The sequence below is a fragment of the Eleutherodactylus coqui genome, chromosome 3 (genome assembly GCF_035609145.1).
Source record: "Eleutherodactylus coqui strain aEleCoq1 chromosome 3, aEleCoq1.hap1, whole genome shotgun sequence".
Lineage (NCBI taxonomy): Eukaryota > Metazoa > Chordata > Amphibia > Anura > Eleutherodactylidae > Eleutherodactylus > Eleutherodactylus coqui.
The window spans coordinates 203,686,671-203,758,759 of record NC_089839.1 but is presented as its reverse complement, the minus strand read 5'-3'; the positions used below and the strand labels follow the sequence as shown (position 1 = coordinate 203,758,759).

Here is a 72,089-nt window from a genome sequence, read left to right as displayed (position 1 = left end):
TGAAATGGTAAAATCTGGCTAGAGAGCAGAGGGGAAGAAGGGAAGGACTCTATGACTATGTTGAGATGTCTATAACAAGGCTCCTCATGGGAAGTGCTGCACTAACCGTTAAGCTACAGTGTCGGCCAATCACAGCACTCGCTCAGTAATCTATGCAAATGAGCTGGTGCCAACAGCAATTTCTTGTCAATCAAATTCGCCTAACAATTCATTTTAGTTCGCCCTTTCTATGGGATTCGGCTCTTCAGCAGCGAGTGAGTCATTCTGTGTAGATATTTTAGATATTTTTCCATTCTCCTCTGGTAAGTATAAAACATGCGTCTCCCTAAGGTCAAAGTCTCTGCATCTAGTGGCGCATAAATACAGCAGAGATCTATGTTATCATTGGGTGGGCACATAAGGTCTGACTAGCAGCGCTTCGCCTGGTGCTTGAGGACGGTGAAACGGGCTTGAGGACTGTGAAACGGCCAGGCCACCCCAACCTTTTCCCACAGGCCGGGTGGCCAAGAGTAATATGATTTATTTATATAGCGCCATTGTAATCCACAACACTTTACAAGTCAGAGACAACATACACAAAATAAGATACAACATACAGTATCAACAATAGGAATGAGGGCCAGCTGGCAAGAGCTTACGGAAGAAAAGGAAATAGCGGTAACGCACATGGTGTAAGAGCTTGTTCTGTGCAACCCTGGAAATAAGATAGGGGGCTCTACATCTATATATATAAAGGTGAAAGCCCTCACTGACTGACTGATTGACTGACTTGCCACTCATTGTCTAACTTACCGGTGTTGTGCAAATGTGAAATTTGGCACAAGCATTCTTAAGGTCCTATATAGGAAGAGTAAAGGGGTCGCAACTTCAATATTCAATTCTAAGTGCAAAAGTGACCTCTTATGTTATGTAATTTCCCGGTGTCGTACAAACGTGGAATTCGGCACAAGCTTTCTTTATGTCCTACATAGGAAAAGTAAAGGGGTCACAACATGATTTATCAATTCTAAGTGCAAAAGTAAGAGAACCCCTATGTTATGTACCTAATCTAATTCTCTAATTTCCTGGTGTCGTACAAACTTGAAATTTGGCACGCTCAATCTTTAGGTCCCACAGAGCAAAAGTAAAAGGGTTGCAACTTGATTATTCAATTGTAATTGCAAACGTATGTGACTCCCTATGTAATGTAAATAATACCACACATCTGTACCGCACAAACGTGACATTTGGTATGAGCATTCTTTAGGTTGTAAATAGGAAAAGTAAAGCAGTCACAATTTGACTATTCAATACTATGTGCAAAGTTAAGTGACCCCCTGTGTTATGTAACTTCCCAGTGTCATAAAAACGTGAAAGTTAGCACGACCTTTCTTTAAATACTGACTAGGAAAAGTAAAGGGGTCGCAACTTGATCATTCGATTCTAAGAGCAAAAGTGAGCGACCCCCTATTTTATGTACCTAATCTAAATCTCTAACTTCCTGGGGTCGTACAAACTTGAAATTTGGCATGACCATTCTTTAGTTGCCACATAGGAAAAGTAAAGGTTTGTAATTGTTTGTTCAATTCTTAGTACAGAAGTAAGTGACCCCCTATGTTATGTAACTAATAACACACATCTGAACCGCACAAACATGAAATTTGCCACAACCATTCTTTACATCCTAAATAGGAAAAGTAAAGGGGTCACAACTTCAATATTCAATTCAAAGCGTGAGAAACTGCAAAAATCTGCTATACATGGGATAGTTGCTTTCTCAGAAACCGTAAAGCCTATGGAAATGATTTGTATGCTGAGGAGAATCTATCTCTCCTCTATTTGTATATACTGAGGACAATCTAACTGACCTCTGTGTGCATGTTAAAAGGCTGTAAAGTATTTAGGGAAGCAGCCACGGACTGCATGGATGGAGCATGGCTTCTTAGGCTAAGAAAGGGCTGCAATCCCCAGTCTGGGGTTAAATCTGAATAAAAAGCGGCTTAACATTTAAGGGTAAAAAGTGAGCAGAGTGAGAGGGATGGCACATTCTGCAGAGGGACATCGGTACATGCAGCCTGAGGAGAATCTAAAGCTCCACTGTGCGTATACATATTTTATTCTTGGTTCCTCTGAAGTAATCACGACTTCATCACATTTTCTGGGCGAACAAGACGTAAACACCTGTAATAAGTTAACTTGGGCAAAGCCGGCTATATCAGCTAGTGTCTACATAAAGCTGTATGAAGCAGTCACCAGCCATATCTCTGTATATACAGGTGAGAGGTGCAATAGGGTGTGTGGGGGATAGAGTGGGAAGAAGGGGGTCAGCTTTCCAAAGGAGCGTGAATAAGTAACGTAAATGGAGAAGAGTTAAATTGGGGAAGACGGAAGGCCTCCCTAAAAAGATGTGTTTTTAGGGTATGCTGGGTGCTGGGAATAAACCAGATTCTCTGGGTTAGCACATTGCACAGAACTGGTGCAGCTCTGGAAAAATCTTGCAGCCGGGAGTGGGAACTCAGCAGTTGGCACAGCATTGGAGTTGTGGGTCTGAATCCCACCCAGGGCCGGGCGTTGGGGGGGTAAACTGGGCAGTTGCCCCAAGCTCCTACTTCAGGTATTCCGCTGCCTGTTCATTGAAGCTAGTGAGCAGTCAGCTGATGAACACCATATTACAATGGAAGAGTATAGGCAGGGTGACCTACTGCTGGAGTACTGCCTTGTGTCTGGAATGGGACTCCTGGAGGGAAACAAGAGAGGACTCTAAAGTTTTTCATGGGATGATATGATAAAAGAGCTAAAGGGAGGGGAATTGAGGTTTTTACAAGGGACTATTTTTCGTTATGGGATTGTATTTTATATGTTGGCGCTGCAAGAGCAACTCCATTCTAGATGCAACCCTGATCTGTTGGCTTTTCGCAGTTCACTGTCAAAGCCCACAACGTGGTGACGATTGTACAATTCAAAGGCGTCCAACGTCATAGGAGGATAACTTAGAATGAACCAAGCAGCCCGACTCATCCACAGTTCTCTATCTGGGGTTTGCAGACGTCACCTGCGATCTCTGAATACATAGCGGTACTGTAATCACTTAGACTGTCTACAGAGCACCTGTCAGAGCTGGTATCTACTGCTACATGGTCACTTTATGAGGGTAATATTTGTCATTGCACAGCGGTCTTTATTCAGTACCACTAAACCTCAGTACTTCTGGAAGCGCTGGAAATTAGTGCTACAGATCTGATCGTACCACCTTCTATATTAACTGTATATCACAGTGTTGTTGATAATATAATTGAGCATTTGGGGCCCCATTTATAATTTTGTCCATCGCCGCACTCTGTCTAAGATCGGCCATGAATCGCAACTTTGCAACATCTGCAAACTGCTTGAGGAGTGTAATGATTTTCTCTCTTCCTCCAAATAAAAGCCCATATGATTGTCTATGAGATGGTTTACAGAGATAGATATTTCCAATACATGCTGGCAGATTTTCTGATGGCATACGAAGAAACTAGTTATTATGTTGCCAAAGCGGTCATACACTATGCCATCCTGTGTGCACGAGTAATTACAGTAGATCTGGCCATTATATGACTTGGAGCCCACAGAGGGGAAACTAGTGATAAATGCAGGCTTCATCTCCCTGAGCTCAGCTCTCGAAGGGGTGAAGATGAGCAGTCATGTCGGTCTGTTCTGGGTCTGGGTATAATCTTGTACAGAACAGGCAATGTCATAGGAATTCTATATTTATTTTGACTACTTGTTAGACAAGGCTTGTTGAGATGTTATAAAGTAATTTTTGATAGTAGTGTCCCTTCCCTTGTTGAAATGGTAAAATCTGGCTAGAGAGCAGAGGGGAAGAAGGGAAGGACTCTATGACTATGTTGAGATGTCTATAACAAGGCTCCTCATGGGAAGTGCTGCACTAACCGTTAAGCTACAGTGTCGGCCAATCACAGCACTCGCTCAGTAATCTATGCAAATGAGCTGGTGCTAACAGCAATTTCTTGTCAATCAAATTCGCCTAACAATTCATTTTAGTTCGCCCTTTCTATGGGATTCGGCTCTTCAGCAGCGAGTGTGTCATTCTGTGTAGATATTTTAGATATTTTTCCATTCTCCTCTGGTAAGTATAAAACATGCGTCTCCCTAAGGTCAAAGTCTCTGCATCTAGTGGCGCATAAATACAGCAGAGATCTATGTTATCATTGGGTGGGCACATAAGGTCTGACTAGCAGCGCTTCGCCTGGTGCTTGAGGACGGTGAAACGGGCTTGAGGACTGTGAAACGGCCAGGCCACCCCAACCTTTTCCCACAGGCCGGGAGGCCAAGAGTAATATGATTTATTTATATAGCGCCATTGTAATCCACAACACTTTACAAGTCAGAGACAACATACACAAAATAAGATACAACATACAGTATCAACAATAGGAATGAGGGCCAGCTGGCAAGAGCTTACGGAATAAAAGGAAATAGCGGTAACGCACATGGTGTAAGAGCTTGTTCTGTGCAACCCTGGAAATAAGATAGGGGGCTCTACATCTATATATATAAAGGTGAAAGCCCTCACTGACTGACTGATTGACTGACTTGCCACTCATTGTCTAACTTACCGGTGTTGTGCAAATGTGAAATTTGGCACAAGCATTCTTAAGGTCCTAAATAGGAAGAGTAAAGGGGTCGCAACTTCAATATTCAATTCTAAGTGCAAAAGTGACCTCTTATGTTATGTAATTTCCCGGTGTCGTACAAACGTGGAATTCGGCACAAGCTTTCTTTATGTCCTACATAGGAAAAGTAAAGGGGTCACAACATGATTTATCAATTCTAAGTGCAAAAGTAAGAGAACCCCTATGTTATGTACCTAATCTAATTCTCTAATTTCCTGGTGTCGTACAAACTTGAAATTTGGCACGCTCAATCTTAAGGTCCCACAGAGCAAAAGTAAAAGGGTTGCAACTTGATTATTCAATTGTAATTGCAAACGTATGTGACTCCCTATGTAATGTAAATAATACCACACATCTGTACCGCACAAACGTGACATTTGGTATGAGCATTCTTTAGGTTGTAAATAGGAAAAGTAAAGCAGTCACAATTTGACTATTCAATACTATGTGCAAAGTTAAGTGACCCCCTGTGTTATGTAACTTCCCAGTGTCATAAAAACGTGAAAGTTAGCACGACCTTTCTTTAAATACTGACTAGGAAAAGTAAAGGGGTCGCAACTTGATCATTCGATTCTAAGAGCAAAAGTGAGCGACCCCCTATTTTATGTACCTAATCTAAATCTCTAACTTCCTGGGGTCGTACAAACTTGAAATTTGGCATGACCATTCTTTAGTTGCCACATAGGAAAAGTAAAGGTTTGTAATTGTTTGTTCAATTCTTAGTACTGAAGTAAGTGACCCCCTATGTTATGTAACTAATAACACACATCTGAACCGCACAAACATGAAATTTGCCACAACCATTCTTTACATCCTAAATAGGAAAAGTAAAGGGGTCACAACTTCAATATTCAATTCAAAGCGTGAGAAACTGCAAAAATCTGCTATACATGGGATACTTGTTTTCTCAGAAACCGTAAAGCCTACGGAAATGATTTGTATGCTGAGGAGAATCTACCTCTCCTCTATTTGTATATACTGAGGACAATCTAACTGACCTCTGTGTGCATGCTTAAAAGGCTGTAAAGTATTTAATGAAGCAGCCACGGACTGCATGGGTTGAGCATGGCTTCTTAGGCTAAGAAAGGGCTGCAATCCCCAGTCGGGGGTTAAATCTGAATAAAAAGCGGCTTAACATTTAAGGGTAAAAAGTGAGCAGAGTGAGAGGGATGGCACATTCTGCAGAGGGACATCGGTACATGCAGCCTGAGGAGAATCTAAAGCTTCACTGTGCGTATATATATTTTATTCTTGGTTCCTCTGAAGTAATCACGACTTCATAATATTTTCTGTGCGAACAAGACGTAAACACCTGTAATAGGTTAACTTGGGCAAAGCCGGCTATATCAGCTAGTGTCTACATAAAGCTGTATGAAGCAGTCACCAGCCATATCTCTGTATATACAGGTGAGAGGTGCAATAGGGTGTGTGGGGGATAGAGTGGGAAGAAGGGGGTCAGCTTTCCAAAGGAGCGTGAATAAGTAACGTAAATGGAGAAGAGTTAAATTGGGGAAGACGGAAGGCCTCCCTAAAAAGATGTGTTTTTAGGGTATGCTGGGTGCTGGGAATAAACCAGATTCTCTGGGTTAGCACATTGCACAGAACTGGTGCAGCTCTGGAAAAATCTTGCAGCCGGGAGTGGGAACTCAGCAGTTGGCACAGCATTGGAGTTGTGGGTCTGAATCCCACCCAGGGCCGGGCGTTGGGGGGGTAAACTGGGCAGTTGCCCCAAGCTCCTACTTCAGGTATTCCGCTGCCTGTTCATTGAAGCTAGTGAGCAGTCAGCTGATGAACACCATATTACAATGGAAGAGTATAGGCAGGGTGACCTACTGCTGGAGTACTGCCTTGTGTCTGGAATGGGACTCCTGGAGGGAAACAAGAGAGGACTCTAAAGTTTTTCATGGGATGATATGATAAAAGAGCTAAAGGGAGGGGAATTGAGGTTTTTACAAGGGACTATTTTTCGTTATGGGATTGTATTTTATATGTTGGCGCTGCAAGAGCAACTCCATTCTAGATGCAACCCTGATCTGTTGGCTTTTCGCAGTTCACTGTCAAAGCCCACAACGTGGTGACGATTGTACAATTCAAAGGCGTCCAACGTCATAGGAGGATAACTTAGAATGAACCAAGCAGCCCGACTCATCCACAGTTCTCTATCTGGGGTTTGCAGACGTCACCTGCGATCTCTGAATACATAGCGGTACTGTAATCACTTAGACTGTCTACAGAGCACCTGTCAGAGCTGGTATCTACTGCTACATGGTCACTTTATGAGGGTAATATTTGTCATTGCACAGCGGTCTTTATTCAGTACCACTAAACCTCAGTACTTCTGGAAGCGCTGGAAATTAGTGCTACAGATCTGATCTTACCACCTTCTATATTAACTGTATATCACAGTGTTGTTGATAATATAATTGAGCATTTGGGGCCCCATTTATAATTTTGCCCATCGCCGCACTCTGTCTAAGATCGGCCATGAATCGCAACTTTGCAACATCTGCAAACTGCTTGAGGAGTGTAATGATTTTCTCTCTTCCTCCAAATAAAAGCCCATATGATTGTCTATGAGATGGTTTACAGAGATAGATATTTCCAATACATGCTGGCAGATTTTCTGATGGCATACGAAGAAACTAGTTATTATGTTGCCAAAGCGGTCATACACTATGCCATCCTGTGTGCACGAGTAATTACAGTAGATCTGGCCATTATATGACTTGGAGCCCACAGAGGGGAAACTAGTGATAAATGCAGGCTTCATCTCCCTGAGCTCAGCTCTCGAAGGGGTGAAGATGAGCAGTCATGTCGGTCTGTTCTGGGTCTGGATATAATCTTGTACAGAACAGGCAATGTCATAGGAATTCTATATTTATTTTGACTACTTGTTAGACAAGGCTTGTTGAGATGTTATAAAGTAATTTTTGATAGTAGTGTCCCTTCCCTTGTTGAAATGGTAAAATCTGGCTAGAGAGCAGAGGGGAAGAAGGGAAGGACTCTATGACTATGTTGAGATGTCTATAACAAGGCTCCTCATGGGAAGTGCTGCACTAACCGTTAAGCTACAGTGTCGGCCAATCACAGCACTCGCTCAGTAATCTATGCAAATGAGCTGGTGCCAACAGCAATTTCTTGTCAATCAAATTCGCCTAACAATTCATTTTAGTTCGCCCTTTCTATGGGATTCGGCTCTTCAGCAGCGAGTGAGTCATTCTGTGTAGATATTTTAGATATTTTTCCATTCTCCTCTGGTAAGTATAAAACATGCGTCTCCCTAAGGTCAAAGTCTCTGCATCTAGTGGCGCATAAATACAGCAGAGATCTATGTTATCATTGGGTGGGCACATAAGGTCTGACTAGCAGCGCTTCGCCTGGTGCTTGAGGACGGTGAAACGGGCTTGAGGACTGTGAAACGGCCAGGCCACCCCAACCTTTTCCCACAGGCCGGGTGGCCAAGAGTAATATGATTTATTTATATAGCGCCATTGTAATCCACAACACTTTACAAGTCAGAGACAACATACACAAAATAAGATACAACATACAGTATCAACAATAGGAATGAGGGCCAGCTGGCAAGAGCTTACGGAAGAAAAGGAAATAGCGGTAACGCACATGGTGTAAGAGCTTGTTCTGTGCAACCCTGGAAATAAGATAGGGGGCTCTACATCTATATATATAAAGGTGAAAGCCCTCACTGACTGACTGATTGACTGACTTGCCACTCATTGTCTAACTTACCGGTGTTGTGCAAATGTGAAATTTGGCACAAGCATTCTTAAGGTCCTATATAGGAAGAGTAAAGGGGTCGCAACTTCAATATTCAATTCTAAGTGCAAAAGTGACCTCTTATGTTATGTAATTTCCCGGTGTCGTACAAACGTGGAATTCGGCACAAGCTTTCTTTATGTCCTACATAGGAAAAGTAAAGGGGTCACAACATGATTTATCAATTCTAAGTGCAAAAGTAAGAGAACCCCTATGTTATGTACCTAATCTAATTCTCTAATTTCCTGGTGTCGTACAAACTTGAAATTTGGCACGCTCAATCTTTAGGTCCCACAGAGCAAAAGTAAAAGGGTTGCAACTTGATTATTCAATTGTAATTGCAAACGTATGTGACTCCCTATGTAATGTAAATAATACCACACATCTGTACCGCACAAACGTGACATTTGGTATGAGCATTCTTTAGGTTGTAAATAGGAAAAGTAAAGCAGTCACAATTTGACTATTCAATACTATGTGCAAAGTTAAGTGACCCCCTGTGTTATGTAACTTCCCAGTGTCATAAAAACGTGAAAGTTAGCACGACCTTTCTTTAAATACTGACTAGGAAAAGTAAAGGGGTCGCAACTTGATCATTCGATTCTAAGAGCAAAAGTGAGCGACCCCCTATTTTATGTACCTAATCTAAATCTCTAACTTCCTGGGGTCGTACAAACTTGAAATTTGGCATGACCATTCTTTAGTTGCCACATAGGAAAAGTAAAGGTTTGTAATTGTTTGTTCAATTCTTAGTACAGAAGTAAGTGACCCCCTATGTTATGTAACTAATAACACACATCTGAACCGCACAAACATGAAATTTGCCACAACCATTCTTTACATCCTAAATAGGAAAAGTAAAGGGGTCACAACTTCAATATTCAATTCAAAGCGTGAGAAACTGCAAAAATCTGCTATACATGGGATAGTTGCTTTCTCAGAAACCGTAAAGCCTATGGAAATGATTTGTATGCTGAGGAGAATCTATCTCTCCTCTATTTGTATATACTGAGGACAATCTAACTGACCTCTGTGTGCATGTTAAAAGGCTGTAAAGTATTTAGGGAAGCAGCCACGGACTGCATGGATGGAGCATGGCTTCTTAGGCTAAGAAAGGGCTGCAATCCCCAGTCTGGGGTTAAATCTGAATAAAAAGCGGCTTAACATTTAAGGGTAAAAAGTGAGCAGAGTGAGAGGGATGGCACATTCTGCAGAGGGACATCGGTACATGCAGCCTGAGGAGAATCTAAAGCTCCACTGTGCGTATACATATTTTATTCTTGGTTCCTCTGAAGTAATCACGACTTCATCACATTTTCTGGGCGAACAAGACGTAAACACCTGTAATAAGTTAACTTGGGCAAAGCCGGCTATATCAGCTAGTGTCTACATAAAGCTGTATGAAGCAGTCACCAGCCATATCTCTGTATATACAGGTGAGAGGTGCAATAGGGTGTGTGGGGGATAGAGTGGGAAGAAGGGGGTCAGCTTTCCAAAGGAGCGTGAATAAGTAACGTAAATGGAGAAGAGTTAAATTGGGGAAGACGGAAGGCCTCCCTAAAAAGATGTGTTTTTAGGGTATGCTGGGTGCTGGGAATAAACCAGATTCTCTGGGTTAGCACATTGCACAGAACTGGTGCAGCTCTGGAAAAATCTTGCAGCCGGGAGTGGGAACTCAGCAGTTGGCACAGCATTGGAGTTGTGGGTCTGAATCCCACCCAGGGCCGGGCGTTGGGGGGGTAAACTGGGCAGTTGCCCCAAGCTCCTACTTCAGGTATTCCGCTGCCTGTTCATTGAAGCTAGTGAGCAGTCAGCTGATGAACACCATATTACAATGGAAGAGTATAGGCAGGGTGACCTACTGCTGGAGTACTGCCTTGTGTCTGGAATGGGACTCCTGGAGGGAAACAAGAGAGGACTCTAAAGTTTTTCATGGGATGATATGATAAAAGAGCTAAAGGGAGGGGAATTGAGGTTTTTACAAGGGACTATTTTTCGTTATGGGATTGTATTTTATATGTTGGCGCTGCAAGAGCAACTCCATTCTAGATGCAACCCTGATCTGTTGGCTTTTCGCAGTTCACTGTCAAAGCCCACAACGTGGTGACGATTGTACAATTCAAAGGCGTCCAACGTCATAGGAGGATAACTTAGAATGAACCAAGCAGCCCGACTCATCCACAGTTCTCTATCTGGGGTTTGCAGACGTCACCTGCGATCTCTGAATACATAGCGGTACTGTAATCACTTAGACTGTCTACAGAGCACCTGTCAGAGCTGGTATCTACTGCTACATGGTCACTTTATGAGGGTAATATTTGTCATTGCACAGCGGTCTTTATTCAGTACCACTAAACCTCAGTACTTCTGGAAGCGCTGGAAATTAGTGCTACAGATCTGATCGTACCACCTTCTATATTAACTGTATATCACAGTGTTGTTGATAATATAATTGAGCATTTGGGGCCCCATTTATAATTTTGTCCATCGCCGCACTCTGTCTAAGATCGGCCATGAATCGCAACTTTGCAACATCTGCAAACTGCTTGAGGAGTGTAATGATTTTCTCTCTTCCTCCAAATAAAAGCCCATATGATTGTCTATGAGATGGTTTACAGAGATAGATATTTCCAATACATGCTGGCAGATTTTCTGATGGCATACGAAGAAACTAGTTATTATGTTGCCAAAGCGGTCATACACTATGCCATCCTGTGTGCACGAGTAATTACAGTAGATCTGGCCATTATATGACTTGGAGCCCACAGAGGGGAAACTAGTGATAAATGCAGGCTTCATCTCCCTGAGCTCAGCTCTCGAAGGGGTGAAGATGAGCAGTCATGTCGGTCTGTTCTGGGTCTGGGTATAATCTTGTACAGAACAGGCAATGTCATAGGAATTCTATATTTATTTTGACTACTTGTTAGACAAGGCTTGTTGAGATGTTATAAAGTAATTTTTGATAGTAGTGTCCCTTCCCTTGTTGAAATGGTAAAATCTGGCTAGAGAGCAGAGGGGAAGAAGGGAAGGACTCTATGACTATGTTGAGATGTCTATAACAAGGCTCCTCATGGGAAGTGCTGCACTAACCGTTAAGCTACAGTGTCGGCCAATCACAGCACTCGCTCAGTAATCTATGCAAATGAGCTGGTGCTAACAGCAATTTCTTGTCAATCAAATTCGCCTAACAATTCATTTTAGTTCGCCCTTTCTATGGGATTCGGCTCTTCAGCAGCGAGTGTGTCATTCTGTGTAGATATTTTAGATATTTTTCCATTCTCCTCTGGTAAGTATAAAACATGCGTCTCCCTAAGGTCAAAGTCTCTGCATCTAGTGGCGCATAAATACAGCAGAGATCTATGTTATCATTGGGTGGGCACATAAGGTCTGACTAGCAGCGCTTCGCCTGGTGCTTGAGGACGGTGAAACGGGCTTGAGGACTGTGAAACGGCCAGGCCACCCCAACCTTTTCCCACAGGCCGGGAGGCCAAGAGTAATATGATTTATTTATATAGCGCCATTGTAATCCACAACACTTTACAAGTCAGAGACAACATACACAAAATAAGATACAACATACAGTATCAACAATAGGAATGAGGGCCAGCTGGCAAGAGCTTACGGAATAAAAGGAAATAGCGGTAACGCACATGGTGTAAGAGCTTGTTCTGTGCAACCCTGGAAATAAGATAGGGGGCTCTACATCTATATATATAAAGGTGAAAGCCCTCACTGACTGACTGATTGACTGACTTGCCACTCATTGTCTAACTTACCGGTGTTGTGCAAATGTGAAATTTGGCACAAGCATTCTTAAGGTCCTAAATAGGAAGAGTAAAGGGGTCGCAACTTCAATATTCAATTCTAAGTGCAAAAGTGACCTCTTATGTTATGTAATTTCCCGGTGTCGTACAAACGTGGAATTCGGCACAAGCTTTCTTTATGTCCTACATAGGAAAAGTAAAGGGGTCACAACATGATTTATCAATTCTAAGTGCAAAAGTAAGAGAACCCCTATGTTATGTACCTAATCTAATTCTCTAATTTCCTGGTGTCGTACAAACTTGAAATTTGGCACGCTCAATCTTAAGGTCCCACAGAGCAAAAGTAAAAGGGTTGCAACTTGATTATTCAATTGTAATTGCAAACGTATGTGACTCCCTATGTAATGTAAATAATACCACACATCTGTACCGCACAAACGTGACATTTGGTATGAGCATTCTTTAGGTTGTAAATAGGAAAAGTAAAGCAGTCACAATTTGACTATTCAATACTATGTGCAAAGTTAAGTGACCCCCTGTGTTATGTAACTTCCCAGTGTCATAAAAACGTGAAAGTTAGCACGACCTTTCTTTAAATACTGACTAGGAAAAGTAAAGGGGTCGCAACTTGATCATTCGATTCTAAGAGCAAAAGTGAGCGACCCCCTATTTTATGTACCTAATCTAAATCTCTAACTTCCTGGGGTCGTACAAACTTGAAATTTGGCATGACCATTCTTTAGTTGCCACATAGGAAAAGTAAAGGTTTGTAATTGTTTGTTCAATTCTTAGTACTGAAGTAAGTGACCCCCTATGTTATGTAACTAATAACACACATCTGAACCGCACAAACATGAAATTTGCCACAACCATTCTTTACATCCTAAATAGGAAAAGTAAAGGGGTCACAACTTCAATATTCAATTCAAAGCGTGAGAAACTGCAAAAATCTGCTATACATGGGATACTTGTTTTCTCAGAAACCGTAAAGCCTACGGAAATGATTTGTATGCTGAGGAGAATCTACCTCTCCTCTATTTGTATATACTGAGGACAATCTAACTGACCTCTGTGTGCATGCTTAAAAGGCTGTAAAGTATTTAATGAAGCAGCCACGGACTGCATGGGTTGAGCATGGCTTCTTAGGCTAAGAAAGGGCTGCAATCCCCAGTCGGGGGTTAAATCTGAATAAAAAGCGGCTTAACATTTAAGGGTAAAAAGTGAGCAGAGTGAGAGGGATGGCACATTCTGCAGAGGGACATCGGTACATGCAGCCTGAGGAGAATCTAAAGCTTCACTGTGCGTATATATATTTTATTCTTGGTTCCTCTGAAGTAATCACGACTTCATAATATTTTCTGTGCGAACAAGACGTAAACACCTGTAATAGGTTAACTTGGGAAAAGCCGGCTATATCAGCTAGTGTCTACATAAAGCTGAATGAAGCAGTCACCAGCCATATCTCTGTATATACAGGTGAGAGGTGCAATAGGGTGTGTGGGGGATAGAGTGGGAAGAAGGGGGTCAGCTTTCCAAAGGAGCGTGTATAAGTAACATAAATGGAGAAGAGTTAAATTGGGGAAGACGGAAGGCCTCCCTAAAAAGATGTGTTTTTAGGGTAAGCTGGGTGCTGGGAATTAACCTGATTCTCTGGGTTAGCACATTGCACAGAACTGGTGCAGCTCTGGAAAAATTTTGCAGCCGGGAGTGGGAACTCAGCAGTTGGCACAGCATTGGAGTTGTGGGTCTGAATCCCTGCTCCTGCATGTAATCTCGGCAATAGATCAGGATTCCTTCCTAGCCAGTGAAGCCTTAATTACAGTCACATGACCTTTACTGAAGAATGTAAGGAATGTCGGCTTCATAACAAACCGATCCGGCTGGAGGAGATGGGACTGCAGAAGATAAGCAAGGAGAAGATGCTATAATAAGACTGCCTGTGGAGGAATAGGTGAGTATAGATTTATTTTTTTTTATAAGAAAACCCCTTTAAGGAAATGAGATGGAAGTGTGAGATAAACAGGTGCCTTGCCCATTAATTAAAAGTGCACAAAGCCTTTTTAAGAAATACTGGTTAATCCAAATAACTTTCAGAAGACTTCACAATACATGATACAGAGACAAATAAGTTGGAAAAAGTATCTTGGTGTACAGCAATCCATGACTAGAGAAATTATGTACAAATGAAGAAAATTCATATCAGTGGGCATAAAAAATGTGACTTCAATAACGCAGATTTGATACAATTTCAATGCCAAATCAACTGCAAATATCTGCGGTGTGATCATGTTAGGGGTGGGTGTCCTGTAAAGATCTCTCCAAAAGCACAATGGGTAATCCTAAAAGTGGTGACAAAGAAGCCAAGAGGAACAGCAAAAGGCCTACAGAAGATTCTAGAAAATGCTAAATAAACTCTGTCCATGTGTCCACTAATAGAAAACCAAGTGAACACAATTTGTATTCATGGAGGGACACCATGAGGGAAGGCGCTGTTATCCTAAAAACATTGTGACCCATCTAGTTTTCCCGAGACACCTGGTTGCTCCACAATGGGTCTGGGGAAATGTTCTATGAAAAGAGAAGACAAAACTGGAACTTTGTAGCAAAAATACACAATGCTATGTCTGGAGGAAAAAGAACCTCATCTCAGCTGCGACACATAGTGCAGAGGGCATCATGGTTTGGGGCTGCTTTGCTGCCTCAGGGCCTGAACTCACGCACGAAAATAGGTCCTGCTCTATTTTCCTGCATTTTGCTCAGCAAAAGTAAAGATATCTATGGCAGGTGCGAAAATACGCAAGGGGAAGGGTGTGACACTGAGCAAAACGCAGGAAAAAAAGACAGCCAGACCTTATTAGGCTTAAATAGCCATTAAATTCACTCGTGTGGGAATTGGCCTTATGTGTAAAAATTACAGTTATATGTGCAGAAGCGCAAGCAACACGCTGATAATGATCCTCCTCAAACCTCGTTGATGCACAAATACACAGCACAAACTTTCATGTGACTCCACCCTTACTGAAAGAATCTGGGCTGTGAAGTCATATAGGGGTCTGTTCTCGGGTTTGCATTTCTTCAGGGGGTCTGGTCCCTAAATACCATTTACTGACATCAAACTGTGACCAATGACTCTGCCGTTCCTCCGTTGTATATGATTTGCGTTTAACTAAGTTATTATTAACTAAGCTATTAATATGAGCAAAATGACAAAGGTATTTGGAATGATATAGAATTCTATAACAGACTTCATGTATCAAAAGGGCTTAGATAAAGAGAAGTGACGATGCAGGCTGTGATGACCAAAGTTCTGATTTTGTATCTGGTACTAGAGAATTCATAGAGGCAGAGGGAACTGATTTACGTAAAAGCCCAATTCACAGAAGATCCCTTAAAAACTAATATTTTATTTGAACATTCTAAAAAACACACACACATTTGGCTTAACCATCAACCGATGAAAAGACAAAAGACAAGACAACGGATAGAAACATACATGTACGTGCTCGTGTGGGACAGAATGCAGCCGTCCACAGGAGATTTCAAATCACAGCTAGATTAATATAGAATATTGCTGCATGAATCTCCAGGTGTAAAGAGTGGATATTTTTGCTTATTCCACATATATAGCTGGGGTGACTTAGATGTGGTGATTTATGGTTAGGTCTTATCACACTATCTCATACCAATCTCTTTATTTACTTTTCCGAGCACTGTAGATTTTCTTTTCATTGCTTTATTGGTTCAACTTATGGAATTATTTAATCGATCAACGACTAGATCAGTTCAAAATATAAGGTATAGGGTTCGATGCATTTCTGTCGGACCTGCGACTTTTCAAGAACCTTATGGTCCATACAAAGTGTCTGTTTTTCCATGAGGCTGTGATTGGCCATCTGCGCTGGAGGATGGAAGGCACACTTTTCATGTTTTGATCCAGCAGACAGAGCTGATTGTGTAGCAAACAAGGCATGCACATTGGAAAAATGTTTTTTACCAATCACGGGGAGCACGACAGACTGTTAGGGAGAAAGAAAAAAAAAGGAGTCTTTCCTAGGTACAGATCTGTGCCATGAGTGGTGGATAAAAAACAAATCCAGGGGGCTTCTCTAATCAAAGGGGGGGGGGGGGGGGAATTAAGGGCTTGTGTGAAAGTGTAAAGTGGTGAGAAGCCAGACCCTGCCTGAGAGAGAAGCTTTAGATAAGGCTTTGGGTGGTATACTAAGTTACAGCATTGAAGATTGCTGAAAGATTGCCAAACAGATTGTAGGGGAGAGAGAGGGTAAAAAGACAAAGTACCCCTCTGTGTCCTCTTGCAGTCAGGCAATCAGAGACTCTGGAAAAACGTATCTGTGAGCATAGAAAATGTGCTTTAAATGACAACTGTAGCAGAGATAATCCTGATTATATGCTGACAATACTTGGACAGGTAAGCATAATTGAGAGACTGTTCAGTCTCCTTATTAGTTTTTATGTCCCGGACACATTCTGACTGACATGACATAGAAAGGTGAGACAGTAGAGGAATTCATTGTCAGACTACCGATGGGCTATGGCCAACATGGCCTTTCAGATGAGCATCTTCTTGCTTCAGGGTATGGGCTTGGGGAGCCATTGAGAGAGGAGCTCATCACGGGACATCCAACATGTTATATGACAGTTCCCTTTACTTACGACACTCTGAGAGATATACCTTTCCTAATTACTAATGGCTAATATTTGAAATAGTTTAAAGATTGCTTGCTTTCTAATATCTTTCGCAATATTTGAAGTATGTAGCAGTGCTGAAATAGCTATTATGTGAAAAAAAGTTAGAAAGCTGTAGTTTCACAAAGAGAGAAAAGAGTCATGTTATGTGTAGAAGCAGGAAGGTCACAGAAAAGGAGGGGTGAGTTCAGCTGTGAAAACTAACACTGATTCTTTGCAATGAATCACATATTGTGCAGTGTGTTTGATAAATTGCAGGTTTTGAATTGATTGCGGTTTTAGAACTATGCAGTATTTTAATTGTGGACATAATATCAGAGCTGTCTAATGGCTGGTCGGAAAAATATGGTGAGACTGTCATTGCCATGTAAAAGATGTAATTTAATGCATTATCAGCATACAGGGAAATATCGCAGTAGACAGGAAGAAATAGGCATGTTGTATGGGTGGATTGTGGAGGTGAGATGTTGGAAAAGGAAAGAAAGTGGGGGATGTGAATTAAATGGGTTTTAGTAAACGTGTGTGTAAAAGGCAAATGAAAGTCGAATAGGAAAGATACAAGAAAGTGATAAAAGTCTTGTCAGTGATGTGAATCTGAAGATGGCAAATTTCAAATGAGAACAAGAAGAATCGGACAACTAGCCAGAATCAAAGGAGTGGAGCTAGATGGTATAAGGGTATGCAATGGGTCACCCCTCTCCTCAGCAGTGGCAGTAAACCTCTCTAGGAAACATAATTATTTGATGTTTCTGAGCTACAGGCTATAAATGTGTTGTGAAGTTCAAGAGTCAAAACCAAGTACAAAGAACCAAGAATCACGTAATAACCACATGCCTCATCATCTCCAATGCAATACAAGGCAACAACATCACATGAAATTTATTGCGATCTTAACATTTCTTAACCCCTTAAGGATATGGCCTTTTTTTTCATTTTTGGTTTTTCCTACCTCGTTTCAAAAAGTCATAACTATTTATCCATGAATGGAGCTTTCTGAGGGCTTGTTGTTTTGCTGGTGAATATATATTTTAATGGTACTATTTAATATACCATATAATGTACTGAAAGACATTTTAAAAATTGTAAGGGGAGTGAAATGGAAAAAAAACGCATTTCTGCTATTTTTTTTTTTTTGTTTCTGCGATGTACACACTGCAGTATGATGACTTTATTCTATGGGTCAGTATGATTGTGACTGTATAAAGTTTCTATTTTTTTTCCTTTGCTGTACTACTTTTAAAAAATAAAGTATCTTTGGGAAAAAACGAAATTATTTTCTGCCACCATAGCTTTTTTATTTGTTTGTCGACATAGTTGGGCTTGTTTTTTTGTCTTGTAGTTTCTTTTAAAGCCATTTTGAAGTGCATACAACTTTTTGATGACTTTTTTCTTGGAAGACAGAGTGAACAAAAAAGCGCAAGTCTGACTTTTGTGTTTTTTTTTATTCTAACGGTGTTCATTGTTTGTGACAAATAATGCATTTGATGAATTAGACTTACGGATGCAGCAATACCAAATATGTTTTTTTTTCCATTATAAATATGGGAAAAGGGGGATTTTAAACTACCTTTATTATTCTTTTTAAATAATGAAAAAAACTTTTTTTACTTATTTTTTTTCTCCTGATAAGGGACTTGAACTTGCAATCACTCTTGCAGTACAATATAGTGATACATTATTCCACAATCTGACAGGCAGTCTATCAAGCAACGCTAGAGGCATGTCGTCATAAGCAATTTGAAATCACAGCGCTGGGAGCCTCCAGAAGGCCCCTGCCTACCATGACAACCGAACCAAATCGGGGCATTTAATGCCACTGTCAGAATTGACAATGTCATTTAAAGGGTTAACAGCTGAGATCAATGAGAGCGGTGTTCACGGCTGTTGCAAGCAGCTGTCAACTTTCAAAAGTTTTCACACCATATTACTTTATAATTCACAGGCCATAAGCCCTTGATTAATATTTGATATCCTATGCCATTCAGAGGTTCCGTTGCAGATCAGGCACTGAAAAACGGAAGAAATAGCGTTGCATGCAGCACTTTTTCTTCTGGTAAAATACCAGGCCACTGAGAGGAAACTGAACTGACCCTATTATAGTCAATGGAGTCAGTTCAGTGCTGTTGGGTTTCATCCTGAGATGGATCTGTTTGGCCAAGGGATACCCCTTTCCTGCTCCCCAAATGATAGCAATCACAGCCATTCAGTGAATGACATCAGTGAATGGCTGTGATTAGTTCATCCAGCGCTGGCACTGATTGTCTGAGCCACGGTGCTTGTGATCCAATCACAGCAATCTCTTGACGGAGGCGGGGTATTTAAGCCCCATTACCAGGAAGAGAATGCTCTGTCACTGATGACTACAATGAAGCCTGACGAAACAAAAAACAGGCATCTGGCAGCATAGCAGTAACACAGCAGTAGGCACCTGTTACAGATTGGCAACGTTTCAGCCCCAATCAGGAGCTTTTATCAATCCTGCAACAAACATAAAAGACATACACATAAAAATGTGGAATTTTAAAAGGCTCTGCGAACAGTGGAAAATGGCTACCAACATGGCCAACCACCAAATATTCCAAATTGATGAATGTGTATATAAATAAAACTGACATACACTTACCTCCATATGCATCTTAACTCCCATGCCAAACGGCCACTGCAGCTGCTCTTTTAAAGGCCAAATATCGTCATCAAAGGTGGACTAGCAAAAATTAAGACCCGGTATCTGTGTCTACCTGAAGTACCTGTGATGCGCACATGATCGGCGCGTCACATGTCACGTTACAAACGCAACGTCATGTGATCGCAAGGCCGCATCGGCGTTGTCAGGGCTGTGCGCACAAAGCTGCAGAGGACCGTGATGTCATAAGGGGGCGCCGCACACGTACCAGAGCGTAATCACGTGATACACAGATTACGTGTCCCATGCTGCCTCACATTACCTATGTGTACCAAATGTCATGTGCGAAGCACAAACTTGAATAGATGCTGTATATAACATTGTACAGGGCCTATCAAGGATCCCCTAATGGTAGGTACTAAACGGGATATAAGAATAGCCCAATAGCAGGACTACTAAAAATTAGATATGAACATCAGGCCAAAATGAAGCCCGATCAGCCCTACAGTGTAATAATTTAACAATCAGGGTATATTGACAATACAAAAGATCTGAAGAATAACCAAACTCTAATCCCTTGTGACCCAAAAGAGACAAACTAGTGATTACAAATGCAAGCAGTGTTTATTACAGTCATGAAACAAATAGACATAAAGAGTCATGAAATGGGGGCAATTATATATCAAAGCCACCCATCATGAGTCATGGATTACTCAAAAGAATGCTTGCAAATCAATGATGTCTTCTATCAACTTCGTTGCAGCAGCATCTAGTCGCAAAGTGGCCGCAGGAATGTGAGAAGATGTGAAGGAGCAGAACAATGTTTCGAATTTTTTTTTGAAAATAAGGGGAGGGGCCAAGAATGGGATATAATTCCACCTGCAGAAGCCTAAGTACATAAATATAAAAGGAGAGTCATTAGTATGGGGATATGCAGTGTTAGGATTACAAAAAACATTTCAGCCCCAATCAGGAGCTTTTATCAAGCCTCTATATGCATATTTACTCCCATGCCTGACGAAACACCGCAGCCCAGCGGGAGGGACCGGGACCCTCGAAAATAAGACACTGTGCCTCTTTTGGGGCAAAAATTAATATAAGACAGTGTCTTTTTTGGGGGGAAACGTGGTATTAGACTGCTTGGTTTACTCTCCCCTTATAAGCTTTTTATCAGAACACTCTTCTTGACCCCTTACAGTCCAGCTTCTGCCCTTGATGCTTGACAGAAACCGTCCTGACTAAAGTGTCAAACGACCCCCTGATGGCCAAACGAGGAGTGACTTACTGATCCTCCTCAATCTCTCCACAGCATTTGAAACTGTTGATTAAAAACTCCTCCTCAATATGCTTTGCTCCATCGGCCTAAAGGACATTGCTCTCTCTTGGTTCTCCTCCTATCTATCTGACCACTCCTTCAGTGTCTGCTTTGCTGGCTCCACCTCCCCTCCACTTCCCTTTGCTGTTGGGGTCGCCCAGCGCTCAGTTATACACCTCCTACCATGATATCACAGCAACATTCCTCCAAAATGCCAACACTGTCTGTCTACTGTTTCTAACACTATGTCCTCTCTCTTTTTAAAACTGAACCTCTCAAAAACTGACCTACTGGTGTTTCTGCTCTCTGCTAACCAACCTCATCCTGACATCTCCATGTCAGTGTGTGGCACACCATAACTCCCAGCACACCTGCTGTCTCTGGGTCATTTTCGACTCTGATCTCTCCTTTACCCCGTATATCTAATCCCTCACCCGAACGTGTCACCTGCACCTCAAGAACATCACAAGAATCCGCCTCTGTCTCACCAAGGACACTTTAAAAATGCTCACTGTTGCCCTCATCCATTCCTGGCTTCATTATTGCAACTCGTTGCTAATCGGCCTCCCCTGCACTAGACTCTCCCCACTCCAATCCATCCTGAGTGTGGCAGCAAGGCTCATCTTCCTTTCCAGCCACTTCTTGGACGCCTCTGCCCTGTGCCAGTCACTGCACTGGCTGCCCATCAAATACAGAATTCAATTCAAACTCACTACCTTCATCCATAAAACTCTCCATAGCACCGCGCCGCCCTTTATTGCTCCCCTCATCTCAATCCACCACCCAGCCTGCGTCCTCTGCTCCACTAATGAAATCAGATTAAGTGCCCCTTTAATTTCAACCTCTCATTCCCACCTCTAGGACTTCTCCAGAGCAGCACCAGTCCTCTGGAACGCTCTACCCCAAACTATCCGGAGAATTCCTGACACATAAAACTTCTGGCGTGCTCTAAAGACGCACCTCTTCAGGGAGGCATACCACATTCCCTAAATCAAACCCTTCTTTACTCCACCTAATAACATGCTTCGTGTCCTATTGACTGCAATCCCTGCAGTAATACCGATTCAACCACCACACGGCTTATGTTTGACCATTATCTATGTGCATAGCATCCCTCACTCTCTACCTCACCATACCGAGCCCTTCACCTTCTGTATCACCCCATTATCTGTAGTACGTAAGCTCGTTGGAGTGGGACCCTCACCCCAACTGTTTCCATTGATCGCTTACTTCATGTAACAGTGTTTTTTGTATGTTAGTTACTTGTATCTCTTCTCCCCTGTTTGCACATTATATAAATAATAACAGATGTACCTACCTGCTCTAATTTCCTCAGTGAGCCTCGTTATCAAGGACCCCGTCTTCGCCCAGAATACATGTACTTCAACATCCTCTTGGAGAGATATGAAGGAGCCGTCAGGAACACTTTACACATGCAGAGGAAAATCAAGGAAATGGGATTGGATGAAAATGGACTGGAGGTTAAATATATATTCCAGATTATTTATCCATATCCATGTATATATTATGTTAAAGGGATGGCTGATGCAGTAATTAAAAGGGAACATGGAGATTTCCATTGTAATTATTAAGCAGAGAGTACTCCAATCTAATCAAGTACCGAGCTTCGTAGGCTACAGTCAGTGGAGTTTGGCCCACTGCCAGCAATGAAGTAACCTTGCTGGGTCTACACATTGTTGGGTCAAGCAAGGCGAGATGTGAAGATTTTGAGTTTCATATCAGATGCAGAAGACAGAAAGTATCTACCATGTCTGACCTTCTGATTCTAGTATAAAATTTTGGCAACTTCTTCATGGGAATTTTTCCCTTGATTACGTTCAAACTTGCTACATTTTTCACACTTTGCATTGAAAAACTGCAAACCTTTCCACAACACATTTGTTTGAACTTTTTTTTTACTCAAGGTTCATGCCCAGTGGATCAGAAGATCCCTCTTATATAGACAGTGAGCAAGTTCTCACTTGTAAACAGGCAGTCGTTCATCTTTGAGTGACTGCCTGATCACAGTGAATGGAGGTAAGAAATCTATGGTGCGCTCAACCTCCATTCAGTGAACGACTATCACTCCAGTGTGAATGCACAAAAGTGATAGTCATACGGACAACTGTCAGGCGCTTAAGGTCCCAGCAGTTGTCCCATCTAAAAGTACCCTTAGACTTGGGGTTGCCACCAGGGGCGTAACTATAGGGGATGCAGTTGCACCCAGTCCCAGGAGCCTTAAGGGGCCCATAAGGCCTCTCTTCTCCATATAGGGAGCCCAGTACTATGAATAAAGCATTATAGTTGGGGGCCATGTTACAGATTTTGCATTGGGGCCCAGAAGATTCAAGTTACGCCTCTGGTTGCCACGTTTTTTTCACCCAACAACAGTAGCCAATGAATAAACTCACAGCTGGCTGTTACCATTCTTATATTATGGCACTATGCTCTAAGAATCCAAAGCCTGTTGAATTGTGTAAAAACTGATGATGGCCCCATAATGAGGCACCAGCCACAGACATCTCCCATATTGCAGGCGTGGCAGTGGAGGATACCTGGCCATAGCAACCTAATCATTATTTAAAGGCAATTATCATTGCTGGAAAAAAATTATTACCAGCACCGACCTTCAGATATATTTAGTGGCTAGACCAGTCGTTTACTGGCTGGGTGCCAACCCTACTTAGGCTGGCCTCACACGGGCAAGAAAATCGTGCAAGATTTGTGCGTTGATAGACACTTAAATCTCACACAAATATGAACCCCTTTTTTTAATGCCGTCATACACATGGGTGATTCCCCCCCCCCCCCCACATTGCATTGTTATGTGATGCAGGAAACAAATTGCGGCATGTACTATCTTGTCCGTGCTCTTGCATCGCACCGCCCATTATTTTAAATGGGACCGGTGGCAGCATCGGACCATTTACAACGTGAGGTTCCCATTGAAAACAATGGGAGAAACTCTGCAAACAGCTGCGGGAGGATTCCCTTCACCCCCATAGTGATGCGAGGCTGTTTTGACATGAAAACTCCTCACATCCTCTGGAAACTCATATGGATGGCGAGCGTGATATAGGAGCGGGATTCTCTCCATTATGAAGTTAGCCTAAGACTGCGTTGTCCATATACAGTGGTGTGTAGAAGTTGCAGGTCAGGAAGTGTCAGTGTAGTGAGGAAGGCTTGTGCGCCCCATAGGCTGAGGGGTCTAGTCTCAGCCATGTCACTGAGTCCCAGATGTAGGTTCCCTAATAATCAGGCTCTTGAAAGGCCGAACTTTATACCCTTATCTTATTAATCCAAGTAATGCCAAAAAAATAGAGAAAAGCCAACAATTTGTCAATAGTAATAGAAGTGTTTTGGAAACCGCAAAGCTGCTTAGGGCAAATTAGATGCATTTTTGTTATGCTCTGTATCTGCAGGAACATATCTGCGGGGTTTAGGGACCACAGCCACCTTTGATCCTATCACCCAGGAATTTATAATAGATACTCCACAGATACCAGCAACAAAGTGGTGGCCAGGAGGGTGTAAGTCATTTCTTTTTTTTGCACTCCAGTTCTTGATGTCTGTAATATAAAATGTTCCACACATGCCCAGATGGTTATTTCTGCATTTTTGATCTGAACAGTAGGAAAAACCAGCACACATGCTGTGGTCCTAGCCCAGCTATACAGCAATGGACACAAGTACGACATACATCCATTTATAGTCCAGATGCGAAGTCTGAAGGACCACTCTCCACTGCCAGGTAACAATCTCAGTTCACTAGACCTTATGTATACGGACAACTAAACCCGATTCATAGATATCCTTATTCAATATCTCATTCCGAAATCATGAGTACTAATGTGGACTTGATTCCCTTTTGCTGCTATAATCTTCCTTTCTATGGATGATTTCCATTAGATTTTAGAACATAGCTGCAGATGTTCATGTCCATTCAGACATAAGACCATAAGTGAAATTGGGCACTGATATGGGGCACTAAGGCCTGGGTCAGAGTTGGCATTGTAATACATAATAAAGGTTTCCAGTGGAACTTAGGACAGTGCTCTGTGCAGGACAATCGTGGCTTGTACAATGGGGGTATTTTCATGGTCATGGACAGGAAATGTGGTGGAAGGTCATCAAACTGACCAAAATAAAGCTGGCTGTATATTCTATCCTACCAAAAGTATTTTGACATCTGACAAGAACTGTGATGGCTTTCTCATGGATGCCTTATGTACAGCTGCATCACTGGTGTATCCAATAGCAGCCAGTCCCTGTCGGACGATGCTGACACTAACTTGGTTTCTACTTGCTTGCATATTCTCAGTAGATAAGTGATTTCTGTGACCGGACCCTCTCAGGTGTCGTTTGTCCTTTTTGGTTAATATTTTGGGTTGTCCGGGTTCTTTGTTTAGGCATGGTACATCCCTCTTTCCTCCACCTTGTGACCACGTAATTCACATTTGAGCTGGTGTCTCGGTGGTAGTGGAATTGTTACAAACCAATAGTCCACTAATATGACAATCAAGAATGACACCACGTGTAAACTCTGTAAGTTCCTTAGATTGAAGCATGTTCAGCAAAACAAACTATGGCTGACATAAGACACCATTCAAATACTTTTGGTAGAATAGCATAGATAAGAGAGCTGTTGGCCGAACACTCATTTGGCCTACAGGTATCTCTTGTGGCTCTCACATATGTACACATGCCAAAATCAGACAATTGTACAAGGTTTTTTTCAACAAGCAGAATGAGATAAACCATTCCTAAACAACATCCCTGACAATGGCTTATCTCCTGGGAGCAAAGGGCCGGGCATATTAAAATCCAACAAGCTCAATTCCTTATTTCCTGAATGGCTGATGTTTGGGGACAGGCTGTCCATTAGCATGTAATGCAGATAAAAATCTGCTGGCCTACATCTTCAGACCTCCTCCATATCTTGCATTCCTTGTAAAATAACAAATCTGGAGTTTTTCTTCCTAGAACTTTGTTATGTTTCTCTGATTCTGTGTTGAAAGTAAGAAGAAATGAAGACAATGGCTGTTACCATTCACTTTGTCAAAGGGGCGTATCCCTACAAAGTGACACATGTCCAATCAGTGATGAAAGTTGTATATGTGGACACACCCCATTGACAAAAGGAATAGTAACAACCAGTCGACAAGTTATTCAGACATTTCCAGGAGGACTAGCAGAGGATCGCTACAATGTAGAACTATAAGAAAATATGCTCCAGAATTGTTTTTCCATGGAAAAAGTAATTATTTACTGAAACACAAATAACAGTAGTGGTGGTAGGTCCTCTTAAAGGGAACCTGTCACCTTCCTAAAGCACTATAAACTAACTTATAGTGCTGCTAGGTGAGGTGACATGAAGCCAGGTCCTGTAAGTTATTTATATTTAACCATTTCCTGGTTCCCGTCACTAAAGTCTGAGCGGTGGCTGAAATTTCGACTCTTTTCAGAGTCCTGTGGGCGCCCGTAGATTTTATAACAGAGCATGCGCACAGGACTCTAAAACGCCAGAGTGTAGCCTTCAGCGGCGGGCACCACGGGAACCAGGAAACAAGACCAGGAGAATATAAGAAATACAGCACCGCCCTAACATCACCATAAGTTAGTTTATAGTGCTGAAGGTGGCAGGTTCCCTTTAAAAGTGTAACTTTCTTGTGTAGGGAAATAGTAGTTGTCACATTGACATGCTATCATGGACTACCTCAAGAAAAATATCGCTGTATAACTCCATATCAGCACGGTTTTATGAGAGACGGCTTCTGTCCAACCAACCTGATGAGCTTCTATGAGGAGGTAAGTTCTAGACTGGACCCGGGAGTCATTGGATCTTGTGTATCTGGACTTCTCTAAAGAGTTTGATACTGTGCCGCATAAAAGGTTGGTATATAAAGTGAGAATGCTTGGTCTGGGTGAGAATGTGTGTAAGTGGGTAAGTAACTGGTCAGTGACAGAAAGCAGAGGCTGGTTATTGATGGTACATTGGGTCATTGTTGCTAGTGGGGTACCACAGGGGGCAGTATTGGACCCTATTCTTTTCAATAAATGTATTAATGACCTAGTAGAGGATTGCACAGTAAAATAGCAATATTTGCAGATGATACAAAACTATGTAAAGTAATTATCACAAGAGAGGATAGAATGTGGTTGCAAATGGATCTGGACAAGGGCAACTAAAGTAATAAACAGAATGGGCGGACTACAATACCCAGCAAGGTCATCAAAATTTGAAGTATTCACTTTAGAAAAAAGATGGCTGAGGGGTGACTTAAAAATTATGTATAAATATATCAGGGGACAATACATAGATCTCTCCCATCATCTACTTATACCCAGGACTGTGACTGTAACAAGGGGGCGCTCTCTACGTCTAGAGGAAAGAAGTTTTCTGCACCAATATAGAAGGGGGTTCTTTCCCTGAGGACGTGGCGATGGAAAATGCAATAAAGGAGTTTTAGAGGGGCCTGGGTGCCTTTTTTGGGTGTTACAACATTATATGTTATAGTCACTAATTACTTCAGAAGGGCCGGTGATCCAGCGATTATTTTGATTGCCAAACTTGGAGTTGGGAAGGAATTTTTTTCTAAATAAGAAAAATTGGCTTTTACCTCATTGATGTTACTTTGAATTCCTCTGGATTAACAATGGGAAGGGTGAGGGGTAATAGGATAAATTAGATGGGCACAAGCCATTTTTGAGCCTAGCATACTATGTTACCTAATGGTAGGCTGCTACTTACTCCAAAGCAAGACTATATTTGCATCATGTTAGTAATGTGCGCTTAGAGTGCATGCTGGGAAAAGCTTTTCAGGCTTATTCATAGGCTCCATTCACCCAATGAGAACTAGAAGTGTTATTTTGCTCTCCACTGGATGCTTAGTATACCACAAGAAATGTAGTAAACTTCACCAATGCATTGAGAGGTATACAGAAAAAAAACATATACTGTGCTGTATACGTGTTATTTTTACAATAGGACCCTATAGGCAAAATATCCAATATGCAAACTTCTACAGTGGGATACGGTGCAATCCTCCTCCAGAGGGGTACGGCCTGAGTGTGATGAGAGTACCCTTAGTTGTAAACATATACACCAGCTAACACTTTCTGCTTTACAGGACAATTGATATAAATGCTGTGATATTACGTTTCTGTTTATAATAAATCAGAATTCATCATGTAACCTCTTTTCAGGAATATCCGTTGGAGACATTGGGCCCAAGATGGCTTTTGAGAACCTTGACAACAGATACCTCCTGATGAGCAATATTCGAATCCCAAAGGAAAACGTGCTAAGCAGATACTCTCAGGTACCCCTGTACATGTGATATATATGAGACAGCATATTTAGAAGACCCCTTTTATAATACAGGGGGTTTAGATACAGTGGCCCAGCCTTAGCATGCCAGATCTACACAGTGATAGTGATTGCAGGGCAGTTACTTCCATTGATCACAAGTGATGTCTTCTTCAATTGGTCTCCTCTGTAGTTCCTTTTCTTCTCTATCTGGGCCTAGACCACCATTAGCATTCATTCAGCCACAACTAGTTTCTGCACACTATTAATCCTGCCAGGGGCCTCACTAAGTAATACTGCCCCGCAGATTAATAGCACCCATTCTGTGGACTCACAAATTAATAATGTGCCCTCTGAGCCCCTCAAATTTATAAAATGCTTTCTGTGTTCCCCTCCCTACTGGCCACAGCAGCAGAACAACTTTATCACTACTGCCAGACATCATTCAACTCCAGATTGATGGTAATTAGGGATGAGCGAGTATACTCGCTAAGGCACTACTCGCTCGAGTAATGTGCCTTAGCCGAGTATCTCCCCGCTTGTCCCGAAAGATTCGGGTGCCGCCGCCGGGCGGGGAGCTGCGGGGGAGAGCAGGGAGGAACAGAGGGGAGATCTGTCTCTCCCTCTCTCCCGCCCGCTCTCCCCTGCTCCCCGCCGCAACTCACCTGTCAGCTGCGGCGGCCCCCGAATCTTTAGGGACAAGCAGGGAGATACTCGGCTAAGGCACATTACTCGAGCGAGTAGTGCCTTAGCGAGTATACTCGCTCATCCCTAATGGTAATCAATTTTAACAGTGTTGTCACGTGATGCCAGTACCTCTTTTTCCATAGAAAGTTACTCGTCAGCAAATAACAGAGTCCACAAAGAAAGTTAATCTTCAAAACTGGAGGTAAATGTTTCCTTTACACACGGAATCCAACCTTGATTTTCCAAGAGTACAGCAAGATGACAGTTCGGACACAACACTTTTAGCAGGCTTCCTTCGTATTTATCTCCTTGATTCCTAGGTGTCTTCAATCCAAGTTATCTGATTGGACGATCCTCGGGGGTACTTTCCCGATGCAGTGTGTTCCTCAACACTGCTGTTTCTTTCTCTTGATGTTCAGCTACACTTCTCAGCTGACACTTCTACATGCTATTGCTTAAAGATTTAGTCCCATTTTTAGTATGTCTCATGGAGTTTGAGACAAGCCCACGGTTCTGTGGAGGCAGAAGCATTCGTCAGCTTCAGCTTCACGCTGACACGTCCTCCTCCACCAACTACATCTCGACTTTGTTCTGTCCTTTTCTCTTACTCTGCCTCCTCCTATCCTCCTAACTCCTCCCTCCTTGCAAGACTAACTGCAGCTCACAGATTAAGGGAGGGGGGAAAGGGTAAACAAAACATAAGACAGCTTATTAGCACACGCATAAGACGCATGTACACAAAACAGTTTATGCAAGACAGACATACATCTACAATAAAAACACCCCAACTCTGGGCCCCTACAGCTCCCCCCTACTTAAAAGAAGCCAAGCCCGATGTCCTCTGAAAACAGAGCGAATGCAGGTCCGGAGCAGGGATTGACAAGTGTACTACCCCATTACCTTAGACTTCTAGCTACCTAGTAAAATGAGTGTCTACTAACTCCAATGAAGAGTAGGGTGAAGACTAGAAACAATTCTAACCTGGACATGATGGCAGAACAACAATGAACTCCCCCCTCCAGCTAACCCGGTAACCCATCCTGGTTTGATTTCCCAGGATCCCACTTCCACTGTCAGACGTTATTTATGACAGCACGTATTGAAATGAGGACTAGCCAGTCTTTTTTTTCTTTTTTTGTGCTGAGCCAAGATATCGGGATACTTCAGCATTCGCCCATACATTGTTCTTCTCCCCAAAGCCCAAAACATTATTCCACACTGGCTCTAACACTAAGACAGAAAAGGGTGTGAACTACACTTCCCCCTTTCCCATGTAACAAAATTACATACATTTATCTCAATTAGAGATGAGCGAATATACGCGTTTCGAGTAATTACTCGATCGAGCACCGCGATTTTCGAGTACTTCCGTACTCGGGTGAAAAGATTCGGGGGGCAGGGGGAGGCGTGGCGGAGCGGGGGAGGGTAGCAGCGGGGAACAGGGAGGGAGCCCTCTCTCCCTCCCCCCCCCCACTCCCCGCTGCAACCCCCCACTCACCCATGGCGCCCCCCCGAATCTTTTCCCCCGAGTACGGAAGTACTCGAAAATCGTGGCGCTCGGGTGAAAAAGGAGCGTGGCCAAGTAGGTTCGCTCATCTCTAATCTCAATGCAAAATTTTCTCTTTACATGAAATTAAATTTCTAGAGTCCCAGCAAAGAACAAGTGAAATATATATTTCTATACTAGGATTATTTATTATTATTACTTATTATTTTAGGAAGAAAAAAAAATCACTTTCTAACTAAAAGTTTTGTAGCAGTCCCAACCAAAAAGAAACAAAATGTCCACGAGTTCTCTTTCCTTCATGGTACTCTACTCCTTGAGGTCTCCATGGCAGTGTAGGCTCCTCCGCTTTCGAGTCAGTAGAAAGTCCAGTGGGAGTCTTGTCACTTCCCCATGACCCTATTTCTAGTGATGAACACACAGACGGCCGAGGACTCCACCAACCTCCACCGACTGCATCTCGGCTCTCTTCTCTCCCTCCCCCCCCCCCCCTCGCTTTTAAGGGGGGGGAATGGGGCGAAAAGACGTAAGACAGTTTATTAGCACTGGCATAAGACACATGTACACAAAGCAGTTTATGAAAGACAGACATACACCTACCCCAACTCTGGCCCACTACATGGGGCATAAAGGGATCACTATTACCTTATGGGTCTTAAAAGGGAGCACTATTACATTATGGGGGCACAAAGGAACACTTTTACTTTGTAGGGGAACTATTACATTATAAGGACACAATGAGGCATTATTGCCTTATGGTTGCACTGTTACATTATGGGGGGCACAAAGGTGGCGATATTACCTACTAGTATACAATGGTGTCACTAATACCTTATGGGGGTACTATTAGCTTTGTTGGGGCGAAAGGGAGGCACTATTGCTATGTAGATGTCATTGAGAGGAGCAGGAGGTGCAGAAGGATGGTTAGAGGGTGTTGAGTTACAGCTAGAAAAAAATTGCCATGGCAGTCTTGGGCCCAGATAGAGAAGAAAGCCAAAAGTGAACACCACTAGTCAGAGGAATATGAGTCACTGGAGGTAACTGCACAGTACTCACTATGACTGTAGAACTGGTATCTATTATTTTATGACCACATTATTTAGATGTGTGCTAGTGTTGAGACACTGTATCTAAGTCCACCATGTTATAAAGACTTATGTAAATGCTCCCCGCAGTCTCCAAGCTGAAAATCTGCCACAGGGCCAATGAGCCTTTAACTACACCAGCCAGGATAATATCTGTGTACCTCTCTTGACATTTCTTGACTGCATTGACGTCCGCTCCAGTTCCTCTGTGTTGATGAGCCTCAGCCTATGTAGCACCATTATGGATTTTCGGTGGGTGCCTCCCACTACTCATTGCCTAGCCTGCCAAGCTGCTCAATCAGCCTCCTCCAGAATCAAGTGGTCACTCAGGTAATGGGCGCGTTACCTGATCTTTTTTCCTCAGCATTCTTGAGTCCCAATGACGCGCTTGGCCACATTAGGTCCTCTTGACTCAGAAGGACCAGGGTTACCAAACGCATCATTGCTGAGCTACCAGTAGCTCAGCTTTCTGATTGACAAAGGAAAAACTATATGTTTATTGGCTGACTTGGTTCTACTATAGGAGTGCAGAGAATAAACAAAATAAATATTTTAGCACAGAGTTGAACACATCTGCCAGCGTTAACAAGATTGTAAGTGACATTAAGACTGAAAAGGGGAATTTCCGGCGCAGACGATGTGACACCAGCCCACGTGGTATATGTGCTGTTCCAGATCTTGCATTATTGATGAATGTGGCACACTGTACAACCCGGGGAGTATATGATAATCTAATGTCTGATATTTTCATAAATGCAGTATATTTGATGTTGATTTCCTCCTTGATACAAGGTTCTTCCTGATGGCTTCTATGCTAAAGGTAGATCTGACAAGATAAACTATTTCTCCATGATTGCTGTGAGAGTCAGCATGCTCCGTGATGAGGTACTGGAGGCACTGATGAAGGCCTGCACCATCTCTGTCCCATACTCGGCTGTGAGACGACAATCAGAGTTAAAACCGGGGTATGTTTGCCAACATTGGCTTACCATATAGACCTCAAAGAACCTTTGTGCTTCCGAATAAGTTTTAGTTGATCTTTTGTGTCATTATGAAATGGCTGAATAGAACTTTAAAAACAAATTTGACACCTACTTTTGTAAGATTAGAAGATACGAGTGACAACTAATATGGCTTCCATAATACCTACAATAATGTTTGTCACCCACCTTCCTCAAAGACCTAAAATGTACCTACTTATGAAAGAGAAGTACAGCATACATTGATCAGCTATAACACTAAAACCGCTGACGGTGAATAACATTGATGATCACCTGACAATGGCCACTGTGAACAGCTGAGAAATGCATTTGGAAAGACTTCAGACCCTTTCACTATTATTACATTTTGTTATGTTGTTGCCTTGTGCAAACTAAAAGACCCCCCTGTCTATATAAGGTCTCACAGCTCATGATGCATATCAGAGTCAATACGAGGTTCTCGTATAAGCCATAAGTAGGAAATAACTGCTTGTAGAACTCAGAGACAGGATTGTGTGGAGGCGCAGGTCTGGAGAAGGCCACTAAAAAAAATCTGCTGCACTGAATGTTCCCAATAGCACAGCAGCTACCATAATTCTTAAAAGGAAAAAGTTTGGAACAACCAGGACGTTTCCTAGAGCTGCCAATTCACCAAACTAAGTAATCTGGGGAGAAGGGTCTTGGTAAGAGAGGTGACCAAGAACCCTATGCTCACTTTGGCTGAGTTCCAAAGATCCTATGTGCAAATGGGGGAAACTTCCAGAAGGTCAACCATCACTGCAGAACTCCACCAATCTGGGCTTTATGGCAGAGCATCCAGAAAGAAATCTCTCCTCATTAAAAGACAAATGAAAGCCACCTGGAGTTTACCAAACAGCATCTGAAGGACTCTTGGACTGTGAGAAACAAGATTCCCTGGTCTAATGAAACCAAGATGGAATTTTTTTCCTCAATTCTAAGAGTTATGTCTGGAAGTAACCAGGCACTGCTCATCATTTGCCCAAACCATCCCTACAGTGAAGCATGGTGGTGACGTCATGCCGTGGGGGTGTTGTTCAGCACCTGGGACAAAAAGACTGGTCGAGGTTGATGGAAAGCTGAATGGAGCAAAGTGCAGAGATCATTTTAAGAAACACCTGATCAAGAGCACAAGGGATCTCAGACTGAGCAGAAGATATTGACCCTAAGAACACAGCCAAAATAACATAGGAATGCTTAGGGACAACTCTGTGAATGTCCTTGAGTGGTCCAGCCAGAGACCTGACTTGAACCCCATCGAACATCTCTGGAGAGACCTGAAAATCGCTGTTGACAGACAGTCCCCATCCAACTTAACAGAGTTTGAGAGAATTTGCAAAGAATAATGTCAGAAAATCCCCAAATCCAGGTATGCAAACCTTGTGGCATCATACCCAAGAAGGCTAGAGGCTGTAATGGCTGCCAAAGGTGCTTCAACTAAGTACTGAGTACAGGGTGTGAATACTTATATCAATGCAAAATGTTAGTTTTTAATTTTAAAAAATGCACAAAGATTTCTAACATCCTGTCTTCACTTTGTCATTATGGGGTACTCAGTGTAGAAAGATGGGGTAACACTTACATTATTTAAAAATTTGCACAAGGCCATAAGATAACTAATAGAGATGAGCGAGCGTACTCGGAAAAGCACTACTCGCTCGAGTAATTTGCTTTATCCGAGTATTGCTGTGCTCGTCCCTGAAGATTCGGGTGCCGCTGCGGCTGACAGGTGAGTCGCAGCGGGGAGCAGGGGAGAGCGGGCGGGAGAAAGGGAGAGAAAGATCTCCCCACCGTTCCTCCCGGCTCTCCCCTGCAGCTCCCCGCTCCGTGCCGGCACCTGAATCTTCAGGGACGAGCACAGCGATACTCGGATAAAGCAAATTACTCAAGCGAGTAGTGCTTTTCCGAGTACGCTCGCTTATCTCTAATAACTAATGTAAAACAAAGTGAAAGGGTAAGAAAACTTTCTGAGTGCATTGCATCAGCCAGTTCTTGAAGTTCATGTTCTGGAAGCAGGAAAATGAAGCAACTATAAGGATCTGAGCGACTTTCATAAAGGGCCAAATTGTGATGACTTGTCATTTGAGTCACAGAATGTCCAAAATGGCAGGCCCAGTGGGGTGTTCCCAGTATGTAATGCCTAGTACCTATCAAAAGTGGTCTAAAGAAGGACAGCTAATGAATCTCCAACAGGATCATGAATGGCAAAGGCTCCCTGATGCAGGTTGAGAGTGAAGGCTTGCCTATATAGTCTGTCTACAGAACAGCTACTGTAGGGCAAATTGCTGAAAAAGTTAATATTGGGTCTGATAGAAAGGTGTCAGCGAACACAGGGCATTGCAGCTTGCTGTTTATTGGCTGTGCAGCCATAGGTTTCATTATTTTTAAATCTAGAGGATGGAGGGCTGTACCCGGGAGCTTTGGGATACTAGTTTCTGAAAATGTATTTATCGTGGAGAATGAAAGATGAAGATGAAATTAGCGGGCATGACCTGAATATATGCAGAAGGGATCCCTCTTGCCCACAGCCTTTCCAACATAGGGCGTCTGGAATGAAGCGTCTATTTCTTACTCATAAGGATGTAAAATACCATCTTGAATTCATGAATGCGTGTGAGTGAGACCTGCCTCTGATTGGCTCAGTGCTGAGCCAATCAGGGGCAGGTCTGACTCACACCCCCTTCACACCCACTGCAGGCCGGCCGCGCTGAACTCCGTCTGCCGGGACAAGGTGAGTATATATATATTTTTTATTTTTACACATTTCTGGATGAATTGCAGGGAAGGGCTTATATATTTAAGCCCTTCCCGACAATTCATCCCACGCTCGCCCGCAGCACATTGCTTTCAATGGAGCCGGCTGTATTGCCGGCTCCATTGAATTCAATGCGCTGGACAGCTCCGGCCTGTTTCTAATGAAACGCAGCTGGGAGCAGATTTTTCGGGCGATTTTTTTGGCCCCGGTCACGCGATTTGCGGATGCGCATCCGTCATGCGATCTGCAAAGAGAACAAGCATCTTTCTATTGGAACAGTTATTCTCAGGCCTTTTTCCCAATGTAGGAGGTGACATTTTTTACCCGGTCTCAAGTCTCCTACTATGTTGTCACAGAAAAACTTGGTTTTTGAATTATTTAATAATTATTATTATTATTAAATTTAAATACCGGATTTTGTTTTTCCATTTTATCTCTATATATTTTATTTATCATTTATTTGTTCTTTTTATCATATTCAATTCATTCCAGTCTATTTCATCACATGACCAGCTCTAGCTGCAATGAATTTCATGGGTCTTTCAAAAAATATTTAATTTCATGTAAAAATTGGACGAATTTAAAAAATATATATCAAATCTGTCTTTGTACTCATTCCTGCTGGGAATCTGGTGCTCAGTGTTAGAATCCAATAGGCTTCTCTTTTAAGGACCATCTCCTTACTTATTCTGCACTTTCTGGGACTATTAACCTTTTCAATGCCAAACAAAATGCCAAACTCTCCATGTTACCTGAGTGTACCTCCAAGAAATGCCCGGCCGCTCCTGAGCCACTCGGGTTGGAATTTTTCATCTGTCTCCCATGTTTTGCAATGCGTGTCCTGATCTTTCTCGTAATGCATCCAACATACTATATCCCACATGTAGTACCTGTAACGACAAACACTATATTTTCACAACTACAGTTTATGAAGCTATTAATTTTAAGCTCTTTATCCCTTCACTATTGGTAAATCTCTCCTTTCTCAAACCCAAATGCCACACACTGCAACAAGATTTCCCACATCTAAACAAACCCTTAAATGTCAACCAGTGAGATGTTTTCTATATTTGATACATATAACCTGGGTGATAGAATGTTACCTACATTTTGATTTCTCTTCGCCACAAACATTGATTATCATTTATAATCTCATCTTGTTTTAAGATTAGCAAAAACCTATAAAAAAAAAGCTTTTTTGATGTTATAAAATCACGGTTGTATGTAGGCTGTTGAGAACACTGAGCCCCTTCTCTTTTTCCAAGACAGAATTCCTTTCTTATTCTCAAGTAGTCTTTCCCTTTCCATCATATCTACTTTTTTACCAGTTACTAGTTTTTTGTACACTGGTTCTTGCAACCTACGGTATATTTCTTTTTTTTCTGCTTCATAACTTACTGGGTTACTACAAGCTCTTTTTGCCCTTATAAATTCCCTTTAAGGGCGACTTCAAGGGCGGGGGCGGAGCTAAGTTCCAGGTCTCAGCTCTGCCTCCGTCCTGCCCCCTCCCATTGCAAATAGTGTCAAGGGGCAGAGAGGGGGCGTGAGCTCAGTGCACTGCTCCCGTCTCTTCTAGCCTCCTCCCCCTGCAGAGAGGGACGCCGTATATCGGCCGGGCGTGAAAACCCGGCCGGTATACGGTAGTCTGAATAAGCCCTTACTGTGTTATTAGCATGCCCACTAGTGGCATGTAGAATCGTGTTACCAGACGTTGGTTTTCTATATAATTCCATTTCAATTCTCCCTGTTTCATTATTACCTTTCAACATCAGATCTAAAAATGGAACCATCATTTTATAATTCCATGTAATTTAAGGTAATCACTGTGTACAGTGTTTCCATATTTTTGTCCACCCCCTTGGATATTGCAAATGTGAATCTTCATATCCAAGCTACAGGGGGTACAGAGTTTGCACTTGGACTTGGAAACATGAGGGGAACCAAATGATCCCTTTATGCCATATGAGACCACGGTCATAAATGACATAGCTGGGAGCCTTGTCACAGATTTTGCATTGGGGCTTAAGAAGTTTCACAGTAGGCATGTAAGGTGACCAGATTTTCTCAGGGTCAAAGCGGGTCAAAGGGGTATGATCAGGGGCGTGGCTTATCACAACATATGATTTTTTTCTTTTTTTTTTTACCTCCGTTGTTGTAAAAAGTACAAAGCCATTTAAAAAAAGATGGGGAGCAAATTCTGCAGCATTTCTTCATGCAAAAGACAGTCAAAATCTAGAAATTAGCCTCGTACCTGCAGCCTATTTTTCACTATGCGGCACTCCCCCTCATCTGCTCTCAAGGCTTCCAGTGTTAGCGCTCCCTAGAAGTTGGGGGAGTAGCGGAAGAGGATCCCAGATGCACACACTGCCATCAGTGTTTGTATCTGGCAGCGGTTCCAGTCAGTGATTACCAGCTGTGTAGCTGCAGCACCCTGGCTGCTAATCACTTTAACCCCTTCCCGCAACAGGGCATAAACGTACATCTTGGGGATAGCACGAGATCACACATGATCCCGCGCTATCCCGCAGCGGGGGGCCGGCTGTCAGTCACAGCCGGCGTCCCGCTGCAACAGCGGGGGGGCATCGAAAATGTGCCCCCCGCTGTTAACCCCTTCCCTGCCGCGATCTACAGATCGCAGCATGGGAAGGGTTCACAGAGGTAGCACGCTCCCTCTGTGTCTTCGTCCGGCTCTCGCGATGTTATCGCGAGACCCCGGCCTGTCGCCATAGCAACAGGACGCCAGACACCGGCGTCCTGCGTTGCCAGTGCCTGAGATCGCTGTATAAGCGATTAGGCATGGCAGAGCAGTAGCTCTGCCATGCCTTATCACAGCGATCATCAGGGCTGTGGTGAAAGTCCCTCAGAGGGACACAAATGTTGTAAAAAAAACAAAGAATTAAAAAAATGAATAAAAAAAGTAAAAAACCCATTTGTTTATGCTTTTTCTCAGATTAGCATAAAAAAGGTAAAAAATAAATAAAACCCCACATATTTGGTATTGTCGCATCCGTAACGACACATACAATAAGTTGCATGTGCTTTTGAGTGTGCATGGAAAAAAGTGTTTTAAAAAAACGCTAAAAAACTGAGGCAAAATGCTAATTTTTAGCATTTTGCCTCACTAAAAACGCAATAAAAGTGATAAAAAAAAGCCGTATGTACCCCAAAATGGTAACAATAAAAACTACAGCTCATCTTGCAAAAAATAAGCCCTTGTAGAGCTCCGCATATCAAAAAATAAAAAAGTTACAGGACTTTGAATGCAGCGATTTAGAAAAAAAAAGATTTCCAAAAAAAGGGTTTTTATTGCAGAAAAGTGGAAAAACCTTTAAAAAATTTAAGAATTTTGGTATCGTTGTAACCGTACCGACCCGCAGAAAAAATGGAATGTCTCATTTCTGCTGCATGATTATTGCTGTAAAAAAAAAAAAAAAAAATCTATGGCAGAATTGATGCGTTTTCTCTCCCTGCTATAATAAAAAAAAAAAAAAAAGTTTTACAATATAGTCAATGTACCCAAAAATGATGCCGATAAAAACTACAGTTCACCATGCAAAACACAAGCCCTTAAACGGCCGCGTCGACGGAAAAATAAAAAAGTTATGGCTTTTGAAAAATGGAGAAGAAAACGTGCAAAAAAATTGTTGCGTCCTAAAGCCCAAAATAGGCCATGTCATGAAGGGGTTAATGGGGATCCCATGTCTTGAAATGGTGACCCCCATGTCCCGACCCTGGGAAAGCTGGACACAAGGTGACAAAGCGGGACTGTCCGACCTAAATGAGGATGTATGGTCTCCTTATATAAGGGCTTAAACAGATGAGTGTGATACGCGGAGAATGGAACCCATTGATTTCAATGGGCTTATTACCCCCTTTCTTTTCTTTTTTTGCTCCTGTTTTTCTGCGGGTGCAAAATAATAGGACCTGCCCTATCTTGTGCATGTTTGCGCACCAAAGAGCCCCATAGAGGTCTATGGGAGGTGCGCAAGCATGCACATCTGCCCGCACGGAAATGCACTTAGTGCAGTGCATACCTGCAATCACAGCCACCATGTTAGGCAATGTATCCTTTTATATCGGGTGCGGTGATTCCCCCGGCTTGTGCGAACGAGTGGTGCCTGCGCAAATACGCTCCATTTCTGAACAGGCGCAAGTGTTAAATACACTCATTCACTGCGCAGGAGTGAGCGTATTACGTTACACGCTCGTCTGTCGAGGCCCAAAACCTGGCGATATCTTGTACACAACCTCTCCTTCTCCCAGACTGCAGATTGGACTCACAAACTTGTCTAATATATTAGTCTTTATTGGCTCAATCTAAATAAAGTCTTATAATGCCGTATGCACATTACTGCGCCAATTTACAGCCCCCAACAGTAATTCTCACCACCACTGCTTGTTTATAAGACCCTCCTAACATTTCTATATGACCCCTTTCTAACATTTCATACCTCACTATAAACCCCCATTGTGGATGAATCCCTCTGTGGGCTCCATAGAAGCATCTCCACCCGCTACACCCAGATCTGCGCTGGCGAGGGCGCCGTCCATTGTAACCTATGGCAATACACATCATGTATCTGGATGATGGACACTTATTGAATGGAGCAGAAAATGACCCTCACAGGCATTATTATTCCTCTCGTTAGTACAATTTATGGGTTATTTCTTCACCCTGTTCATTTAAATTTCCACACAACTACAAGTTTTCTAAAACTCCAGAAGTTCTGATGAACTATGGGCACCGCTGCCAACCCTGAAATGAAGTGCCATCCCTGCCCCATCTATTAATAATGTGGCACTAGAAGAACCAGCCATGAATTTCCCCATTTCATTGGGCACTAGACCATCACTCATGGTGCCCATATCACTGTGTATATGGCAGAGCAGGGTACTGGCAAGCACATGCCAACATCACTGTGTATATGGCAGAGCAGGGTACTGGCAAGCAAAGTACTGGCAGCTTCCCTGACCTTTGACCTTCACTCGGCCAACTGCCATTTCTTTTCAACTGACGACGGCAGCGGTTGGATTGAAGAGTACAAGACTGTGAATAATGGCGTCCAATGGACATGGAAGAGACGGAGAAAAGAGAAAGAGAGAAGATGACAGCGTGAGTGGACTCACGGAAATAAAGAAGAGGAGGAGTGGAGAGGATGAGCCTGAGGATGAGGGGCCAAGACCGGGCACCAGCCAGGACCTCGTACCACCACACCACAGCTTTGACATCAGTCGCTTCACCGCCCTACAGATCTTGGGCAGAGGAAGCTTCAGCAAGGTAAGTTCTAGAACTTTGTATTTTCGGGTTGGGGCGCAGCGAGGGCTCCTTCACACTGGGGGATTTTACATTAGTATTTTTTAAGCCAAAATGTAAATCTTCCCATTCTGCTTCCTCTGTACTTCCCACTTTTGCTTTAGCGTCACAAAATACTGATGAAAGACTCTGATGTGTGAACGACGGTCACCCATAATCGCTCCTTTAAGCCCTTAAGGACACGGCCTATTTTGGGCATAAGAACGCAATGATTTGGGGGGACTTTTATCTCTACTTTTCAAAAGCCATAACTCTTTATTGTTCCATCGACATGGCCGCTTGAGGGGTTGTTTTTTGCAAAGCGAACTGTAGTTTTTATTAGTGCCATTTTGGGGTAAATATACTATATTGTAAAACTTTTAGAAATGTTTTTTGATAGCAGGGAGAGAAAACCCATCAATTCTGTCATTGCTCGTTTTATGTGTTTTTTACAGCGCTAATCATGCAGCATAAATAACATGATACATTTTCTCTGCAGGTCGGTACGATTACAATTATAGCAAAATTCTTATGATTGTTTTGGGTTTTTCTACTTTTCCACAGTAAAAACTCTTTTTTGTACATTTTTTTTCCTACATCGCTGCATTGAATGTCCTATAACTTTTTTATTTTTCTGTGGACGGAGCTCTGTGAGGGTTTTTTGTGTGACAAGCTGTAGTCTTTATTGGTACCATTTTGGGGTACATACGGCTTTTTTGATCACTTTTATTGTGATTTTTGGGAGGCAAAATGAAGAAAATAAGCATTATGCCTCAGGTGTTTTAGTTTTTTTTTTTATGTTTTTTTGCTGTGCAGGATAAATAATGTGTTCAAATTAATTGTACGGGTTGTTACAGATATGATGATACCAAATATGTGGGGTTTACTGTTTTTTTAATTTATACAAATAAGGTAAAGAACACAAAAAAGAGGTCTTTTTTGTTTTACATGATTTGTTAGTTTTTCACATTACTTTTATATTTTCTTTTTTACACTTTTTATATCCCTGTAGGGGTCTTGTACTATAGCAGCTATGATAATAATAAAGCTTTGCAGGACTTGTTTGTATTTCCCATGCCGTCGTTTAGCAATGACCCATATATCCGCAGCCCATATGGTGACCCTAGGTTACCGGTCCGGCATCTTCTCCTTCGCTGCCAATGTCCCCGGCGGCACATCCGCAGTACATGGAACACTGCGCCATCGCTAGGGCAGTGACGCGGCCTTCTCTGCTGCGAATGTACCGCCCGGAGCATGCGCAGTTGAGAGGATGCCACACTGTCGCTATGGCGATGACACGGCTCCTGTGGCCATTCCGCAATGATGATTGTGGAATGGCTTGCATGATGGATGGCTTTTTTCATTAACTTCAATGGAAGCCGGCCGTGCGTAGCCTGCAGCAAATCGCAGAAAGCTGGGATTTCTTTCCCGCGAAAAATCGCAATTAATTTCCTCTCATGGGCAGGAAATCGCGTTTTGCCCTAACATGCTACGGGCTGGATTTGCTGTGAAATCCGTAGGTGGAATCCCGCTCTGAATTTTGCAATGTAAGTCGGCCCGCTGCAGGAGGCCTTATGCTCACGGAAAAAACTCTGTTGTGTAAATTGACTTATGGTGCGGATTGTAACTCTGCTTCATGTCAACTTATGTTGTTTCAGCATGATTTTCATCTCTTGAAATGAGGGTTGAAATCCATGTCTTTTCATGTAGATGTTGCTGTCTGTGGAACTAGCCTTAGGCTACCTACACATAACCAAGCGCGATATCGGAACGTGAAACGTGGCCCAATATCATGCTCGCTAATGTGCGATTTACCCATTTTTTCTTTAAAAATGCCTCCCAACGCTCCAGGTAAATTAGTGATCGGCAATGGGAAGCCTCACATAGCATGCCGTGAGATGTGTTATCCTGTCCCGTTGAAAACAATGGGAGATGCGTTCCGAGGAACACGCAAAGAGAGCATGCTGGGAGATTTTTTAAATTAATTTTTTCCCGCACCGAAATGAGTGCGGGGAAAAACAGGAAAAAATTCTCATGTATATGACGGGAGGATCAGAAGGACGTGTTCATCTATAGCAAGGCATTTGATTGTGTGGAACATGACAAGCCTTGGAAGTGTCTGAAGCAAATGGGCTTCCCAGAACATATTGAACAGCTTATAAGGTCGCTTTACAACAACCAAGAAGCAACACTCAAGACCACCTATGGAAACATGGATTGGTTCGGAATCAAGAAAGGCGTCCGGCAAGGCTGCATTCTATCACCAGTCCTTCTCAATCTGTACGCAGAAACGATCATGAGACGATGCAATTTGAATGAATTAGAAATCTGAATCAAAATCGGTGGCAGAAATGTCACCAACCTCCGATGTGCAGATGACGCCACCTTGCTTGTGGAAAGTGAAAGGGACCTGGAATACCTTATCCAACGAGTGCAAAAGGAAAGCGAACACATGGGACTGTACCTCAACAGCAAGAATACGAAAGTCATGACTGCGGTAGGCAACTGTACAGTGAACATAAACATCAACAGCGAAGAAGTCGAGTCGGTCCAAGATTTTATCTTGCTTGGATCCAAAATCGATTGCAACAACCAATCTGGACCCGAGATCAAGAGACGGATTACACTGGTAGGATCGCAATGCAAGGAATGGAAAAGATCTGGAAAAGCAAGGATATTAGCATTGCAACAAAAAACAGACTGGTCAATGCAATCATCTTTCCCATAATGGCGTATGGCTGCGAAAGTTGGACGCTCAGAAAAACAGACAGAAGGAAAATTGATCCGTTTGAACTATGGTGCTGGAGGAGAATGCTACGGATACCTTGGACCGCCATGACAACGAACAAGGTAGTGTTAGATCACGTCAAACTGAAAATATCACTAGAGGGCAAAATCATCAAACAGTGGCTCTCTTTTTTGGCCACGTGATGCGCGCTAACTCACTGGAAATGGTACTGATGATTGGCAAGTTCAGTCGAACATGTCAATTTCCGAACTGAGAGAAGCTGTGAAAGACAGGAATGCATGGAGAACATTGATCCACAGAGTGACCGAAGGTCGGATGCGACTGACCGGATATTCATCATCATATGACTCCATTCAAAAGACTGTGGCTCTCATTTGTGTGTCTCGCAATGTGCAGATCTTGCACAATTTGAAAGCGGCCTATTGATAAATCCCTCATGCAATAAATGTATATGATTTTCCCCTCAGGTCGCTGTCAGTGATTATTTCCTATTTGTTTTCTTGAGGTGGTCCTGGCATCATTCCCCGAAAGAAACACCTTCATGGCCATCAAGGTTGTCAACAAAACAAGGAGCGAACCACACATCTTAATGAGAGAGCAGCGGATACTCCTGAAGGCCCAAGACTGCCCTTTCATCTGTCACCTGTATGCCGCACAGCAGTCTGCAGACCGAGTCTACTTTATCACAGAGTATCTGCTTGGAGGAAGCCTAGGAGCAATGATTAAAATGTGCGGCAGCTTGGACATCAACCATGTGAGGTGAGTAAATGACTAATCAGGAGTTGGGGGGACTGAGGGTGACATGATAGGTATAGAAGAGTGGAGGGCGTACAGGTTGCCTCTTCTCTTCTGGTGGTGATGGACACTTTGATGGTGACATGATGTCAGTGGACTGATTTCATATCATTGATACTACACTCTTCTCTCAGATTCTACACAGCGGAGATAGCATGCGGCCTCCAGTTCCTGCACCAACGCAGCATCGTCCATCGGTAAGCAAAACTTGTCCATATTTCTCTTTTTCCTTGCGATGGGTTCCAGACTTTCCCAGAATCCTCAATTAGGACTTTTTTTCTGTGGTACATACCTAAGACCTCTGTATCAATGAACAGATTAACATCTCTCTTTTTTTCATTGCAGTGACATAAAGCCAGACAACATCATGCTGGACAGATCTGGACACATCCGCCTGATTGACCTGGGGCTGGCCCAAGACGGCGTCACCTCGTCTAACAAGATCAGTGGAGTGACGGGCACACTTCAATTCATGGCCCCAGAAGTGCTTCTTGAAGAAGACTACGACACAGCAGTCGACTGGTGGAGCCTGGGAATTGTCGTATCCTGGATGGCAGCAGGACAGTCCCCTTTCTATTACGGCTCCATCAGGAGAAAGGTCATCAAAGCCATCACCAGAAAGGAGCCAAAATTCCCACCTTGGCTTGATGCTGATGTGAAGCATCTTCTGGAGAGACTGCTACGTAAGAAGCCTGAGGAGAGGCTGGGTGTCTACAGGAACATCCGAGGTCACCATTTCTTCGACACCATAGATTGGGAGGTGCTGGAACTAAAAAGAGCACGGCCACCATTCAAACCATTCAGGGAAGTTCTGGAGAATCGGGACATGCTGTGGCTGGAGGATAAGACACCCTTTCACCCGATGGACGGATTCTCGTACACTTCACCAAGTTGGACCCGGTAAGATCTTCCTCCTCTAGGGATAATGTTCTTCATTTTGATCATTATTGTTCCTCTTGTGTCAGACAGCACAGGAGATCATATAATAACCCTGCTTCATGTCACCATGCCTGGTCCGCAGTCTTTTCCCTCCTCAGCTACATTTTTATTTCTTCTCTAATAACTATGTTTCTGCTTCTTCCTAGGATGATGAGAAGAATCCGATTGTGAAGGAAGCCACAACCATCTGGTAAGTTATATCTGTACACCTACACATACTTATCTGTAAAAGTATACATACCTATACACACAGGGCACCTACCATTCATACACGGCAACAGAACAGCCAGGCTTGTGCCAAATGATTTGACTTTTTATGCCAGAATCTGGCATAAAATGTTCTGTAATTTTCCTCCTTTGAGTCATCCCCTTCTGAGATTTTGATATATCTGGTTGGCAAGCAATATGGCCTCCATTATGGCTTTCACAATCACAAAACTGCTAATAACTCATAGTAGAGTCACAGTTGCAGAAAATAACTTTTTTTGTATATCGGATACAAATCAGATCCTGATACAAGTCATCATGTTACAGTAGTTCACTTGTTTGTATCCACAACTGGTAAAACTAACAATTCTCTCTCTTATTTCTTGTAGGCTCAGCCCGCGTCAACTGTCTCCTGAACCCGCGAATCTGCTGCTGTAGAAGAGCTCGGCTTACAATCAACATCCTCTCTCCACCATCTGTATCCTGCATGCTAACATCAGCTACCTTGACCTCCTCCGGCTGACATCAGACATCATCCTCTCCTGAAGACCTTCTACACCACCAGGAGCGGCCTGTGCTTGATTTGTAGCTGGTGAGTTCAGGAAAAATAGCCCGAGTGACTATTATCCCTGAACTCCTGGTTACTAGTAAGACCTTGGCACAGGCCGGGTAAGTAGGCCACACCACACCAGATTAGACACAAGTGTAGATACAGATACATACATAGACACGAGTATGCACACACAGATAGGTGTAGTTGTCGGCTTTGATCTTGGGACTTGCTCTGATCGCCATATTTGGGGTCAGGAAGGAATTTTTCCAACTTGAGGACAATTGGCTCATACCTCAAGGTGGTTTTTGCCTTCCTCTGGATCAACTTACAGCCTTAAATAGGGTTACGATTTATTTATAAGGAATCAGCCACATAAATAACATAATATAAACATAAAAAATAATCAAAAACTTTAGCTGACATCACATACACTAGGGAGGTGAGCTGCTGGCGTTTGATCCTGAGATTTATTCTGGTTGCCATATTTGGGATCAGGAAGGAATTTTTCCCCCCTTGAAACAGGATGATTGGCTCTTTCCTCAAGGGGGTTTTCGCCTTCCTCTGGATCAACACAGTCTATAAATAGGTTTAGGTCAATACACTTTATATTTCACACCAACAAATAGTAATAAATTCATAAAAACAATAATACATTTTAAAAAGTCAGATAGGTCAGATGTTGGCTTTGATCCTGGGATTTTTTCCGATCGCCATATTTGGGGTCAGGAAGGAATTTTTCCCCTTTGAGGACAATTGGCTCATACCTCAAGGTGGTTTTCGCCTTCCTCTGGATCAACTCACAGCCTTAAATAGGGTTAGGTTTTATTTATAAGGAAACAGCCACATAAATAATATAATACAAACATAAAAACGAAACACAATCTTTAGCTGACATCACATATACCAGGGAGGTGAGCGGCTGGCGTTTGATCCTGAGATTTATTCTGGTTGCCATATTTGGGATCAGGAAGGAATTTTCCCCCCTTGAAACAGGATGATTGGCTTTCCTCAAGGGGGTTTTCGCCTTCTTCTGGATCAACACAGTCTATAAATAGGTTTAGTTCAATACACTTTATATGTCACACTAACAGATGGTAAGAGATTTATGAAAACAATAACACATTTTAAAAACTCAGATAGATCAGATGTCGGCTTTGATCCTGGGATTTGTTCCGATCGCCATATTTGGGGTCAGGAAGGAATCACCGCACCCGATATAAAAGGATACATTGCCTAACATGGTGGCAGTGATTGCAGGTATGCACTGCACTAAGTGCATTTCCATGGGAGGTTTTTTAAATTAATTTTTTCCCGCACCGAAATGAGTGCGGGGAAAAACAGGAAAAAATTCTCATGTATATGACGGGAGGATCAGAAGGACGTGTTCATCTATAGCAAGGCATTTGATTGTGTGGAACATGACAAGCCTTGGAAGTGTCTGAAGCAAATGGGCTTCCCAGAACATATTGAACAGCTTATAAGGTCGCTTTACAACAACCAAGAAGCAACACTCAAGACCACCTATGGAAACATGGATTGGTTCGGAATCAAGAAAGGCGTCCGGCAAGGCTGCATTCTATCACCAGTCCTTCTCAATCTGTACGCAGAAACGATCATGAGACGATGCAATTTGAATGAATTAGAAATCTGAATCAAAATCGGTGGCAGAAATGTCACCAACCTCCGATGTGCAGATGACGCCACCTTGCTTGTGGAAAGTGAAAGGGACCTGGAATACCTTATCCAACGAGTGCAAAAGGAAAGCGAACACATGGGACTGTACCTCAACAGCAAGAATACGAAAGTCATGACTGCGGTAGGCAACTGTACAGTGAACATAAACATCAACAGCGAAGAAGTCGAGTCGGTCCAAGATTTTATCTTGCTTGGATCCAAAATCGATTGCAACAACCAATCTGGACCCGAGATCAAGAGACGGATTACACTGGTAGGATCGCAATGCAAGGAATGGAAAAGATCTGGAAAAGCAAGGATATTAGCATTGCAACAAAAAACAGACTGGTCAATGCAATCATCTTTCCCATAATGGCGTATGGCTGCGAAAGTTGGACGCTCAGAAAAACAGACAGAAGGAAAATTGATCCGTTTGAACTATGGTGCTGGAGGAGAATGCTACGGATACCTTGGACCGCCATGACAACGAACAAGGTAGTGTTAGATCACGTCAAACTGAAAATATCACTAGAGGGCAAAATCATCAAACAGTGGCTCTCTTTTTTGGCCACGTGATGCGCGCTAACTCACTGGAAATGGTACTGATGATTGGCAAGTTCAGTCGAACATGTCAATTTCCGAACTGAGAGAAGCTGTGAAAGACAGGAATGCATGGAGAACATTGATCCACAGAGTGACCGAAGGTCGGATGCGACTGACCGGATATTCATCATCATATGACTCCATTCAAAAGACTGTGGCTCTCATTTGTGTGTCTCGCAATGTGCAGATCTTGCACAATTTGAAAGCGGCCTATTGATAAATCCCTCATGCAATAAATGTATATGATTTTCCCCTCAGGTCGCTGTCAGTGATTATTTCCTATTTGTTTTCTTGAGGTGGTCCTGGCATCATTCCCCGAAAGAAACACCTTCATGGCCATCAAGGTTGTCAACAAAACAAGGAGCGAACCACACATCTTAATGAGAGAGCAGCGGATACTCCTGAAGGCCCAAGACTGCCCTTTCATCTGTCACCTGTATGCCGCACAGCAGTCTGCAGACCGAGTCTACTTTATCACAGAGTATCTGCTTGGAGGAAGCCTAGGAGCAATGATTAAAATGTGCGGCAGCTTGGACATCAACCATGTGAGGTGAGTAAATGACTAATCAGGAGTTGGGGGGACTGAGGGTGACATGATAGGTATAGAAGAGTGGAGGGCGTACAGGTTGCCTCTTCTCTTCTGGTGGTGATGGACACTTTGATGGTGACATGATGTCAGTGGACTGATTTCATATCATTGATACTACACTCTTCTCTCAGATTCTACACAGCGGAGATAGCATGCGGCCTCCAGTTCCTGCACCAACGCAGCATCGTCCATCGGTAAGCAAAACTTGTCCATATTTCTCTTTTTCCTTGCGATGGGTTCCAGACTTTCCCAGAATCCTCAATTAGGACTTTTTTTCTGTGGTACATACCTAAGACCTCTGTATCAATGAACAGATTAACATCTCTCTTTTTTTCATTGCAGTGACATAAAGCCAGACAACATCATGCTGGACAGATCTGGACACATCCGCCTGATTGACCTGGGGCTGGCCCAAGACGGCGTCACCTCGTCTAACAAGATCAGTGGAGTGACGGGCACACTTCAATTCATGGCCCCAGAAGTGCTTCTTGAAGAAGACTACGACACAGCAGTCGACTGGTGGAGCCTGGGAATTGTCGTATCCTGGATGGCAGCAGGACAGTCCCCTTTCTATTACGGCTCCATCAGGAGAAAGGTCATCAAAGCCATCACCAGAAAGGAGCCAAAATTCCCACCTTGGCTTGATGCTGATGTGAAGCATCTTCTGGAGAGACTGCTACGTAAGAAGCCTGAGGAGAGGCTGGGTGTCTACAGGAACATCCGAGGTCACCATTTCTTCGACACCATAGATTGGGAGGTGCTGGAACTAAAAAGAGCACGGCCACCATTCAAACCATTCAGGGAAGTTCTGGAGAATCGGGACATGCTGTGGCTGGAGGATAAGACACCCTTTCACCCGATGGACGGATTCTCGTACACTTCACCAAGTTGGACCCGGTAAGATCTTCCTCCTCTAGGGATAATGTTCTTCATTTTGATCATTATTGTTCCTCTTGTGTCAGACAGCACAGGAGATCATATAATAACCCTGCTTCATGTCACCATGCCTGGTCCGCAGTCTTTTCCCTCCTCAGCTACATTTTTATTTCTTCTCTAATAACTATGTTTCTGCTTCTTCCTAGGATGATGAGAAGAATCCGATTGTGAAGGAAGCCACAACCATCTGGTAAGTTATATCTGTACACCTACACATACTTATCTGTAAAAGTATACATACCTATACACACAGGGCACCTACCATTCATACACGGCAACAGAACAGCCAGGCTTGTGCCAAATGATTTGACTTTTTATGCCAGAATCTGGCATAAAATGTTCTGTAATTTTCCTCCTTTGAGTCATCCCCTTCTGAGATTTTGATATATCTGGTTGGCAAGCAATATGGCCTCCATTATGGCTTTCACAATCACAAAACTGCTAATAACTCATAGTAGAGTCACAGTTGCAGAAAATAACTTTTTTTGTATATCGGATACAAATCAGATCCTGATACAAGTCATCATGTTACAGTAGTTCACTTGTTTGTATCCACAACTGGTAAAACTAACAATTCTCTCTCTTATTTCTTGTAGGCTCAGCCCGCGTCAACTGTCTCCTGAACCCGCGAATCTGCTGCTGTAGAAGAGCTCGGCTTACAATCAACATCCTCTCTCCACCATCTGTATCCTGCATGCTAACATCAGCTACCTTGACCTCCTCCGGCTGACATCAGACATCATCCTCTCCTGAAGACCTTCTACACCACCAGGAGCGGCCTGTGCTTGATTTGTAGCTGGTGAGTTCAGGAAAAATAGCCCGAGTGACTATTATCCCTGAACTCCTGGTTACTAGTAAGACCTTGGCACAGGCCGGGTAAGTAGGCCACACCACACCAGATTAGACACAAGTGTAGATACAGATACATACATAGACACGAGTATGCACACACAGATAGGTGTAGTTGTCGGCTTTGATCTTGGGACTTGCTCTGATCGCCATATTTGGGGTCAGGAAGGAATTTTTCCAACTTGAGGACAATTGGCTCATACCTCAAGGTGGTTTTTGCCTTCCTCTGGATCAACTTACAGCCTTAAATAGGGTTACGATTTATTTATAAGGAATCAGCCACATAAATAACATAATATAAACATAAAAAATAATCAAAAACTTTAGCTGACATCACATACACTAGGGAGGTGAGCTGCTGGCGTTTGATCCTGAGATTTATTCTGGTTGCCATATTTGGGATCAGGAAGGAATTTTTCCCCCCTTGAAACAGGATGATTGGCTCTTTCCTCAAGGGGGTTTTCGCCTTCCTCTGGATCAACACAGTCTATAAATAGGTTTAGGTCAATACACTTTATATTTCACACCAACAAATAGTAATAAATTCATAAAAACAATAATACATTTTAAAAAGTCAGATAGGTCAGATGTTGGCTTTGATCCTGGGATTTTTTCCGATCGCTATATTTGGGGTCAGGAAGGAATTTTTCCCCTTTGAGGACAATTGGCTCATACCTCAAGGTGGTTTTCGCCTTCCTCTGGATCAACTCACAGCCTTAAATAGGGTTAGGTTTTATTTATAAGGAAACAGCCACATAAATAATATAATACAAACATAAAAACGAAACACAATCTTTAGCTGACATCACATATACCAGGGAGGTGAGCGGCTGGCGTTTGATCCTGAGATTTATTCTGGTTGCCATATTTGGGATCAGGAAGGAATTTTCCCCCCTTGAAACAGGATGATTGGCTCTTTCCTCAAGGGGGTTTTCGCCTTCTTCTGGATCAACACAGTCTATAAATAGGTTTAGTTCAATACACTTTATATGTCACACTAACAGATGGTAAGAGATTTATGAAAACAATAACACATTTTAAAAACTCAGATAGATCAGATGTCGGCTTTGATCCTGGGATTTGTTCCGATCGCCATATTTGGGGTCAGGAAGGAATTTTTTCCCTTTATACAAGGATAATTGGCTTTTTCCTTAAAGGGTTTTTGCCTTCCTCTGGATCAACTCAGCCTCAAAATTCCCCATAATACAATCTACCATTTCCTACAACTAGAAATAAAATGTTCTTTCTCCATAAATCTTTGTGTCTGTGTCTTTATTTCCATTGAATGTCTTACATAATGTTCTTCCAATGCCACTGGGGATTGTATTTGCAAGAATCATAGTGATGGGTGGGCGCCCATGTAGTTACGCCCCTGCCTTTAACCTTCCTTCACAGAAATTCCAGAGACAATACTGAGAACTTATTAGTCTGCCTGTCCTTGGGCGTTGCGGTATCCCGCTGCAGAGAGCTTTCACTGCGTTCCCGTGGCTGGATTATCACCACGGGGAATGCAATTCAAACCTGCCCATGGACAGACAGCCTTACCGTCAGAGACCCAAAGGGTCTCAACTAACTTATCAGATCAAATCTGAGAGCTTAGCTGCAAAGGATCCAATATCGCGAAAGTATAGACATAGGAGATTGCCCAATCGTCTAGTTCCTCAGATGTAATACACTGGACCCAGATGGTTAAGGATAGAAGATCTATTTGTTATTTCTGAAGCCAGAGCAATTTTCGGGCTCACTGCATAGAACCTGTCTGCCTAAGGCTAGGGTCATAGACAGGAGCAGCTTTCAGCCAGAGGACCTAACATATAGTGTAGTGGCCTGATCTACTCAAACCCTATGCTGGAGTGCTTTCGAAGATGAGGTTAATTAATGGCCATTAACACATTATTATCTTGTTTTGCATGTAAAAGGCCCCCCTGAGTTGTTTGCAGAGCCCAGTGTGTGTTTTAAACATATGCCTAGCTATGTAAATAGCTGCACACATTACATTGTTCTCCTTGAGGCTGCCGACACATTCCATTGCTCTCCTCAAGGGTAGTATAAAAATGCTCATCTATTGCAAGATGAGCGAAATACATTCAAATGGAATGTATTAGCTCAGTCTTTCAGTGGCTAAACAATGGATTTTAAGTGAACCAAAATCCATCGTTCAAACAAAAAGTGCACGATACCCGCGGTTACATGTAATGGTTATCGCTCATTTTCGGCTGTTGGGACAAATTTTAAGTGATAATCGTTGTGTGTAAAAGGGCCTTTGCACGTTCATCAGGTATGGTATATATAGATACATCCTTCCTACAAGCTGTAACCTGGTCATGTGCATGAGCCCTAAGGCAACCAGGGAGTTTATGTTGGCAAAAAATTTTTTTTCTCTGCATTAGAGTTTTTAGAAAGACCTGTAAAAGGCCTCGGTTACTGGAGTTAGGGCCCTTTTACACAGGACAACTGTCATCCCAGTGATGATCATTCCTGTTCTCTTACATAGGAACGATCATCACTTATAAATATCTAATAAGTTAGTATATACGAGGTATAGGGTTGTATTTTGGCCAGAATATGTAAGTCCACAAACCCATGTCATCTTTCGAGTCCCTACTCTAACAAGACAACTAAAACCCCAAAAAGGGAACCCCGCCTACAAGTGTGGTGATCAATGATCATCCTAATAGGGATACCCCAACACTGTAACCTAAGGGGTTGGCTCGCCGAAGATGGAAACAGGCAGGAACATTAGACAAGGGAAAAACAACGGGACAGTTCACACTTAATGTCTGAACACATCACTGTTCACACTAACAAACAGACAAGGGGATCCCACCCAGAACCTCATGCATGCAGCTTACACCGAAGCAGAAGATGAATGACTCCGAGCACCAGCGTTCTTAGAGGCAATGAGATAAAGGACAAATGGATAAATGACCAGAACCCTTCAGCAAGAGGGGCTGTTATCTATTTGCAGCAGACCGACGGGGATTGGTTGGCTGGAGAACTCTACACCCAGTCAGCTGAATCATCCCACACCTGTGGCAGTGTGCTGCTGTAAACCCATAGAACTACAGGTCCCAGGAGCACAACATGTCACACGCATGTTGGTGTCAGTGTATGTAATTCCTGGACTTCAGTATAGTAGTACATTAGAAAGCCTATGAGGTCAGCCAGAGGCTGCGCCTCATCAGCTACCACAGCCGGCATACCCGAAGGGTATATCCAAGCTTCTGGGTGCCATAGCAACCCATCGGGACCCCGCAATCACATTGCAGGGATGTGATAGGTGACAGAAGTAGCCCCTTCCTTTGTCTGCCTCTTAATTTGGAACAACAAGAATATACATATAGCGCTATGTTGTGCTAACACTGGTACTTAAAGCAGAGGCATGGTGGCTCAGTGGTTAGCACTGCTGCTGTTGTAGGTTCAAATCTGACCAAGGGTGATGGCTGTATGGAGTTTTTCAAAGTTGATGTTGTCTTTGATGAGATTTAAACCTAGGACCCTAGCACTGCAAGCCAACAGTGCTAACCACTGAGCCACCACTACAAGAAAAAAGCCAAAGCGGGAAATGGAAAATAGGTTGTCATCACGTTCCATCCGCCTCCCATTGAGTAGAATGCAATAAAAAAAGGACCCATCTGTATTCCGTTTCGGAAACTGGAAACAAAAGTGTAGCAGTCTGCGCTTGTGATCCAGTATAAAAACCGGAATGGAGATGGATTGAAAATTAAATCCTTCCCCTCCAATACATTTCTGTGGACTTGAAATCGGAAGCCTTTTCTTTCTTTTTTGCTGTTCGCACGACAAAATAGCAAAACAGGAATGAAAGCACTAGTGTGAATGAGCCCTTGTTCCTTCATTCATTTATAACATGACAGAGCGTTGCCTTTGATTTCAATAGATTCGTTCAGACAAATGTGTTTTCTCCGCGCAAAATTTTCATCCGTGACAAGATAGGTCTTGCTCCATCTTTGTCCGTGTTATGCAGGAAGCTACCATAGACTGTATGGCAGCTGAAAAAAGGGAGGGTGAGGGAGTTACTCTGCATATAACACTGGGGAAAGAAGACAGCTGGCACTAATTTGGCATTTAATTGCCATTCTATTCCACAGGAAGGTGTTACATGCAAGCGGGTGACGTAACGGTGACGTATCAGCCTGTTTCTTGCCATCTCCCAGCCTCGTGCATATTAAAATACGTTCTGTACTCACGAACGCTTGCTGGTATCCGCCCATATAAATGCAGTAAAAAAAACTGCATATTTCAAGTACTGAAATTTCATACACCCATATGAATGAGCCCCAAGGCTGCACATTGATTGGAGTTAGCTGTAAGTCCAGAGCTCGTTCACCCTATAGCTGTATCGCTCATCATCACCCCTCATACACAGGCACATACGTAGGGGGACTACCCACTACAGTTCTTTTTCACTGCGAAATTCGCTGCGTTTTTTTTTTCTGCAGGGGTCTATGGGACTTGAAATGTTAAAATCGCGATCGCGATTTTGATCGTTTTGGGGTCACACCTCAGCACAATGTATTGTCCCAGTCTATTTGTTGGTTTGGTTGAGCACTTTCGTTTATTGATTCAATTTAATGGACTGACCAAACACTTTTGAAATAAAAAAAAACCGTTACATTTCATTGAATCTGCATATTGTCACGCTGTCAGAATATTAGAAGGTGAAGCGCATTCCGAGAGGTCTGCGTTCACACTTAAGACCTATACTTTTACTGGATAATTCTTTGTTCTGCCAGAAATTTGAGAACATTTCAAACAGATTTTCGCTAGACATCATGTTACTAAACATTGAATATTTGCAGATTGAAGCAGCTGCATGCCTTGTGTCTATTAAGGATATTCAGGACCAGATCAAGGAGAAAACTACATCGGAGGACTGGGATGTGGTACTTCGGAGGGACGGAAATTCAGACGTAACAGGAAATTGTTGAAAAGAAGACAGGATCCGGAGACAGCCCAATTTGGTTTTACGTCTGCTGGGTCCGAATCCACAGATGATGCTACCAGTGACTCTAATAGACCACCTGTTTTTTTAGGTCAAGGAGCGACGAGTCGTGGCAAGAAAAAAGAACAAGGAACAAGCGCCTACGGAGAGGGGGCAGCAAACACCATAGGAGGAGGAAGAGGATTGACCAACAGACCGACATGCTCCAACAACAGGTGGACAGTGATGACTCCCAAGTAAATTTGGTTGTAAACATCTGCTCTCGGCCATTGACAAAGGTAGAAGAACAAGTATTATGTAAAGGTTTATCATTTTGCCCGACTCCAAAAGTCGACTGGTTTGACTTGGATTTGGACCTCAGACGCTTTTATAGGCGACTGAGGCTCAAATAATTCTTTGCTCATCAAACACTGGGTGGTGCATCATCTGCCCCTGATGCGTCGTCCACCCCTCATGAAACCTTCAGGTTAGAAGAGGTGGGATTGCGTAACAGGAGTCGATTTGTACCTCCATCTACCGATCACGCGATTGAGACATTTGTGGAATTGGTTAATCGTGATGTCCACAAATTACGTCAACATTGATCTGATATCACGTGCACACAAAATTTGAAAAGAAGCCTTGTCAAAGGATGAGTCCATCACCATAAAGCCAGCCAATAAAGGCGGGGCGGTGGTGGTGATGGACTCCTTCTCATATGAGAATGAAATTCTTAGACAGCTTAATGATACTCAGGTGTACGAGCCATTGCTTTGTGATCCAACTGCTCAACATCAGTCATCTCTGCGGGCAATCCTGACAGGTGCCCTAGCAGAAGGGAATATAGATCGGCCACTCTTTGATTTTCTATATATCGAGTTCCCCAGTGTCCCTACTATTTATGTACTGCCCAAGATACATAAAACCTTGAATAACCCCCCAGGGCGACCGATCGGGTCAGGTCGGGGGTCTATGTTTTCAAATATTTCAATATTCTTAATAGATTTGCCATCTCGGGTAAGTCGTATACTAGGGACACTGGGGACTTTCTTTCTAAATTGAATGAGATCAGGGTCTCTGATCAAATTATCTTGGCCACACTTGATGTAACTTCGTTGTACACCTCAATCACACACGAGCGCGGTATTGATGCAGTTAGGCAAAAAGTCTTAGGCGCAAATTTTTCGGTGGAGAGTGAATACATTATTTTGATGTTGTTGGAGTTCCTCCTTTTTAGGAGTTACTTCGTGTTCTTGGACAAGTTCTATAGGCAGTGCCAGGGGACCGCCATGGGCTCGAATGTGGCGCCGACGTATGCTAATATATACATGGATGTATTTGAAGAACAACATGTGTATACGTCGGCCCGCTGGCACCGGGTGGTCTCCTGGCACTGCTATATAGATGACATTTTTCTGATTTGGAGGGGCTCTGAAAATGAGTTACTCTCATTCTATGATGAATTAAATCATGCTTGTCCAGAACTTAAATTCACTATAAAGCACTCTCGTAAATGTATTGAGTTTCTTGATGTCTTAGTAATCAAGAAGGATACTGGCTTTGAAACAGATTTATACGTAAAACCAACAGATAGGAACAGCATATTGACATACAGCAGTTTTCATCCGCAATCTACCATCCGGTCACTACCATGGAGCCAGCTCCTTAGAGTTAAAAGAATCATAAATAATGATAAGACGGATTTACGGATAGATCAAATGTGTGAGAAATTTCTGAAGAGGGGGTATCCAGCGGATTTGGTATTAGATGCGACGAACAAAGCAAAGACAGTGGATAGGCAAACACTATTTACACCAAAAGACAGAGGGGATCAACCAAAAGGGACCCCCTTTGTGTCTACATATAATCCAGTGAGCAAAAGAGTACAAGCTATACTCAAAAAACATTGGCTTATAGTTGGTTTGGGTAACACATCGGGGGAGTTTCTTAACACTCCGTTGTTGTCATACAAACGGGGGCAGAATTTAAAAGATAAGCTTGTTCACTCTCTTTACAAAAAGACCAAGGTTCCCACACAACCTACATTTGCCCCCCACCCCAAATCGGGAAATTATCCATGTCTCAATTGTATTTCGTGCAACAATATGGTGAAGGGGGATCGCTTTCACCATTCACATTCTGGTACGGTATTTAAAATTAATGGTCGGTACTCGTGTTCCTCTTCTTATGTAATATATCTAATTACATGCCCATGTGGGCTACAGTATGTAGGGGAAACAACCCAGGAAATAAAGTGTAGAATTGGACAACATAAAAGTACCAATAAACTTGATTTGCCCATCCCTCGCCATTTCCATGATGCTGGTCACGCGATTTATCAGTTAAAATACCGGGTTATCGATGGGTACCCCCGTCGATCAGAGGTGGTGACAGGATTGGTATACTTAAGAAAAAAGAACTGCGTTGGATCTATTTGTTAGATACACTGACCCCAAAAGGATTGAACCAAGAATATGATTGTAGCCCCTACTTGTAACTGTCTATATCTGGTGTCGACATCCTTTCCCTTTTTTTCTAATGTGGGTACTTTATAGTGAACATGCTTTTAATTGTTTGTTTTTGTTTTGTTTTAGGGAGGATGTGGTCTCTCCTGAATGGCGTTCTCCGTGCCTACCCCCTTTTTTTTCTTTTTCTTCTCTCCACATTAATCCTGAGCCTGATATATGCAAATGCATTGATGACAATATATGTTTCAGTTTTTGCCATTTTCTGACTTAATGTGCATGATCATGCACATAAATATGAGCATTATTGATGTTATCTAGATGTAATTTATGGCATTGTTCTTTATTATCGTGTTCTTATGTGACAATAACATATATTTAGCCTTTTAATATGGCCGCTTTTTGCTGTTCAGGCATGCGCAATAGATATGTGGTGTTTCGTTCATATATAATTGTAAGATGGCTTCTGTATATAATGAAGCATGGCGATATGATGGTTCCATACGCTATGAATCTTTTGGAAAGTGAACCACATTATTATAGAACGCTTATTGTGCTCTATCTGGTGCGCATGCGCTGTGCGATCGCGGCTCTCGCGAGATTTGACAGTTAATCACGTCATTGTGGAACGCTGACTGCGCTCCATCTGATGCGCATGTGCAGTGGGATCGCGGTTCTCGCGAGACTTCGGACAGCGCTGGAAATCATCTCCACCTTGCACAATCGCAGAACATGATTGGAGACGCCGGGCTGGTACGGGGAGACACCATGGCAATAATTACACGCAGCAGGCGTGGCGAGAGGAGGAGAGACCACACGTTAGTAGATTGTGATTTGATGTGTAATTATGTGTTTCTGTATATATATATGTGGCCCATATGGGGGTTTCTTTATACTTGATAAAGACGTGCATGTCAAAACGTTGTAACCATTTCTGAAAGCATAAAGGGATTTCCCTGTTGAAAATAGCACCGCTTATGCTGCCATCATCTTTATGTTATCATAGCGTCCGTTCAGTATTGAACAGCTGCTATTTACACTGAGCGGTCAGCGTTCAGCTCATCGTCCATCATTTATGCTGCATAAATGATGGACAATGAGCTGAACACTGATAGTTCAGTGTAAACAGCAGCTGTTCAGTATTGAACAGCTGCTATGTTAAGTCAATGAAGAGGGCCAGGGAGAACAAGGAGTGAAATCTCCTGCAGCCACCCCGCTGTGAGCCAGCGACACTAGCTCACATGCAGCAGTATGGGAGCGTGTATGTGCAGGGACAAGTATCAGGCATTGTTTGCCCGACATTCGTCCTTTCTAAATGGGCCTTAAGACAAGAAGCAACAACAAAATTGTGACTGCAGCTCTGGAGGTGACTGAAGAAGAAATGATGATGCACCAATGGTGCCCAGGAGTTTCTAGCTCCGACTCCAGGAAGAGTTCCCCTCTGGGCACAACTGCAGCTGAATCATCGCCAGAGCAGAGTCCTTTTGCAACACCCCAGAGGGATGACCCTGGACACTTGACTACTGTGCAGAGCTGGGAGGAATAAGTGTTGGCTTGTCACAGTGGCACTTACCAGGCTCTGGTCCCTGAGGGATATCACGTAGCCAAGGCCACAGCAGGATCGCAGGCCGCCTTTGACACCCCTAGGATAGGGAATGCCAATAAATGGGTTGATGGAGGTATTAGTAGTTATTACTCGTGACATCACCGTTCCCACACACCGGTATGCTATGCGGCGGAGAAAAGAACACAGAGACTTGTAGTTCCTCAGGTCCCCAGGAACGGTTAGGGCCCGGTATAACTTTTACTTAAAGGATAAACGTTTACAACACAGGTATTCAAAGCAATGCAGGTACAAATCACTTTAGGTTCCAGCAGGTTAGAGCTCAGAGGTCAGGGAGGATACACAGAATAAAAATGAGCCTACAGTCCACGTTATCTGTACGGCACCGCTCCTGGACTGGGAGTACTCCAGAAGAGGAAGGGGGGTAGGGGTCACTCCACAGACACTCAAAAGAAGGCTTATACAATAAACACCCCGCATGGCAGGCGCGTGGGTGTAACTCAGTAATGTACCTCTTTGCGGTGATCCTGTCTTTGGAGGGCCGCACAGGAAAAGCCTGTAGTATGAATTGGCGCCTGTAGGGTGGATTCCTCTATACAGAATGATTAAAATTGACTCTCGCTCTAAGATTTTGGGACTCACTTCATTCACATCCAAACTCCACACGCTACGGGATCTCACTCTTCCTCCATCTTCACCTCATGGAAACTGAAAGTGCTTTCATGTGGCTCAGTGTTAGCACTCTCTCAGTAGACAAGCTGGAAGACCTCTTCCCGCTCTCAAGCACTCACATTTATACCTTCTGATAGACCACATGACATGACAAACTGATACATCTACATGCAGGCAATGATTTTATTAGAGTTAACCTCTCAAGCGCCGCAGCTGTGCAACACACACACTGGATATAACAAGACAGGCTTTGCACAGTGCATCTACATAGGACATAACATGCATGACATTTATGGAGGGGACCAGGATGGTGTTCTGGGCCACTACACTTTAGATTCCAGAGATGAGTGAACCAGCACATTTCCTATTATGGCGCTGTATTCCCCTTGTACGGAGGATTATAGGGACCTGTACTCCAGCATTTTACCCTCCTCATCGTGGATATGGGAAATACAGCTGCATTATGCTGGGGTTACACAGAGATTTTTGTGCCATTTTTTCCATGTGGTTTTTTGAACCAAAGCCAGACGTGGGTTTTAAAAGCTCTTGGAAATATACAAGAAGAACTTCTTCTTCTCCCTCTTCTCAGAGCCTCTTCTGGGCCTCTACTTTTCCTTCCTGCTGGAGTCGCTTCTGGTTGTCTTTACCTTCCTGACCTCTACTTTTCCTTCCTCTCAGAGCCACTTCTGTGCTTCTCCTTTTCCCTCTCGCTACAACTACTTCTGCTCTTCTACTACTTCTTCTTACTGTTGGTTCGACTTCTGTACTTGTCTAAAAAAACTACATGCAAAACTGTCACTAAAAGTGTATCATCAGCCCGGCAGGACTTTGAACAGGAACTTCCTAATAGGAATCTGCACGCTCACTTGTCCCCCACCCATCATGTTAACTTTTCATACTTAAAAAAAAAAAACACCTGCCCATGACAGTAGGAATGGAGCTGTCTGCTTCCTGCACAAATCAGCATGACCTCACTGGATGGCAAACAGCTGATCTGCAGGGGTGCATGGTAGACCCCCGCCAATCTACTATTTATGGCCTGCCCTAGGGATAGGCTATCCATAGATTACAACTGGAAAACCCATCTAAGGGAATTGTCCAGGATTAAAGAGTGCTCTTTATTTCCCAGTGAGACCTCTTATTCTGCATCTGATAGTGCTTTCATGCACTCGAATACCCGACACATGGACAGGAGTGGCATGGTCTTTGTAAGAAAGCTGCCATGTTGTACAGCCCTTCAGCAGACTGAAGCTGCGGTCCTGAGAACAGTGCTGATAATAACGATGGATATGATACTGTTGATGGGGGTGAGCAGCCACAGCTCATCTGTACGCGATGCTTTTGGCAGCACTTTGAGTAGCGTCTGAGCGTGAAACGTGCCCGCAGGAAGCCACATTACACATATGACCAGTGAACAACATCCCCTCTGGTCACAGCTGCAGTCGGATAGCGGGGCTGCAAAGCAGAAACGAAAACCAGAAGGTCAAATGTGGATGCATAGCGACTGTCACTTGCTGACAGCATCCGGACCTTCTATCGTGTGGTGTTGTGTATGGCCGGAGTACAGCACTTGATGAGATAAATGATATTTACAGAAAAACCTGATACTGTGCAAAAAAAAAAAAAGATATGAAATCTCATGCATGCGCTGGAGGTTCACAGACCGGCTCATGCAGATGGGTACAAAGGATCTGCACATGCGTCGGTCCACAAACTTCCTGCACATATGTGAGATGTGCATAATATTATAGGCTTATAATGGGGCCATGTGCTGTCCGCGGATTAACACTGCCCCGAATACAGTAGTGTTCACCTAGCCTTATATAGTAGCATCCTCTTTAACCTTTCCCCCCTGAAATAAATCTTATAGCAGCGACCCCTTAAATCTTCCTTCCCTGTTATAACTCTTCTAGCGGTAATCTCTTAAATCCCTCCTCCTTGCAATAACTTTACTACCATGTTTCCCCAAAGATAAGACACTGTCTTATATTAATTTTTGCCCCAAAAGAGGCACAGTGTCTTATTTTTTGGGGGGGATTGGTTATTTTTTTCCTTCAATTTGCTAGGGCTTATTTTCAGGGGAGGGCTTATATTTCGAGACAATTACACAATTTTAACATCTGTGTGAAAGCGGCCTAAGGGCTCACACCCACTGGCGTTTTATTAACGCTGCGATATCGCTGTGTTTTTTTAATGCGATTGTCATTGGGACTTTCTAATGTCAAAATTCGCAAAGCATAAATTTGCAATTTTTGTGCAATGTATTTTTAACATTAGAAAGTCCCATTGACAACTGTGTTAAAAAAAAATGCAGCGATATCAGAGCGTTAAAAAAACGCTAGTGGAAACTTATAACCCTATGGGCCCCTGCACACTTGCGTTTTTTTCACGCTATATTGCTGCTTTTTTTTCACGTGATTGTCAATGGGACTTTCTAATGTTAAAAACGCACTAACTTGCAAAGCGTTTTTAACATTAGAAAGTCCCATTGACAGTCGCGTGAAAAAAAAGCAGCAATATAGCATGAAAAAAAGGCAAGTGTGCAGAAGCCCTAATAGTTATAAAGCGGAGGCATCAGCTATTTTGAATACCTAGAGCAAACCAACATGGAGGTCCCTTCTTTGTCCCAGTCTCTCTGCTTGCGCAGCTCACTGCTCCTCTTCGCTGGTTTATATTCGAGGACATATTATGATTTCACAGGACTTAAGTTTGGAATTTGTTAGATGAAGGTTTTACCACTTTGTGGAACCTCAGTCTTCGGGCTTATTCACACGTCTGTATATCAGCTGGGTTTTCATGCCCATATGGTGTGCCTTTCTGCAGGGGGAGGAGGCGGGCCAGGGCCGGGGGCAGTACACTGAGCTCCCGACCACTCTGTGCCCCTCGCCACTATTTGCAATGGGAGGGGCAGGATGGGTGGAACTTAGCTCCGCCCATCCCATTGCAAACTGTGGATAAGCCCGAAGACTGATGAAAACGTGTACACTTTACCATGTAGGCTTGTATGCTTTATTGAGAGAGAAAGCTTTGTGCCACTTGTGTGGATACAGATCATGTGAGACATGGAGCTTGTTATACAGGGTGGCCACGGAAAAATAGGCCGACACCACACTGTTATGGAAGTGGTCTGAAAGAAAATCTTTGTTGCCCATAGCAACCAATCACAGCGCAGCTTTCTTTTTACCTCAGCAGTATAAGAAATGAAAGCTGTGCTGTGATTAGTTGCTATTTGTAAAAATTCTTATATTGCTAAGATAAAATGAAAGCTGCACTGTGATTGGTTGTTATTTCTTATACTGCTGAGGTAAAATGAAAACTGCTCTGTGATTGGTTGCTGTGGGCAACAAAGACAGATTTTCTGTTACACAACTTTCATAAGTGTATAGTGCCGGGCCTAATTTTCAGTGGCCCACCCTGTAGGTGCTATGGTGATAATGAGTGAGTGTGAAGCACAGCATGTGTAGTGGCCCGAAGTCTATATATCTGGCCCCTCCATAGCTGTCATACATGTCATGTCTTCAGTGTGGATGCACTGTGCAAATTGTCTTGTCTTTAGTTATGTGTATTGCACAGCTGCAGCATGTAAGAGGTTAATGTCTGTGAATGTCTGGAATATGTCTGGAAATTGTAGCCAATTGTCATGTCACGTGGGTATGAAAGGTATAAATAGGAGTGCAGTGTGTGCAAGAGTTGTTCAGAGTTCCAGTTCTTCAACTGTAGAGTGTGGAGGGAGAGTGCCGGCCACATGGGGGTATCTTCAACCCTCACGTGGTGAAGAATGGAAACAGAGGAGAGGTACCTTGATGTTCCAACTCCAGGACCCCTACCTTGAGTGAGAGTGAGAGAAGGAGCCGCCGTGCAGTGTTCAAGTGTCCACCTGCAAGTGAGTGTTAGCGGAGTGTTGTGTCCTCCTCCAGTGTGTGTGTCCAGGAGAGGAGTTATGCAGATAACTCAGACTGCAAGCCCCGTGTCATCCTGTGTCCTCCTCCCTGACCTCGTTGAACTGTTCTTCCTGAACTGGTGTGTGAAGTAAAGTTCCAGTCACTCTCTGTTCCCAGTGATTGAAGTTTCCAAATTCAACTGTGTGGACTTTCTTATTTGCCCGTCAGGCATCCAACAGAGTGCCACCGTGACAAGTGTCATCTCTACCCTGCCCTCTCCTCAGCTTGTGGCTTGTGTCTCAGTCACTGCAGGATGTTGCGCATGTAGTTATGTAACACATCCACATGAGGGCAGAGTTGTTCTCATAACAAACCAGCGGCATGGTTGATCTGTGGGTTTGGTACTCAGATCATCTTCTGTTTTGTGTTCTCAGTCTCTTTCAGTTTCTTTCTCCTTATTGTCTATAGCAGAATCTGAGGCTGCTGAAAATAGTCATCTCCACCGTCCACTTGTATCCTTCATCTCCACCGTCCACTCTTCTCCTTCATCTCCACTGTCCACTCTTCTTCTTCATCTCCACTGTTCACTCTTCTCCTTCATCTCCACCGTTCACTCTTCTCCTTCATCTCCACTGTCCACTCTGCTCCTTCATCTCCACCATCCACTCTTCTCCTTCATCTCCACCGTTCACTCTTCTCCTTCATCTCCACCGTCCACTCTGCTCTTTCATCTCCACCGTCCACTTTTCTCCTTCATCTCCACCTCTGTTCTGTGCAGTAAGATGATGAGAAGACTGGCAGCACTCATCCTTATCTTGGGACCTCTACAAGGTAAGGACAGTTCAGCTTTAGATATGGGTGTCAATGATGTGCAGTAATTCCATCCATGGACAGATTGGAAGCAAATGTGATATGTGGCTGATGTTCAGTAACACGTTATATATATAGATATATGGTATATGTGTTAGGGCTCCTGCACACCATGATTCAAGTCCTGATATCACTCTCGCAATCCATGGTAAATCCATCATGTGAAAACGCCCTTGCATCAGTGCGGGAATCCCTTTATCCCACTGCCGGCCCCATTGAAAGCAATGGGAGAAGATCACGATCCTCTGACACTGCTGTGACAGGGGATTCCTTCATCCCCATGATGAGTCCCATCATCACTGTACACCCTGCTGCTGCTGTCACAGTGTTCAATGATGAGGGGACTCCCTGTGGGGATGAAGGAATCCCCCACTGCTGCCACAGCAGCGGCAGAAGATCACAATCTTTTCTCTTTGTTTTTAATGGGGCCGGCAGTGCTGCCGCTAGTCCAATGAGAACAAGGTAACACCTCTGGATTTGCCTGAAAGAATCCCCTGCTGTCACAGCTGCAGCAGGGGATCACAATGTTGTCTCATTGCTTTCAGCGGGGCCGGCGCTGCTGCCATCGGCCCCATTGGAAGCAATATCGCAAAAAGAAAAAACACGCTGCAATTTTTTTTGCAGCATCGCAGGAGTGAAAACATCGCAAATGAGAGTGAAACCATTGAAATTCATTGGTTTCATAATCATGCGTTTTCACTCACTCTCGCCTGATTTTCTCGCCAGTGTGAATGAGACCTTACATCTTATATGCGGATATATATTTGTACATAAATTAACATATGATGTGTTATATATGGATATATACATGCATATGTTATATGTTAAGCTGCTAAAAAATTGGCGCTGAAAAGTGCCCTGATGAGAAATTCCCTCGTCTGTCTGTCAGGATTCCTCTCCCTGGAGATCCAGGTGTTTCAGGTCCCCGAGGTACATGCCACCTCAAGCAGTGATGCCACCTTACCGTGTACCTACAACATTTCTGGAGTAAAGGAGGTGACCGTTGGTTCTTACAAGTGGTACAGGCATCTGGTGAATACCGAAGCGGAGGTGTCTAATAGTAATAAGGATTTCACCGGCCGGATCTCCAGAGTGAATACAGACCGGTTCATCAACACCAGATCAGCCCAGATCACCATACACAACGTGATTCCCTCAGACACCGCCAATTATTACTGTGAAGTCACTCTTGTACATGGTGGAGAAATAACTCGACACGGGCCTGGGACCCTGCTCAATGTGACAGGTGGGAATTATCTATCTATCTATCTATCTATCTATCTATCTATCTATCTATCTATCTATCTATCTATCTATCTATCTATCTATCTATCTATCTATCTATCTATCTATCTATCTATCTATCTATCTATCTATCGTGGCCCAGAGTTAGTGGGGCTCCTCCAGAATGTTCTATGTCTGTCTCTTGTCAATATCTTGTCAGTGTCTTGTTTGTTGAGTGCATCAAGATATGTGTATTAGATGTTTGCATGTATGAAAGAATTAGGCCGCCTGCAGACGCAGCTCCGGCTGTTTGATCTGCTGGTTTGCCAGGCAGCCGGCGCATGCGCAGACTGGAAGCGGCGGCGGGTTAGTGACGTTTCTCTGCAAGCCCCACACAGAAATGGAGCATGCCGCGGTTTGTTTGCCGCGCGAGATTTTGGTTTGTTAACGCAATCCTATGCAGGCTTCCAGTGGCGGAAATCCCGCAGGAAATCCCGCCACGGAATTTCCGCTTGTGTGCAGGCGCCCGTAATGTCTTGGAAAATGTAACGTTATGTGTGTATTGTTTGTGGTCACATGATTGTCTTATGTATATGTATTCGCAAGAATGCAAAGGAAGGGAATCAGTTGAAAGAGTTGAGTGGAGACGTTAGTCATATAGTGAGTGAGCCTCACAGACACCGGACAGATCGGGTGTGTATACTTTTCTGGTGTTGACTACTTTATTTATTTTCAAAATCCAGCCCCGGAGAAGGAACGGTGACATCACGAGTGACTTAAGGTAACCTCCGGTTACTATCCACTGTAATCTCCCTCAGCAGTAACATGGTCGGGTCCCAAGCTACCCTTAGTGGGAGGAGAGCTCCGTGCCAAGGCCTTTCTCTACTTTCTTATTGCTCTTATTTAATCTATCTAATCTCTCTTATATCTTCATCTCTCTCTCATATCTCTCTCTGTACATGATGCTGTAATGCTGCTCAATGTGACAAGTGAGATGATGAACAGAGTTGTACCTGAGGATTGGTGAACAGTCAGTAGAGGCATAATTGAGGGTTGCGACGGTGCAGCCTGTCCCGGGATTGGGTGACAAACACATATATACTACGCATTAGTATAAACCACTGACGCTTACACTCTATGGAATAGAGAGAAGACCCACTGACCACTAGAGCTTACACACTAACCATAAGAGCTCACACTCTACAGGAGAAAACAAGTAGAGGAAAGGACCTTGTTCTTGTCGACCATAAGAACCCAACCGACCATAAGAGCTAACAGTCTACAGCACCCTGCTGACATAAGGGATCACTGTCTAATAGAATGGGAGAAGTGACATAATATACAGGTGCAGGAAGCTGCATGTCACTAGCCAATATTTGAGCTAGTAACGATATACAGTGCAGAGTGATGCATTGTGGGTAGCTACTTGTGACAGAGACCTTCCAATGGCATATTTATAGTTTCCGCTTAGGTTAAGCAGCGCTGCTGATTAGAGCCACCTGATTGGCTCTTCGGCACCACGTGACTACACAGCGTGCACGCGCATTGCCTTCAGCAGCCGTGCACTACACACTACAGTTAAGCAGACGTGCATTACATACTACACTTAAGCAGCACGGGGTTAGGTTTAGGGTTAGGTTTAGGGTTAGGTTTACGGTTAGGTTTAGGGTTAGGATTACCTAAACCTAACCATAACCCCAACCCTAACCCTAAACACTAACCGTAAACACTAAAACTAACCCTACACCTAACCCTAAACCTAACCCTAACCCCAACCCTAACCCTAAACACTAACCGTAAACACTAAAACTAACCCTAAACCTAACCCTAAACCCTAACCCTAAACCCTAACCCTAAACCCTAACCCTAAACCCTAGCCCCGTGCTTCTTAACTGTAGTGTGTAGTGCACGGCTGCTGAAGGCAATGCACGTGCACGCTGTGTAGTCACGTGGTGCCGAAGAGCCAATCAGGTGGCTCTAATCAGCAGCGCTGCTTAACCTAAGCGTAAACTACAAATATGCCTTCCGATGGTCTCCAACAGTGAGTCCCATAGAATCGGTGCAGCACAGGAGAAGTCCTGCAGGAGGATGTAATAAGAGACGATGAGAAGCAGCAGGTGACCCGTGTAGTGAGGGTCCAGTCCTGCTCCATCTGCTGACCACTGATTCTCTCTTCTATAGATGTGCTGGAGTCACTGTCCCCATACGAGACCCCCTATATCATCATCGTGAGGGCTGTACTCGGGGTCATCGTTGTTGTCATCCTCTTGGTGGTTGGATGTTATAGAATCTCCAAACAAGGTGATTATTGTTGGGTGATAAATGCTGCGTACAGAAAATGGGGTAATGGGGAGAGCAGCCCACGTAGCACAGACATTATATAATATACAGGAGGGGGAGGTGCAAAATGTGGTGGACATGGCAATGCCTAATAGGTTCTTCTCTTCAGCCCCAAGGACTACAGTGGAAGAGTGGGTTATATGTTGTATAATGTTATTATAGTCAGACACATGATATAATGTTATAATCAAAGGTGATATAATAGTAGTATTACAGTCAGATACATGATATGTTATTACAGTCCAAAACATGATATAATATTATTACAGTCAGACATAATATAATACTAGCAGAAAGCCCATCGCAGGACGGCGACTATGACCTACATATATAAATATCCATGTTCAGGAAAATGATTCCGCAGAATTAGGAATAAGGTCTCTTCCACATGGGCGACAGCGTTATCGCAGCAAGAAAATCGCAGCTATATCGCAGTTGTGTTCTGTGCGATATTGCTGTGTTTTCTCACGCCGATATTGCGATTTTGTGGTGCTACGAAGTCACACGACTTTGTGGTGCTTTTTTGCTAGGATTTTTGGGGTTACCGTCACTGTCCCAGTATGAGACCCTCTATATCATCATTGTGAGGGCTGTACTCGGGGTCATCGTTGTCGTCCTTTTGGTGTTTGGATGTTATAGAATCTCCAAACAAGGTGATTATTGTTGGGGTGATAAATACTGCGGACAGAGAACGGGAAAATGGGGAGAGCAGCCGACATAGCACAGACATTATATAATATACAATGGTGGGGGTTGCTAAATTTTGGGGGTACATGGCAATGTCTAATAGCTTCTGCTCTTCAGCCCCAAGGTCTACAGTGGAAGAGTAAGTTATATGTGGTATAATGTTATTACAGTCAAATACATCATATAATGTTATAATCAGAGGTGATATAATTAGTGATGAGCGAGCATACTCGCTAAGGGCAATTGCTCGAGCGAGCATTGCCCTTAGCGAGTACCTGCCCGCTCGAGCGAAAAGGTTCGGCTGCCGGTGGCGGGCAGGGAGCTGCGGGGGAGAGCGGGGAGGAACGGAGGGGAGATCTCTCGCTCCCCCCCCCCCCCCCCCCCCCCCGCTACCCCTGCTCACTGCCGCAACTCACCTGTCACACGCGCCGGCAGCCAAACCTTTTCTCTCGAGTGGGCAGGTACTCGCTAAGGGCAATGCTCGATCGAGCAATTGCCCTTAGTGAGTATGCTCGCTCATCACTAGATATAATGGTAGTATTATAGTCAGACACATGATATAATGTTATTGCAGTCAGACACATAATATAATGTTATTATCGCTAACATATTTTACTTTATAATTTCCAGGTAGTAGACAGAGCGCACCCCGGGGCCCTTAGGTGCTGCAGGTGACTTGTCTATCTATATATATAAAGCTGAAAGCCCTCACTGACTCACTGACTGACTCACTGACTGACTCACTGACTGACTCACTGACTGACTCACTGACTGACTCACTGACTGACTCGCCAAAAGTTCTCCAACTTCCCGATGTCGTAGAAACATGAATTTTGGCACGAGCATAGATTATCTCCAAAATAGGAAAAGTAATTGGGTCCCAACTCGATTATTCAATTCTAGTGCAAAAGAATTGGCGTCGAAATTTTACGTACAGAATCTAAATCTCTCACTTCCCAATGTCATAGAAACTTAAAACTTGGCACGGGCATTGAATATGTCATAAATAGGAAAAGTTAATGGGTCCCAACTTGATTATTCAATTCTATGCGCAAAAGAATTAGCGTCCAAATTTTAGGTACGGAATCTAATTCTTTCACTTCCCGGTGTCATAGAAACTCGAAATTTGGCACAGGCATTGATTATGTCATAAATAGGAAAAGACAATGCGTCCCAACTCGATTATTCAATTCTATGCGCAAAAGAATTAGCGTCAAAATTTTACGTACGGAATCCAATTTTCTCACATACAAACTTAAAATTTGGCACGGGCATTGAATATGTTATAAATAGAAAACGCTAATGAGTCCCAACTCGATTATTCAATTCTATGCGCAAAATAATTAGCGTCAAAATTTTACGTACGGAATGTATTTTTCTCACTTTCCAGTGTCATAGAAACGTGAAATTTGGCAGGAGCATTGATTATGTCATAAACAGGAAAATCTAATGGGTCCCAACTCGATTATTTAATTCTATGCGCAAAATAATTAGCGTCAAAATTTTACGTACGGAATGTATTTTTCTCACTTTCCAGTGTCATAGAAACGTGAAATTTGGCAGGAGCATTGATTATGTCATAAACAGGAAAAGCTAATGGGTCCCAACTCGATTATTCAATTCTATGCGCAAAATAATTTGCGTCAAAATTTTACGTACGGAATGTATTTTTCTCACTTTCCAGTGTCATAGAAACGTGAAATTTGGCACGAGCATTGATTATGTCATAAATAGGAAAAGCTAATGGGTCCCAACTCCGTTATTTAATTCTATGCGCAAAACAATTAGCGTCCAAATTTTACGTACGGAATGTAATTTTCTCACATACAAACTTAAAATTTGGCACGAGCATTGATTATGTCATAAATAGGAAAAGCTAATTGGTCCTAACTCAAATATTCAATTCTAGCGCAAAAGAATTAGCGTCCAAATTTTACGTACGGAATGTAATTTTCTCACTTTCCGGTGTCATAGAAATGTGAAATTTGGCACGAGCATTGATTATGTCATAAATAGGAAAAGCTAATGGGTCCCACCTTGATTGTTCAATTCTATGCGCAAAAGAATTAGCGTCCACATTTTACGTATGGAATCTAATTCTCTCACTTCCTGATGTCATTTTATATAAAGGAAATGTCGCATGGTTACCTCCCGTGGTGTTTCCTGGGTAACACAGAGAACTACGCAAAATGGTGAACATATGTTTTTCCGGTATCTCTAAAGTAACCACGACTTCATAAGATTTCCGTGTGAACACCAGATAAACACCAATATCAAATTAACTTGGGCGAAGCCGGGTATATCAGCTAGTATCATATATTTGGGTTCTCTACCTTTTTACATTTTTATGAATCGTGTCAGGAGGGAAAGTATTTATATCTGATCCTGGGGTGTAAGTATAGGGGGTGCAGGGGTGTAATCACACATGGGCCCAGGAGCCCTAGGGGGCCTATAAAGTCTCTCTTCCCCATATTGCAAACCAATGCTATTAATAAAGCCTCATTCCCACGGCCGTGACGGACTCCGCCAGCAGAATATCGCAGCGGCACCCCCAAAACCCCGATACTCACCACTCCGGATCCGCTGTGCGCGTCCCGCCTGGCGGGCCGGCACACATGTGTAGTACAGCGTGTAAGGCGGCCGGCGGGGACGCGTGTTCACGCGATACTTCCGCTGTCCTACAGTGGAAGCATAGCGTGACTGCCGGCTTCTATTAACTACAATGGAAGCCGGACGCGTGTATTTCCGCAGCAAATAGAGCATGCCTCATTTTCTTTAATGCTGCATGAACATTGAGCTATTAGGTTCAATAGAACCTAATGGCTGCTGGACAACACCGCAGATTTCCGCCGTGGGCATTAGCCCTTATAGTTGAGGACCCATGACCTTCACAATCTGGGGGTAAATACTGCGTTATTGCACATGATCTTCCCGATGTGACCCCTCAAACCTTTAATGACATTCAGATACATACATTTTATATCAATGGAAACAGAAACTCAAAATGTTTCATTTAGCAAAACTGTCTAACAGTAAGACGTTCTTGTTGCCCACAGCAGCCAATCACAGCGCAGCATTCATTTCTGC

At 43.2% G+C, this 72,089-nt stretch overlaps 2 protein-coding genes across 2 annotated transcripts; both read left to right on the top strand.

Annotated features, from left to right (window-relative positions):
- Positions 1-40,375: 40,375 nt before the first annotated feature.
- LOC136619945 (protein kinase C delta type-like) lies at positions 40,376-45,136 on the top strand. The gene is made up of 5 exons (XM_066594661.1): positions 40,376-40,448; positions 43,718-43,971; positions 44,142-44,204; positions 44,353-44,907; positions 45,093-45,136. The coding sequence occupies exons 2-5, from the start codon at positions 43,754-43,756 to the stop codon at positions 45,115-45,117; spliced, it is 861 nt and encodes a 286-aa protein (XP_066450758.1). The 5' UTR covers positions 40,376-40,448; positions 43,718-43,753; the 3' UTR covers positions 45,118-45,136.
- Positions 45,137-48,284: 3,148 nt separating this feature from the next.
- On the top strand, positions 48,285-49,698 carry LOC136619944 (protein kinase C delta type-like). The gene is made up of 4 exons (XM_066594660.1): positions 48,285-48,533; positions 48,704-48,766; positions 48,915-49,469; positions 49,655-49,698. The coding sequence occupies exons 1-4, from the start codon at positions 48,316-48,318 to the stop codon at positions 49,677-49,679; spliced, it is 861 nt and encodes a 286-aa protein (XP_066450757.1). The 5' UTR covers positions 48,285-48,315; the 3' UTR covers positions 49,680-49,698.
- Positions 49,699-72,089: the final 22,391 nt, after the last annotated feature.

What these genes read in the sequence shown, in the direction of transcription:
- LOC136619945 (XM_066594661.1), top strand. Translation starts at nt 43,754, where the DNA reads ATGGCCATCAAGGTTGTCAACAAAACAAGGAGCGAACCACACATCTTA. An exon ending in TTGGACATCAACCATGTGAG is followed by an intron (nt 43,972 to 44,141) that starts GTGAGTAAATGA and finishes CTCTTCTCTCAG; the next exon opens with ATTCTACACAGCGGAGATAG. An exon ending in CAACGCAGCATCGTCCATCG is followed by an intron (nt 44,205 to 44,352) that starts GTAAGCAAAACT and finishes TTTTCATTGCAG; the next exon opens with TGACATAAAGCCAGACAACA.
- LOC136619944 (XM_066594660.1), top strand. Translation starts at nt 48,316, where the DNA reads ATGGCCATCAAGGTTGTCAACAAAACAAGGAGCGAACCACACATCTTA. An exon ending in CAACGCAGCATCGTCCATCG is followed by an intron (nt 48,767 to 48,914) that starts GTAAGCAAAACT and finishes TTTTCATTGCAG; the next exon opens with TGACATAAAGCCAGACAACA. An exon ending in ACTTCACCAAGTTGGACCCG is followed by an intron (nt 49,470 to 49,654) that starts GTAAGATCTTCC and finishes GCTTCTTCCTAG; the next exon opens with GATGATGAGAAGAATCCGAT.